The following is a 72,089-nucleotide window of genomic DNA, read 5'->3' on the forward strand; positions in this document are numbered from 1 at the left end:
TATATAAATATCTACAAGTAGAAGATGGTGCAACAATCCAGCACAAGTTGCTGAGAGACAAGGTCAGCAAAGAATACTACAGGAGAATGCAAGTGATATTGAAAAGAGTATAAAAGCATGGAATAAGATTTAAGCTCCCAATCAAATTGCAAGCTCTGCACTTGTACAGTTTTGGAATTGTAGACTGGCCTCTCAAAGGTCTCAAACAGTTGAATGTAAGAACAAGAAAACTCCTCTATTCTCACCAAGTAGTCTAAAAATCAGTGTATGCCAAAATTGTACATTTCAAGAGCTGAAGTTATTACACATACAGAGCTGCTATTATAGTCCTCCATGTATACTAACAGTATCACACATGTATGAGGAATACCACTGTCCTAAATCAGATACAAACACAAAACTTATTTCAAAAAGAAGCACTCAGAAATCTCAACATGTGCTATGAAATGAGGTGTCAGCAAGCCAGACAGTGTCGGGTATTTATTTCCCTAACCTGGTCTTCTCTATCATCCACTTCTATTTTTGATTTTTTAGAAATTGCACTAAAAACTTGGCAAAGAAAAACAAATAATGTCCATGTCAATGACTAAGTTGAGTAGGTCCCGACAACAACTGATGTTTTGTTATCCACTACTTGAGGGGGATATAGCAAAACAAAACATTTATCTGGATATACATGCTCTCCCCAACACTGTACCCACAGTCTCACAGATATCTACCCAAAATGGAGGATCGAGAGTCCTGGAGAGACGTGATAGAGAAGACCAGATTAGGGATATAAATACCCAACAGCGTTTAGCTTGTTGACACCTCGTTTCATTGCACATGTTGAGATTTCTGAGTGCTTCCTTTTGAAATAAGTGTGCTTCCTGCCCCCTTCTTTTTATACCTAACAGTATCAAGAAATCCAAAGACTCAAAATGTAATGAAGCAGAAAATCAATCTCCATCCTTAAGCTTAGACAATCATTACAACAATGAGTAGAAGGAATGAGCGAGAATCTAGCAGCCCAGTGAGGAAAGAGGCAATAGAATTTGCAAAACAAGGGAAAAAACCTAGAAAACAAAATAAAAATAACTGGCTATAAGCACAAATACAGTAGAAAATACAGATTGTTACTTCTGTAACCACAAATAGATCAAATCCAGACACGGGAATGGTTAGGGAAAGGTGAACTTAAACTTAAAGATGACAGATTGATAATTGCAGCATAGGACAGTGAACTCACGGCGCTTACCATGAGGGCAGGCCTGCGCAATCGGCGCCGCAGACCCATCGGGGTAAGGCCTCTAAACTACACCCTTACCCTCGGTAGGCCCGCAGGCCGATCGCGAGGCCTTTCGCTGCCGTCAGCACCGCCGCAGCACTGCCGGTAACCCCGCCTCCAGACAGTCCCTCCGGGGATCGGCCTATCAGAGGGCCGCACCGCCAGCCAACCACACGCAGCCTCCGAGCCCTTTAAATCGGCAGCCGGACAGCGCCGCGCGCCGAAGGAGCTGCGCCCCTTAGTGCAGCCCTGCAGGGCAGCCCCTAAGCTTGATATTTGATCCTGAGCGGCCTACTGAGGTAGGTCCAGCTCTGCAACTTTCCGCCTATATACATCAGAGCCCGGGTCTCCGCTCTCTATCAGTGATCCACAGGCCCAACAACAAATCTTCCACACTCTTCAGGCCTGCACACTTGACTCTATTTCCCAACAGGGTAACGCCCACGCCATGTCCTCCACTTCCATCAGGATACCACCAACCAAGAGACGCCACCGATCCCTCCGCTGCTATCTGCCTTCCCTACCTGCTACCATGCACTCCCTCACAATTCCTATTATCCACAACCACATGTGGAGAGCACCTAAGCCCCCCACCCTCCCTCACAACCGCCAACAGAGGCTTAGGCCCATCCTGCTGACACCCGTCACCCAACTACTCGGCCTGGCTCTCTTCTCACTCACGCTTTTCAACGCACAATCCATCTCCAAGAAAACGCATATACTCAACGATTTCCTTTCCGATTCACAACCTGACATCTGTGCCATCACAGAAACCTGGTTAAAACCCACCGACACAGACCTAATAAATCAGCTTCCCATTGAGGCCTACGACTTCCTCTCCAATCCCAGACTCAAAAAAAGAGGAGGAGGGCTCCTCCTTGCAGCCAAAAAAGGGCTAGGTCTGACCTTGCAGGCCTCCAATAACCTAGCATTGAATTTGCTCTATTCAACTCAAAACATCTGGCAATCGGATTAATTTACGCTCCTCCTGGATTACTGGAAGCAGACCCATCCCCTATCATTGAACTAACAGCAAAACACCTTAATACCGGAAAACCAGCCATCCTGATGGGAGACTTCAACCTTCACGTGGATGTCCAACCTCGCTCTACTAACTGCAAAACTCTACTCTCCTCTCTCAGCCATATGGGCTTTAGACAAATTGTGAAAGAGCCCACCCACAAAGCAGGTCATACGTTAGACCTTATCTTATTAAACGAAGGAATATTGCCCCACACCATCCCAACCTGCCTACCGGTACCGTGGACAGACCACCGAATCATTTCCTCTGTCCTAGAGATCAAGGAGCACCCTCCACAAACAACTCAATCAATTACAATATCCGTCAGGAAACAGTGCACCGGAGACCGCCTCAGCGAACATCTTGCCAAGGAACTAGTGCACCTGGACCTTTCAGACGCCAACTCGGCCACGTCATCATGGATCAACATCACCAACAAGGTTGCAGATCAAGCGTGCCCCATGACGACAAAATCTCTTAATCCAGACAAAGACAACAGGAAACCTTGGTTCACCCCGGAGCTGAAGGCACACAAACAGGAGCTCAGAGGTAAGGAACACAAATGGCAGAAAAGCCCATCCACAACAACCCTCCTTACCTACACATTGTGCCTTAACTCATATAGAAATGACATCAACAAAACCAAGAAAGAATTCTTGTCCAAAAAGATTCACCACTTCATATTCGACTCAAGAGCCCTTTTCTCTTATGTATCAGCCCTCACTAAACCATCCTCGCCCATCATACTAGATGAACAAGCTCTCAACAAAGCCAATGAACTGGCAGACTTCTTTGACAAAAAAATCACCACACTCGTCGCCCCCCTCAAGGGGCCATCTCCGCACCCAAATTACTCATTCACCTACAGTTCTCAATCATCGCACCCAACCGCTCAACTACCTAACTCAACCCCAGCAGCGCTCGACACCTTTGAGCCCACGTCTACCTTAGAAATAGAGAACATCCTTAAGAAGATAAAATCATCCTTTAGATCACATTCCTTCCAATCTGCTGAGCTCGGTCCCTAATATCATTGCTAAACCCGTTGCAGACATCATTAACTGCTCTTCGCTCAAGGCCTAGTCCCTAACCAACTCAAGTTGGCAATGCTCAAGCCTCTCCTCAAAAAACCCAACCTTCCCACCACAGACCCAGCTAACTTCAGACCCATAGCAAACCTTCCAATGATTGCCAAAATTATGGAGAAAATTGTAAACAGACAACTTTCAGAATTCCTGGACGAAAACAACATCCTCACCACAAACCAATTCGGTTTCTGTAAGACCTGGAACACTGAATCGCTATTAGCCTCACTATCAGACACTATTATCCTTAATCTGGAAAAAGGCCAACCTTGCCTCCTCGCACTTCTGGATCTCTCCTCAGCATTTGATACCGTGAACCACTCATGCCTCCTTCAGCATCTAACCAACATTGGCATCACAGGATCAGCGTTCAACTGGTTCAAATCGTTTCTTGAGAACAGATCTTACAAGGTCAAGATAAACAGCAAAGAGTCTCACCCCATTGAATCCAAGATGGGGGTACCGCAAGGATCATCACTTTCACCCACTCTTTTCAATATCTATCTTCTCCCGCTCTGTCATTTACTCACCAACCTCAAGCTAATACACTTCCTATACGCGGATGACATACAAATTCTCATCCCTATAGTGGAATCTCTACACAAAACCATGTCATATTGGAATAATTGCCTCTCAGCAATCAACAACCTACTCGCCAGCCTCAACCTGGTTTTAAACACAAACAAAACCGAAATCCTCCTTATAGCTCCTGAAAATTATGTCCCACCCACCTCTCCTACTGCTAGCCAATGTCCTGACACTTCGCCACAAGTAAGAGACCTGGGTGTACTTCTAGACAACAGACTCAATCTCAACAAGTTCGTAAATAACACCACAAAAGAATGTTTCTTTAAATTACAAGTATTAAAGAAACTAAAGCCACTACTACTCTACAGAGACTTCCGCCTGGTTCTACAATCCATCATACTCCCGAAACTGGACTACTGCAATTCTCTCCTTCTGGGCCTTCCCGCTTGCACCACAAAACCACTTCAGATGGTCCTGAACGCCACGGCCAGAATTCTCACAAACACCAAAAAAAGGGATCATATCACCCCCATCCTCCAGCACCTTCATTGGCTACCGATTAAATACAGGATTCACTTTAAAACCATTATGATGATACACAAGGCCCTACATAACATCTCTCCTCTCAACTTAACTTTTCAACTCCAGCTACACATCTCCAAGAAACCGACTAGAAGTGCATACAAAAACATGCTAATCACCCAGCCGGCAAAAACCTCCCTGAGGAAACGCGCACTATCCACAGCGGGCCCTACACTCTGGAATTCGCTTCCTCCAGACCTTCGCCTTGAACCTTGCCATAGTACATTCAAAAAGAAACTAAAGACATGGTTTTTCACACAAGCATTCCTGGAGAGCTAAGAGCAGGAAGAATGACAATATCAGCATAGTCTTTGACCCCCAGCCCCTGCTGTACATAAGTTACTGAAGAGTTCGTTATTGAAATTTAATTTAGTCATGATGGTTCTCTGTAAGCTCCACTAAGTTCCTCTATGCGCCTTCATATTTTTGTTAATTGTTAATTGTTTCAATGTAAATCGCCCCCGAGGCGACAGTTTCTTCCTTGTAAACCGGTGTGATATGTATATTTTACAGGAACATCGGTATATAAAAACCAAAAATAAATAAATAAATAAATAACTACAGACAAGATTGTTCGAGCCCTGGATAGAAAAAAATGTTAAAACAGACAAATACAGATTCACTAAAATAGAACTGAAAATGGTTACACATCTGGTTACTGGGTGCGATGTGCTGTTGTCAGAAGGCCTGGTCATAGAAAGGCATAATAAGGTAGCACGACTCATCCATTGGAAACTGTAAATATTATAACATCGCTGACCAGAAAAGCACTGTCAGGATCTGTCAGAATTGTGGAGAATGAAGATGCTGGGATCAGCTGGGCCATTCCCATTTCAACTGATAAAGAACATTAAGAGTAAAATTGAGAAGCTGAGACCATAGGCAACATACCCTGGCATGCAAGTGCGCTCACTCCTCTCATGGTATGTGAAGAACTAAATAAAATCACATGGCTTACTGCAGGCTATTAGTCTTCACATTACTTTTAATGTTCACTATCTTATATATTTTTTTGTTGGATTTTTCAAAATGGAAATACAACTTTAAAAGTCTTTTATTATCCAAGGCAGAAAGCTTATTGCTGGTTTTGGCAGAGTTTAATTAACTGCAACAGTGTTTTTTGCATATACAGTATATAGATAGCAGCATTATTTCATACAGCCCTGGTGACTGTTTCGTTCAAACCAAGAATTAAACTTAACTTTTTCAGTAAGTCAGGTCTGAAAATGCCAAGGCGCTGGCAGCGTTTTGATGACTCTCTTTTTCAGGGGGAAGCTGAAGCTGCTTCTGCCAGAGGAGCCGATTCAAAAAAGTTGCGCTGAAAGCGGGCACTGAGTGTTCAGTGCCCGCTTTCTTAACGCGCACCCAGGCACCTCTCCTGGGGGCTTGATGCAATATTTAAATTAGGACTCGCACTGTCGAGGAGGCACTAGAGGCAATTGCACGCCCCTAGCGCCTCCTTGACAGCGTGCGCCCGAGAGAGGTCCACTGTCGGTGGCGGTCCGCCGGTTAAGAAAACGGACTCTGAAACTATCAATGTCTGTTTTCCTAACCTTAGGAAAACAGACGCTGATAAATTCAGCATCCATTCTCCCAGCCTGACTACCAGCACCTAAGGAATGTATAAATCAATATTAAAGTGTCGGGCACTTAATATTAATTTATTCACTCCTTCACTTATTGCCAATTGTTCAGCCTTTCACTGACATGTGACAATGAAGGGACAATTGCCGATTGGTCCATTCAATGTCACATGTAAGTGAAAGGACCAATCACCTTTCAGATGGCTGTCCTGAAAGGGGATTGGTCCTTTCACTGAAAAATGTCAGTGAAAAGGACCAATGGGCAATAAATGAATAATTTAAGTGCCCGAAACTTTAATACTGATGTATTCACTTCTTACAGTGCCGGCAATCAGGTTTGGAAAATGGACGCTGAATTTATCAGCGTCTGTTTTCCTAACCCGTAGATATGCCAGGGGTTCAGGAACTGGACACTTGCCAACTGAGCATCCACTTCCTGCACCCAACTGCCGGTGCTTTTTTTTTTAACTTTGTTTTTTAAAGAGTTGTTCCTACAACTTAATAACCCAATGATATTAAGCAGTTTTTTCTGCTTTTCTGTACTAGTTTTAGGAGCGCTCAGCAATAAACGCCTACTCCTAGCAAGTGTTAATTTCTGATTGCTACAATGTGCGTCCTAGACGCACATTTTTTTTTTTGCATTGGGAGTGAATAGCTAATAGCCTCATTCACATGCATTTGCATGTGATGAGCGCTATTAGTTTCACTCCGCGTTGGATGAGCGTTATAAAGATGTTAATCCCCTTATTGCATATGGGGATTAGTTAGCGCCTATTTAACCCGCGTCCAACTGCGAGTTATACAATGCGCTCGGCTCCAGAGAGTTTTACTGAATGCTGCTCAGAAGGGATGCGCATTCATTTCTTCCGTTTTGGGCGTGGCATGCATATCTCGAGGACTTTATAGTACAAGCGAAAAAAACAGATAGTATGTGCATAACTCGTTATTAAAAATACACACATACTATCTGTTTTCGCTTGTACTATAAGTCCCCGAGGTATGCGCGTAACACTGAAACAGAAGAAACGAATACACATCCCTACTCAGACCTCACTTACTAGAAAAGTTGTTTAATTAGTTGGATTGAACAAAACTATCCATAGGGCTGTATAAAATAATGCTGCTATCTAGATATATATACAAAAATCCCCATTGCAGTTAATTAAACACTGCTGAAACCAGTGATAAGCTTTCTTGCCTTGGATAATCAAAGACTTATGAGGTTTTATTTGCATTTTGAAAAACACACAAAAAAATGTATCGGATGGTGAACATTAAAAGTACTGTGAAGATTAATAACCTGCAATAAGCCATGTGACTTTACACAGTTTCTCTCTTTGGAGATTGTATCACACTGGCAAGTGGTTTTCCTTTTAGCATGTGAAAAACGAACCCATTTGGAGACACTAGCCTGAGTGAGATAGCAAGTGGCAAGGACACTGGAGGCAGGGACACCAAGCTGAGTTTGGACAGCAGGCAGTATAGGTGCTGGGACAGTAGACAGAGATGGTGGTAGCAGATGTCGGGGGAGAAAGGGGGGTAAGAAGAAGAGAGCCAAGGCAGATAGTGGCAGTGGGCCAGCTGTAACTGGAAGACCAAACACATTTTGAAGAGAAAGTGCCAACACTAGCAGGCAGCAAATAAAAAACAAACAAACAAACTTTTATTTGTAACAGAAGGGGCTGATCAAAGTCCATGAGTTATCTAGCATAAAATATGCATAGCTGCCCCCTAGGGAAAAGGATGGCTTGCAAATGAGCACAATGGCTTGCAAATGAGTCACCTGACTGATGTTACTACCCTACAACTGTGGAACACCACAAACATCCTGCTTCTCTTGCTAAACTTTATTTCCGCTCTCTTTTTCAGTCTTGAAGGCGCTCAGAGTTTTTGCTTCTGAACAGTATTTACATTTTTGGCTTAAGAATTTGCTCGGTATATGGTAGCTAATGCTACAGGAACAGTTTTTGCCAACCAGCTCTGAGTTCTTGTACAGTTTAGATGATTTTTTACCTGTGAAATAGTTGTTTGTGCCTGCCTTATCCAGACCTCAGTTAGTCTCTTGCACGCACTAAGATCTCGCCTTCTGTAGAGAAGTAGTTAGTTCAGGTCATTTGGAAACCTTCCAGAAAGGCACTTCAACTTTGCAAAGATTAAATATGCACTCTCTTTTTTCAATAGGAAATTGCAGTTGCTTTTCTAAACAGAACAGACACCTCATGCACCCGACTTCCTCCTTTTATGTTTTTTTTTTGCAGTGCTGGAATGCAACCTGCTGCCATCACATCAGATTTCTGTCCCTTGGGTCTTAAACAAATGGAGTCCTAACAAACCAACAACTGTATTTTATTTCTGTTATTTTTACAGATGCTTTTGAAGCGTAATCAATATGAATGTCATGCACATCTCAGTTTAAAACAAATATAGCTGCACCAAGCAATGGCTGTGCAACCTTTATCTATTCTTGACTCACAGGAAGCAGGAAACCTCTGTGTGGTTGTGGTTTTGTGTGTGTGTGTGTGTGAGAGAGAGAGAGTGAGAGAGAGAGAGAGAGACGTTTCCTTGCTTTCATAGCAGCAGTTTGTAGAACCTTAGTGCCATTAAGCCGATGCACTGAAATCTCAGAATCAGGGTGTTGAAAAATACAGGTTTCTGTCTCATTATAGGATAGCTTGGCTACATTTTAGGTCTGTCAAGCTTCCAGGCCTTCTCTCATTAACTTGATAACTCTCTCTGTGGCAGTGATTCTAAACCTGTGGTGGGTCACAGAATCCTTTGAGAATTTGATGAACCCCCCTCCCCGAAAAATGCAAATAAACACATACACAAAATTAGTTTTGTGCCAGATTCACAGACCCCATAATGCCATCCATGGACCCCAGGCTAAGACCCACTGAGTGATCTATGGGTATTCAACTCAATGAAGTGAGGTATTTTTTATTACTTGGTTTAATTTTCCAAAATAAAATTAATTAGATGGTTAGGAATAGGGGGAAGAGAAGAAGCAGAAGCTCTGGATTTTCATATGAAACAGGATGGCTTATCTCATTTTTTTTTTTTTAGAGAGAGTTTGACTTGGAAGATTCTCAGTTCCGAATACATGCAATGTTCTAACAGTTTCATTCAAAATGTCTGAGAAACCACACACCCCAAACCACGAATGCAGTTGGGAGAGCTTTGCACATATTTGCAATTTATCATCATAATTAGCTATGCTAATTAATTTCTTGTTGCTTTAATCCTGTTTTTTTGTTTCCTATCAGATATCTCTGTAGGTCTTGTTGTCATTCCAGTCAAACTAGAAGTATACATTCCTATTCCTTACTTTGTAATGTTCATTCTTTCCTCTACTAATCAGGAACTGAATCCAGTCAGACTTTAACTTGATGTCTGGAATAGCTTTCTAGTAGAGGTGGCAGAAGAGTGAAGAGTGAGGCAATCAAATTCACAGATGATGCAAAATTATTCAAAGATCACAAGCCAATTGTGAAAAATTGCAAGAGGACCTTGCAAGACTAGGAGATTGGGTGTCAAAATGGCAGATGAAATTTAATGTGGACAAATGCAAAGTGATGAACATAGGGAAGAATAAGGCAAACTATAGGGTATACTGCTTATCTATGGTTAAGAGCAGTGCCCCTGGTTTCCTGCAGCAAATTTTTCAAGATTCTCTGGAACTTGTGTGGCACATGTTCATAATTGTGCATGCATTTGCATATTAATTAATGTAGATTTTTATTTTACTGTATAGAAATAAAGTCCTTTTCTGACATTTCTGTATCTGATTAATTTATGTGGCTCCTTGTTAGAGGAAAAGGAATCTTAGTGATTAGTGATGGTGGGAAAGAGGAAGAGATCTAGAAATGGGGACAGAGGGAATCTCAAAAGTGGGAAATGAGATATGGAATCTCAGGAGGATTAGAAAGAAGGGATGGAAGAGGATAGTGACACAGAGGGAGGAGAGTGAAAGTGAATGAGAGGAGGGGAGAGAAGAGGGATGTGGGGAGGGGGATCTAGGTTCATGAGACAGAGATATCAATTCTCTCACTCATAACCCACACCCATGCTAATCCTCTCAGTTACTGTCTCTCCACACACATCCCATCCAATCTCCACATTGACAGAATATAGACCCTCTGATTCCAGTAATGTTCTCAGTCCTCTCAATCAAGACAAGGAAGGTTGCATTCTGGAAATGAATGAATGGCTGGGTAGATTGTGTTGACAAGAGCATTTTGGTTTCCTGGACCATGGGTTGATGTTTCAAGGGCTGCTGAGCAGAGATAGGGGTCCACCTGTCAAAGAAGGGTTACAGCATCTTCCAAAATAGATTGGCAAACCTACTAAGGAGAGCTTTAAAGTAGGATCATTGGGGATGGATGATCAAATTCCTAAGTGGATTGTCCACTGTTGGATACAGGATACTGGGCTTGATGGACCCTTCGTCTGACCCAGTATGGCAATTTCTTATGTTCCTATGTTCTTAAAAGTACCGAGATAAGTAAATCTTTAAGCTGAGAAATGGAGAAAAAGGGAAAACTATGTACACTAATGCTCATACAATGGGAAATAAAATCCAGAAACTAGAGGCAGTCGAGAAAAAGGCTGATTTGGATGAAGTGGCTGACACGGAAATGTGGTACATGAAAAAATAATGACTGAGATATATGTAAACCCTGGACTATTGTCCCATTACAGGATCCCCAAGTCCACACCTCAATTATGCAGCTAACTTTCCTTTCCTAATGTTAAGCCTCACTGAAGTCCAAGATTCCCTGTTAGAAGGAAGATTATCTTCTAGGCCTGGAGTGATGTTCAACAATTAATTACACTAAAGTCTCTTAAACAGCATAAATAATCTTACTGGAAGCTATTGATGGTTTCCAAGTTAACTTTTACTAATTAAAGATGGAAAGTTGATTAAAATATCCGGTTACAGGTTCTTGTCATTTACAATCCATTTCACAGCTTCAGATCTTCTTATAAATTTGTGACTTTAAGCTTCTAGTTAATTTGTTCTATTATTGCTGTTATTCCTGACAGGGCCAGCTCAAGCTTTTTTGCTGCCCTGCATGAACAATTACTGTGCTGCCTCCCACCCCCGCCGTTCATTCATTCTCTATCCCGGGCCCACCAAAAAAACTCCCAGTTCCCTTCAGTGATACAAAGTTTGAAAACTCACACCATCTACTCCCCCACCAAGTATTAGGTGCCCCAGGTGAACCTTATAGCCTTGCACAATGCCCCCCCTCTGCCCCTAAACCTCCCCCTTGGCCCCTCCATACAAACAGTTATGCATTTATAATAACATTTTACATGGAAAATTTCAAAGTACCATATTCTAATGTAAAAATATCCTTCCATTATATTTACATGCACTGCTGTGATGCCAATCAGAAATCTCTGCAAAAACATGCTTGGACCCCATATAGTATTAGGCCTATTGTAAAATATGTTGTGTGTGAGCTTGACTTCCTATTAGAATACCCCACCTCAATCATACATGCAAAACATAAATACAGAATAGAGCAATCATAAAGTAGAAATATAAACATGACAAAACCTGACCTGGAAACCACAAAAGGCCAGAGTCTGTATGCAGTGGAACAATAAAAAACCAGAACCTTCACCATTCCTCAAACATCAAACAAAATCAAGAAATAAAATAAATACATAATCATAATAGTAAAGACATGCTAATAATAATATTACAAAAAGAAATGACAGATAAAAAGATCAAATAATTAAAAACTCACATACAATTTTTTTAAAATATCCCAAACACCAATAAAATATTTCAAAAGAGCAGACACATTAAATAACACCCAAAAAATAAAACTAAAAAGGATTTTAAAAATTCACGCTCTCCATACCTGAGAACTTTTGATTTCCAGTCATCCTCAGATTGTTGTGGATTAGTGGGAGTGGGGTGCACAAACTTTGTCCTCTCTTATATTTACACACACACACACACACACAAATAAGCTTATACACACATAAGCTTCCTCTCAGACAAACCAATAGGTATCTCAAGCTCTTCTTTGGTTGGGATCTGCCAGCAGCCCCAGGCCCTCCTCTTCAATTCAGCTGCTGGCTGGTTGGGATCCACTCTCTCTCTCACCACATACACACACAACCTAGGCAAGATCCCATTCACATCCACCCGAATGCCAGGCAGGCTCCCATTCTTACACACACAACCTGCCCATCCTAGGAAGGCTCCAATGTATACATGTGCACACACATGCTCCCTCCCCACACACACATCCTAGGCAGGCTCCCATTCACACACATGCATGCATACCAGGCAGCCTCCTATTCACACACACGTGCACATCCCAGGCAGCCTCCCATTCACACACATGCACCCATCCCTGGCAGCCTCTCATTCACACCTACATACCCATCCCAGACAGCCTCCCATTCACACACACTCATCCCAGACAGCCTCCCATTCACTCACACACACATAACTCAGACAAGCTCCCATTCACACCCACACACACCCCAGGCAAGCTCCCATTCACACACACACACCCCCATCTCAGGCAGCCTCCCATTCACTCACACACACATGGAAAACAAGCAGACAGGGCCGGGTCATTCCTCGTCCACTGCTGCCAACCTGAATCTTCTTCATTGGGGAGAGCAGCCGTTCTGCACCTCCTCCTGCATGCCATCCCCATGGTAATTCAACACTCACGGTGCTAGTACTTCTTGTATTCTCATCTTGTGATGCATGAGATGAGAATACAGGAAGTGCTAGCACCGTGAGTGTTTAAGTACCATGGGGCCAGCACTTGAGGAGCTACAGAATGGACTTCTTCCACTTCCAGTGAAATGGAGCCTGCTGGTAGCCACACGGGCTTTCTGATTCTTCTGCCACCGGTGGGATGGGGTCCACCGGCAGCAGCATGGGGTCCACCGGCAGCCCATGCTGCTGCCGGTGCTTCTTCCACCACCAGTGGGATTGGGTCCACTGGCGATAGCATGGGCCTCTCCTTGCTCCCGATGCTACCCCTGGGTGTGCCACCCTGTGCAATTGCACGGTTTGCACACCCGGTCAGGCCGGGCCTGATTCCTGAACCTCTTCAATTAATGGGGTAGTTTTAAAGCTTCCTCCCAAAAGGGTTCCAAAAACCCATCTTAAAAATAGGCAAATGCACCCTTTCTTCTTTTTCACACCCAGGTATTTAATGCAGAGGAGGAAAGCCTAGCCAATGGAAAGGAAGTTCTGGAATAAGGGATCATGGGATGAGGATGAAAGGGGATAGATTCAGGAGTAATCTAATGAAATATTTATTTTCAGAGATGGTAGTAGATAGATGAAACAGTGGAGGTGGCAGAGACAAGGACAGTATCTAAATTCAAGAAAGCATGGGATGAGCATAGGGGATCTCTGGGGAAGTGGTAGGGATTGTAGAGATGAGTAGTTGTGGATAGACAGACAAGATACACCGTATGGTCTTTTTCAGTGTGTTATTGTTTGTAAGGTTTTGGGTGGACCCTTGGACGCTGTGGCAGATGACCACGCCCACGGGGGGAAGTCCCGTGAGGGGCCACAGGTCAGGCTCAGCTTTAGGATACACAACATAGAATTATATTTTATTAAACAGAGTTGAGAAGCCACCAGAGGTGGCAGTAGTGAGTAGAGATGAAGCCCGGCTGGGCTTGTAGTCCCTCAGGACACTGGAACAGCGATCCCTCAATAGCTGTGCTGTAGTGGAGAGAAACTGAGATAGTGAGTACAGTGGAGCATACACAGGGTTCTGGTACAGAGCCTCGTTGGTGGATACTCACACAGCGGTTTCTCCCGGAAGGTAATACAGAAGCTGGAATAGAGGCAGGCCCTCGAGGAGCAAGTACCTGGTTCCAGGGAACAGCTCTGAGAGAAGTAGATGGTAACTCACTGATAGTGTAGGCAGCGGTTTCTTCCAAGCAGAAGTAAGATGAGGCAGTGAGTCCGGGAACATGGGCCCTCGAGGAGCGAGTACCGGTTCCAGACAGCAACCTGAAAGAAAATAGAGAGGCCCCCGAGGAGTGGGTACCCAAATAGAGTAAGTCCAATTAAGGAGAGGCAGAGTAGCTAGGTACGGAGAGCAAATCCCATCCATAAGGAGTTCCCTTGCTAACTCAATTAGTTATCAAACAGAGTAGGCTTTTGTATCCGGGATGCATGACGTCATCACAGGGGGATGCCCTGTGATGACGTCATGCATCCTGGATACAAAAGCCGGATGACATCATGCATCCCGGATACAAAAGCCAGATGTCCCTGAGGTTCGCGCCAAAGAAGGAATAAGAAGCAGGGCCGCGAGGCGCGCGCGCCCTATGTCAGCTGAACATGGCGGGATGCAGTGCCCAAGCCGGACCGGGGACGCCAGAGAGGACGCAAGGCAGACGCCATGGCAGCCAGACATCCATCAACCACGGGAGGAGTCGCCAAAGAGGTAGGGAGGGCGGATTGGAGACGTCGGGCAGCGACAGTCATAACACAGTGGTCATGTTTTTATATTTCTATGGATCTGTTCCTGGGGATCCTGCCATGAACTTGTGACCTAGCTTGGCCACTTTCAGAGACAGTATGGCATTTCTTATGTTTCTTTTGTGGTAGTAACCAAATCTTTTGATAGATTCAAGCATGCTTGAGAGAAGTACAAAGGGCACTGTTAAGGGCAAGGGAAGAGGAAAGGTAGGGTAAAGAAATGTGGGATGGGGTCTTAGTATGGGCTTAGATATGAAAATATGTATGCCTATCTAGCCAAAATGGTAGAGAGCTGAAAAAGGAAGATGAAAAAGCCAACTTTCATTGAGCAGCAGTACAGTTGTGTCAAATTCTCAGGGATGGATGACAAGGTTGATCAGCATGAAGGGGCAGTAGGATTTGATATATTCTTAGGTATAACTAGTAGGGATGTGAATCGTGTCCTCGATCGTCTTAACGATCGATTTCGGCTGGGAGGGGGAGGGAATCGTATTGTTGCCGTTTGGGGGGGTAAAATATCGTGAAAAATCGTGAAAAATTGTGAAAAATCTAAAAATCTAAAAATCGCAAAACCAGCACATTAAAACCCCCTAAAACCCACCCCCGACCCTTTAAATTAAATCCCCCACCCTCCCGAACCCCCCCCAAATGAGTTAAATAACCTGCGGGTCCAGCGGCGGTCCGGAACGGCAGCGGTCCGGAACGGGCTCCTGCTCCTGAATCTTGTTGTCTTCAGCCGGCGCCATTTTCCAAAATGGCGCCAAAAAATGGCGGCGGCCATAGACGAACACGATTGGACGGCAGGAGGTCCTTCCGGACCCCCGCTGGACTTTTGGCAAGTCTCGTGGGGGTCAGGAGGCCCCCCACAAGCTGGCCAAAAGTTCCTGGAGGTCCAGCGGGGGTCAGGGAGCGATTTCCCGCTGCGAATCGTTTTCGTACGGAAAATGGCGCCGGCAGGAGATCGACTGCAGGAGGTCGTTCAGCGAGGGTTCCGGCGCCTCGCTGAACAACCTCCTGCAGTCGATCTCCTGCCGGCGCCATTTTCCGTACGAAAACGATTCGCGGCAGGAAATCGCTCCCTGACCCCCGCTGGACCTCCAGGAACTTTTGGCCAGCTTGTGGGGGGCCTCCTGACCCCCACGAGACTTGCCAAAAGTCCAGCGGGGGTCCGGAAGGACCTCCTGCCGTCCAATCGTGTTCGTCTATGGCCGCCGCCATTTTTCGGCGCCATTTTGGAAAATGGCGCCGGCTGAAGACAACAAGATTCAGGAGCAGGAGCCCGTTCCGGACCGCTGCCGTTCCGGACCGCCGCTGGACCCGCAGGTTATTTAACTCATTTGGGGGGGGTTCGGGAGGGTGGGGGATTTAATTTAAAGGGTTGGGGGTGGGTTTTAGGGGGTTTTAGTGTGCCGGCTCACGATTCTAACGATTTATAACGATAAATCGTTAGAATCTCTATTGTATTGTGTTCCATAACGGTTTAAGACGATATTAAAATTATCGGACGATAATTTTAATCGTCCTAAAACGATTCACATCCCTAATAACTAGGGGGATGAGGCAGAACTTCTACCTTGGGTAGCAGGATGACTTGAATACTAGGGATGTGAATCGGGCTTCGGACGATTGAAAATATTGGACAATATTTTCAAAATCGTCAGAAATCGGGGGCTCTCGATAAGAGAACCCCACAATTTTGTTCCTGGGGTTCTCTTATCGTTTTGGGGGAGGGCGGGAAAAGCGGCACACCAAAACAATCCCTAAACCCACCCCGACCCTTTAAAACTGTTCCCTTAGCTTCCCCCACCCTCCCGAACTTCCCCCCCCAAAACGTTTTACAAATACCTGGTGGTCCAGTGGGGGGTCCCGGGAGCCATCTCCCGCTTTCGGGCCGTCAGCTGCCACTAATCAAAATGGCGCCGATGGCCCTTTGCCCTTACCATGTGACAGGGCATCCGTGCCATTGGCCGGCCCCTGTTACATGGTAGGAGCACTGGATGGCCCGCGCCATTTAAAGATGGCGCCGGCCGTCCATTACTCCTAAGAACATAAGAAAATGCCATACTGGGTCAGACCAAGGGTCCATCAAGCCCAGGATCCTGTTTTCCAACAGTGGCCAATCCAGGCCATAAGAACCTGGCAAGTACCCAAAAACTAAGTCTATTCCATGTAACCATTGCTAATGGCAGTGGCTATTCTCTAAGTGAACTTAATAGCAGGTAATGGACTTCTCCTCCAAGAACTTATCCAATCCTTTTTTAAACACAGCTATACTAACTGCACTAACCACAGTCTCTTGATTTTAAACACCTCTATCATATCCCCCCTCAGCCGTCTCTTCTCCAAGCTGAAAAGGCCTAACCTCTTTAGTCTTTCCTCATAGGGGAGCTGTTCCATTCCCCTTATCTTTTTGGTCGCCCTTCTCTGTACCTTCTCCATCGCAAGTATATCTTTTTTGAGATGCGGCGACCAGAATTGTACACAGTATTCAAGGTGGGGTCTTACCATGGAGTGATACAGAGGCATTATGACATTTTCCGTTTTATACACCATTCCCTTCCTAATAATTCCCAACATTCTGTTTGCTTTTTTGACTGCCGCAGCACACTGAACCGACGATTTCAATGTGTTATCTACTATGACGCCTAGATCTCTTTCTTGGGTGGTAGCACCTAATATAGAAACATAGAAACATAGAAATGACGGCAGAAGAAGACCAAACGGCCCATCCAGTCTGCCCAGCAAGCTTCATACATTTTTTTCTCATACTTATCTGTTTCTCTTAGCTCTTTGGTTCTATTTCCCTTCCACCCCCACCATTAATGTAGAGAGCAGTGATGGAGCTGCATCCAAGTGAAATATCAAGCTTGATTAGTTAGGGGTAGTAGGGGAAGTAACCGCCGCAATAAGCAAGCTACACCCATGCTTATTTGTTTTACCCAGACTATGTTATTCAGCCCTTATTGGTGTTTTTCTTCTCCCCTGCCATTGAAGCAGGGAGCTATGCTGGATATGCGTGTAGTATCAGTTTTTCTTCTCCCCTGCTGTTGAAGCAGAGAGCTATGCTGGATATGCGTGTAGTATCAGTTTTTCTTCTCCCCTGCCGTTGAAGCAGAGAGCTATGCTGGATATGCATTGAAAGTGAAGTAACAGGCTTATTTGGTTTGGGGTAGTAACCGCCGTAACAAGCCAGCTACTCCCCGCTTTGTGAGTGTGAATCCTTTTTTCTTCTCCCCTGCCGTTGAAGCAGAGAGCTATGCTGGATATGCGTGAAGTATCAGGTTTTCTTCTCCCCTGCCGTTGAAGCAGGGAGCTATGCTGGATATGCATTGAAAGTGAAGTATCAGGCTTATTTGGTTTGGGGTAGTAACCGCCGTAACAAGCCAGCTACTCCCCGCTTTGTGAGTGCGAATCCTTTTTTCCACATTTCCTCTTGCTGTTGTAGCTTAGAGCGATGTTGGAGTCACAGTAACCATGTGTATGTTTATTGAATAAGGGTATTATCTCCAGGCAGTAGCCGTCATTCTGGCGAGCCACCCACTCTTTATTGACGGCCTCTTGATTTTATGGATCCACAGTGTTTATCCCACGCCCCTTTGAAGTCCTTCACAGTTCTGGTCTTCACCACTTCCTTCGGAAGGGCATTCAAGGCATCCACCACCCTCTCTGTGAAGAAATACTTCCTGACATTGGTTCTGAATCTTCCTCCCTGGAGCTTCAAATCGTGACCCCTGGTTCTGCTGATTTTTTTCCTACGGAAAAGGTTTGTCGTTGTCTTTGGATCATTAAAACCTTTCAAGTATCTGAAAGTCTATCATATCACCTCTGCTCCTCCTTTCCTCCAGGGTGTACATATTTAGATTCTTCAATCTCTCCTCATAAGTCATTTGATGAAGACCTTCCACCTTTTTGGTCGCCCTTCTCTGGACCGCCTCCATCTTGTCTCTGTCTCTTCGGAGATATGGTCTCCAGAACTGAACACAATACTCCAGGTGAGGTCTCACCAAGGACCTGTACAAGGGGATAATCACTTCCCTTTTCTTACTCGATATTCCTCTCTCTATGCAGTCCAGCATTCTTCTGGCTTTAGCTATCGCCTTGTCACATTGTTTCGCTGACTTCAGATCATTAGACACCATCACCCCAAGGTCTCTCTCCTGCTCCGTGCACATCAGCCTTTCTCCCCCCATCGAATACAGTTCATTCGGATTTCCACTCCCCATATGCATGACTCTGCACTTCTTGGCATTGAATGTCAGCTGCCATATCTTCGACCACTCTTCCATCTTCCTTAAATCCCGTCTCATTCTCTCCACTCCTTCCGGCGTGTCCACTCTGTTGCAGATCTTAGTGTCATCCGCAAAAAGACATACCTTACCTTCTATCCCTTCCGCAATGTCGCTCACAAAGATATTGAAAAGGACCGGTCCCAACACCGATCCCTGCGGTACACCGCTTAAAACCGCTCTCTCTTCAGAGAGAGTTCCATTTACCATCACACATTGTCTTCTGTCCGTCAACCAGTTTGCAATCCAGGCCACCACCTCGGCACTCACTCCTAAGCTTCTAATTTTATTCACCAGTCTCCTGTGCGGGACAGTGTCAAAAGCTTTGCTGAAATCCAAGTAGATGACATCGAGTGCTCTTCCTTGATCCAATTCCTTGGTTACCCAGTCAAAGTCAATCAGATTTGTCTGACAGGATCTTCCAATGGTGAATCCATGCTGCCTCTGGTCCAGCAATTCTCCCGACTGTAGATAGTTCACTATTCTCTCTTTCAACAGTGACTCCATTACTTTTCCCACCACCGAAGTGAGGCTAACCGGTCTGTAGTTACCAGCCTCTTTTCTGTTCCCACTCTTGTGAAGCGGGACCACCACCGCTCTCCTCCAATCATTCGGCACCACTCCCGTTTCTAGGGATCTATTGAGCAGGTCACACAGCGGACCTGCCAGCACATCTCTGAGCTCCCTCAGTATTCTGGGATGAACTTCATCAGGCCCCATGGCTTTGTCCACTTTCAGTTTCACCAGCTCTTCCCATACATTTTCTACTGTAAATGGAGTTACATCTACTCCATTCCCCTCCAGTTTCTTGTTAGCTAGTGATGGTCCTTCTCCAGGGTCCTCTTTAGTGAACACAGAACTGAAGTATTCATTTAATATTTCTGCCATTTCTTCGTCTCTCTCCACACATTGATCCTTTCCACCTTTCAATTTCACTATACCACTTTGAACTTTTCTCTTTTCACTGATGTATCTGAAAAATGTTTTGTTACCACTCTTTATCTCTTTGGCAAGCCTCTCTTCCGCTTGACTTTTTGCCATCTTGATTAATTTCTTTGTCTCCCTCAGTTCTACCAGATATTCTTCTTTGTGCTCCTCCTTTTGGGATCTTTTATATTTCTTGAACGCTGTTCTTTTAGCCTTTATTTTGTCAGCCACCTCCTTTGAGAACCAGATAGGTTTCATTTTTCTTTTGCTTTTCTTTACTTTTCTAACATATAGATTAGTTGCCTTGGTAATTGCTCCTTTTAGATTGGTCCACTGTTGATCCACATCTCTCTCGTTTTCCCAGCCTTTTAGTTCTTCCTCCAGGTACTTCCCCATTTCATCAAAGTTTGTGTTTTTGAACATCAAAACTTGGGTTTTTGTGCTTCTTTTCCGTGTCCTTTTTGTGATATTAAACCATACTGTTTGATGATCACTGGTGCTGAGGTGGGCACCCACCTGGACGTCTGAGACATTATCTCCATTAGTGAGCACTAAGTCGAGTATAGCTCCTTCTCTCGTGGGTTCCATTACCATTTGTTTGAACAAAGCTACTTGCAGGGCATCTACTATTTCTCTACTATTATTAGATTCTGCAGATGGGATTCTCCAGTCTACATCTGGCATATTAAAGTCTCCAACGATCACCACTTCTCCTTTCTTTGCTATCCTGTGGATGTCTTCAACCAGATCTCTGTCCAGCTCTTCCTTTTGGTTTGGAGGCCTGTAAACCACTCCAATAAAAATGGATGCCCATTTTAAGTCGGCCCATAGTGCTTCTTCTTTGCCCCATCTTCCTAACATTGTGTAATTATAGCATGGGTTATTTTTCCCTATATACATCACTTTGCATTTATCCACATTAAATTTCATCTGCCATTTTGATGCCTAATTTTCCAGTCTCACAAGGTCTTCATGCAATTTATCACAATCTGCTTGTGATTTAACTACTCTGAACAATTTTGTATCATCTGCAAATTTGATTACCTCACTCATCCTATTTCTTTCCAGATCATTTATAAATATATTGAAAAGTAAGGGGCCCAATACAGATGCCTGAGGTACTCCACTGCCCACTCCCTTCCACTGAGAAAATTGTCCATTTAATCCTACTCTCTTTTTCCTGTCTTTTAGCCAGTTTGTAATCCACGAAAGGACATCACCACCTATCCCATGACATTTTACTTTTCCTGTAAGCCTCTCATGAGGAACTTTATCAAACGCCTTCTGAAAATCCAAGTACACTACATCTACTGGTTCACCTTTATCCACATGTTTATTAACTCCTTCAAAAAAGTAAAGCAGATTTGTGAGGCAAGACTTTCCTTGGGTAAAGCCATGCTGACTTTGTTCCATTAAACCATGTCTTTCTATATGTTCTGTGATTTTGATGCTTAGAACATTTTCCACTATTTTACCTGGCACTGAAGTCAGGCTAACCAGTCTGTAGTTTCCTGGATTGCCCCTGGAGCCAGTTGCGTAGCCACGGGTGGGCCTGGGTGGGCAGGTGCCCACCCAACCTAGACCCAGGCCCACCCAACTGGCACCGGAACTGCAAGGCTGTCGCGGGATCCCATCCCCGCGACAGCGAACAAGAGAACCCACGCCTCGCGCGCCATCACGGCACACATGGGGAAGCGCTGCTGCGGCCGTATGGCCAACCGGTCTTCCTGTTCGGGGGGAGCGGAAGCGCCGCGTGCAGCTTCCGCTTCCTCCCCCCAATGCAGGAAGATCAGCTGCCTCTCCTGCTGCCACCAGCCTCCTGCTATCTTCGGACCAAACGGCCCGCCGAACTTCCTGTTTGGGGGAGCGGAAGCACCGCGCACAGCTTCCGCTTTCTCCCCCAAAGCAGGAAGATCAGCTGCCTCTCCTGCTGCCACTGGCCTCCTGCTATCTTCGGGCGTCGGGCCGTACTGCCCACCGATCTTCCTGCTTGGGGGGGGGGGAGGGAGGAAGCGGACGTTGTGCGCTGCGCTTCTGCTACCCCCCCCCGACAGGAAGTTCGGCGGGCAGTACGGCCCGACGCCCGAAGATAGCAGGAGGCCGGTGGCAGCAGGAGAGGCAGCTGATCTTCCTGCTCTGGGGGAGAAAGCGGAAGCTGTGCACGTGCTTGAATGTGTATGTGTGGATGAGAATGGGAGTGTGTGTGGATGAAAACTGGAGCCTGGGTGTGTATGTGGGTGAGAATGGAAGCTTGAATATGTGGGTGAATGGGAGCTCGAATGTGTGTATGTGTGGTTGAGAATGGGAGCCTGGGTTTGTGGGTGGGTGAGAATGGGAGCTTGAATGTGTGTATATATGGGTGAGAATGAGAGCCTGGGTTTGTGTGGGTGGGTGAGAATGGAAGCTTGAATATGTGGATAAGAATGGGTGCTTGAATGTGTGTATGTGTGGGTGAGAATAGTACCTTAAATGTGTATATGTATGGATGAGAATGGGAGCTTGAATATGTGTGGGTGAGAATGGGAGCATGGGTTTGTGGGTGAGAATGGGAGTCTGGGTTTTGTGTGTGGGTGAGAATGGGTGCCTGGATGTGCGTCTGTGTGTGCAAAAGAATATAAGCCTGGGGAGGGGTGAGAAAGTGAGAACTTGAATGTGAGCTTGGGGGTGGGGGGGGAGAGCATATGAGAGTGACAGCTTGAGTGTGTGAGAGGGAGTCTGTGAGAGAAAGCGTGTATGTGTGTGTGTGTGTGTGGAAGGGAAGAAGACAGTAATAGAAGAAAGACACTGAAAAGGAATTAGGAAATGAGCTATAAGGGAAAAAATGGGAAAAAGAGACCAGGACCAACTGATTAGAAAAATACAAAGATCAGACAACAAAGGTAAAAATATATATCTATATTTTGAGATGTTAGCAATTTAAATATAAGCAACACAACCGCTCTCTCAAAATTTATGGACAGGTAGGAGGCGTGTATAAAATCGTAATAATAAGAAGGCTAAAGTACCACAAATCACCGTGAATTATGTTTGTATCATTAAGTAAACCTCATACTTAGGCGTAGATGTGAATGCTATGCTGCATAATTTGGCATTATTTATCAGTAAAAAAACAACTAGTAGACCTGCATGCCTACAGTCCACCCATGTTAACCTTGTGCCCACCCAAAAAATCAATTCTGGCTACGCCACTGCCTGGAGCCCTTTTTAAATATTGGGGTTACATTAGGTATCCTCCAGTCTTCAGGTACAATGGATGATTTTAATGATAGGTTACAAATTTTTACTAATAGGTCTGAAATTTCATTTTTTAGTTCCTTCAGAACCCTGGGGTGTATACCATCCGGTCCAGGTGATTTAATACTTTTCAGTTTATCAATCAGGCCTACCACATCTTCTAGGTTCACCATGATTTGGTTCAGACCATCTGAATCATTACCCATGAAAACCTTCTCCGGAATGGGTATCTCCCCAACATACTCTTTAGTAAACACTGAAGCAAATAAATCATTTAATCTTTCCACAATGGCCTTATCTTCTCTAAGTGCCCCTTTAACCCCTCGATCATCTAATGGTCCAACTGACTCCCTCACAGGCTTTCTGCTTCGGATATATTTTTAAAAGTTTTTACTGTGAGTTTTTGCCTCTACGGCCAACTTCTTTTCAAATTCTCTCTTAGCCTGTCTTATCAGTGTCTTACATTTAACTTGCCAATGTTTTTGCATTATCCTGTTTTCTTCTGTTGGATCCTTCTTCCAATTTTTCAATGAAGATCTTTTGGCTAAAATAGCTTTTCACCTCCCCTTTTAACCATGCCGGTAATCGTTTTGCCTTCTTTCCACCTTTTTTAATGTGTGGAATACATCTGGACTGTGCTTCTAGGATGGTATTTTTTTAACAATAACCATGCCTCTTGCACACTTTTTACCTTTGTAGCTGCTCCTTTCAGTTTTTTTCTTACAATTTTTCTCATTTATTCAAAGTTTCCCTTTTGAAAGTTTAGCACGAGAGCCGTGGATTTGCTTACTGTCCCCCTTCCAGTCATTAATTCAAGCCAACATGTCAAGGTTAAAAATATTCAAGCCAACATCTCAATCTCTCAAATGTATTGATAGAGCTTGTTTCAATATTTGCATTATGCTGAGTGCTTCTTTCTGGAGTTCATAAGATATAATGGGCCCAATAATGTGCCAGATAAGTAGGATTTGTCTGTCTAAGTGGCAGCCATTGAATATCCAGATATTTTCAGTGGGCGCCACTTAGCCGGATAAGTCCGTTATCCAGCTAAATAGATAAGCAGATAGTCAATGGGCAGGGAATGGTCGGATCAGGTTGGCACTACTTATCTGGTTATCTTGACTGGATAAGTGCCTATATTCAGCCTTATTCAGTTAAGTTAACCAAATAAGTTAGAGCTGCTCAAAAGCAGGACTAGAGTTATCCAGATATAACTTATCCCGATAAGTAGAACTTATCTGGTTATATTCAGCAGCATAGCCATGCTGATGAATATTACTTCTAAGTTATCAAAATAAATAATATCAGATAACCGAATATCTTTGAATATTGAGCCCAATATGTATAGGCAACATATCAAGTTTTTTTAATCAGACCTTTGGTGCCCAAAATAATTGGGACTATTTCTGTATCTTTCTGCCAGATTTCTTGGTCTCTGACTGCATCATTTGACACTTGAATCTTTTCTCTCTCCCCATACAAGAGGACTGCTTTCTGCTGCTTGAGACTCCATACTAGCCAATAGCGTTATCTGGGCAAAGCCCCCTCTATCCTCATGTAAAGGGATCCCTGCTTTAGAGAAAATCATAGCATAAATCACTGCTGTCAGATCAGTTTGAGAGAAAAAAATATTTCAGCTATCTAATTAATCAGCTGAGAAAAGCATCCTTTCACTAAGGAGGAGATGTGACCTTTCACAGATAATTCAGAGTCAGTGATAGCAGCTAAATTCTTTACCTCAAATCCACAGATTAGATTCTGGGGCAAGCTGTAAGAAAGCTTGTTTAGAAGAATTACTGACAAGTCAGTCAGATCAATTTTTGGTCTTCATGTTCCTCACAGGGAAATCTTCTGAAAACTCCTGCCCCTAGAGAAATTTTAAAAAGTACTTGGAAATAAGCATTCTCAGCAGTGGTCCCAATTTTATAGAACGCACTTCTAATAGATCTATGTCTCAGTACAGATTTACATCAATATAGAAAGGCTTTGGGAAAACATCTGTTTGTAGCTGCTTTTGGTGGGATCCAGTTAATGAGCTTCTGGATCTTTTGCACTGCTTTCTGTAATAGGGATTTCTCTGACTATAAACTACTATTATTTCCTTACAGGTAAGTAATGATGAGAATAGTGTCAGTTCTTAATCAACTCCTATTGGAGGTGATAGCTTGTCCCCCTAATTGGATGAGGGATGACATATTAATATTACCATTATTTAAATTTTTAATATTAGTACTGCAAATTGATGAATGATGGCCTTTGATCATTTGTTAGAATGTTTGCATTGAATAAGACCTAAAATCTTTAAGGTGAATTTTAAAAGCCCAATGTGCGCTGAAATTAGGGGATGTGCAAATATGTTGGGCTGGTGTGTGCCGAGCGGATTTTAAAAGCCGCCCGGATACACACGTCAATGCCATTGTGTGCACATTTATTTTATTTATTTATTTATTTAAGTTTTTTTTATATACCAACATTCAAGACAGAAGTCCCATCATGCTGGTTCACAAGGTACAGGGGTGCACAATATAATAAACTTTACAATTTGAACAATAGTGCAGAAAAGCAGTTACATGTAACAGGGAAACAATAACTTGGATTAAGAAGGAAAAAGAAGATCAGATAATTATATATGTAAATGATAACATTGTAAGAGGTGGTTATTAATGCTATAACTAGTGAAGCATGATGATTGAAGGGAGTTAAATGATATTGGAGTTAGGAAAGGCTTGCGTGAACAACCACGTCTTGAGTCTTTTCTTGAAGGTTGAGATGCTAGGTTCCATTCTCATCTCATTCCATTCCATTCCATTCTCATTCTATTCTCATCTCATTGAAGGTTGAGATGCTAGGTTCCATTCACATCTCAGAACTTCTCAAAAAAGGGTGGAGTGTGGTCTGGGCAGGATATGAGTGGTACGTGGGCATTTCGGGACTTTAACCAGAAATTTCCGCGTAAATACGTATGCGATCCAGCGCGCACCGAAGTCCCTTGCCATGTAAATTTACTTCTGCTATGGATGGCTTGTAAGTCCCCCCCAAAAAGATAATGAGCCATTTCAGTGGGGTTTAAAGGGTCTGGGGTAACTGGAGAAGCATACAGGCAATCAAACCAAGGGGGTTGGCAACCTATCTGTTAACTGGGAATGAACTGGTAAAACTGGCAAATGCGTGGGAGCACTTCCCTTTTAATATCCCCCCCACTTACAGGGTAGAAGCGGGATTTGCGCTCACAGGCACGTGCCCATTTAAAATTCAGTGCACATGTGTGTGTGGCCAGGCTATTTTATAACATGCATGCATATAGGCACATATGTTATAAAATATTCGCGTCCCTGGGCATGGGCCAATGAATGTGCGCTCATGTGTGCCCATGCGCCAGTTTAAAAGATACCATCATTGTGTTTTATGTAACATGGCTTGTGTTTTATGTTACATGGCTCTCCAATTGTACTCGTCTGATCTTCTTCTTCTCTTCTAATGCCCATGTTTATGCTCCCTGTTTTTTGTAACTTTGCCTTCTATATCGTTGTTAATTGTTTTTTTCCCCCCAGTTATACTGTAAACCGGTACGATAAGACTTGGTCTTGAGCATCGGTATATTAAAAGAACTTAAATAAATAAATAAATAAGAGCTCTGGGGTAGGTTTTCAAAAGGGTACACACATAAGATACGTGCATACCCCCCGAAAACCTACCCCAAACCTCCCCTGCGTGCGCCGAGCCTATTTTGCATAGGCTCGGCGGTGCGCGCAAGCCCCAGGACGCGTGTAAGTCCCGGGGCTTGCATGGAGGGTCGTGTCGGGGGCATGTCGGGGGGCGTGCCAGGAGTGACGCTGCATTTTGGGGGCGTGTCGGGAGTGACGCTGCGTTTCGGGGGCGTGTCCGGGGCATGGTTCCGTTCCGGGGGCGTGACAGCGGGATCTGGACCAGCCCCCGGACCGGAACATGGAGCGAGGCAGCCGGCCCGGCGCGCGTAAAGTAGGCGTAACTTTCGGGATAGAGGTAGGGGGGAGGTTTAGATAGGGCTGGGGGGGTGGGTTAGGAAGGGGAAGGGAGGGGAAGGTGAGGGGAGGGCGAGGGAACGGAGGCAGGCTGCGCGGCTCGGCGCGCGCAGGCTGCCGATTTTGGGCAGCCTTGCGCGCACCGACCCCGGATTTTAATGGATACGTGCGGCTACACAAGTATCTATTGAAATCTCGCGTACTCTTGTTTGCGCCTGGTGCGCGAACAAAAGTACGCGTGTGCGCAGATTTATAAAATCTGCCCCTCTGTGTTTTCCACCTTATTGCACCATGTGCTTGGAATAGACCTCCTGAGCTGGTGTGTCATGCTCCCTCTCTCAACTTGTTTAAATCCCATCTAAAAACCCACCTTTTTGAGGCTGCTTTTAAATCTTGAGCCTGATGGTGCACCTTCAGCCTCATTAACTGATTTTAACTATTGTCTTTTGACCTGTATGTTTGTTATGATTAGATTGTAAGCTCAACTGAGCAGGGAATGTCTCGTGTGTGTTGTTTGTAGGTAGGATTATAGAAATGTTAGTAGTAGTAGTAGCTGTGATTGGTTTGAATATAATGATTGACTGATGAGCTATTGTTTTTTTCAGAAGTTACTATTTTGCCTGTAATGCTTTTTATATTAAGAATATAAGAATTTTCCATATTGGCTCAGACCAAGGGTCCATCAAGCCCAGTATCCTGTTTCCAACAGTGAGCAATCCAAGTCACAAGTACCTGGCAGGATCCCAAACAGTAAATAGATTCCATGCTGCTATCGTGCAGTGATAGGCAATGGCTGTTTCTTAAGTCTGTTTGGTTAATAACAGTATATTGACTTCTCCTTCAGTAACTTATTATTGTAGTTTCGCTAATGTTCTCTTCCCTAGGCTATACATGGGAAAAGGCAGATTATAAGTATAATAATAAATAAATGTAAATATTTCTATGTAGTCCCATGATGTATTGTGACCAGGTGCTCCTATATATTTTGGGTCATGCCTTATAACTGTATGTGTATTTCTTTGAGACCTTGCCCAATTGCTTTTGAGACCTCCAAGAATATGTTAAGCCTTCTAGAAGTCCCTTGTGCTTTTTTGTAGAAGTCTACAGGAAGAAACTGAAGGGAGGACATGTTACTGGGTGAGCTCGGATTACATGGAGGAATTCATCTTTCCACATTTTCTCCTAGAATCAGTTTTCCAGCTAACCCATAGGAGGACAATGCAACACTGTTGCGTTTGGGAGTTCACAGGTCTTCCCAGAGAACTGCAGCTCTTACCTCCAGCCTCAAGCCATGCCTCACTCTCCCTGAGGCTGCTAGACTGCTTGCTCAGCAGAACACCTTGCCACGTCAACGCAGGACGCCACCAAAGACTCCTGTGGCAGGACAGCGCCATCTGTGCTGGTAGAGTTTATTGCCTCAGTATGTTCCTGGTCTCCATTCCTGTGTTCCTGGTCCTCGTCTTGGCAGTCCCTGGTCTTCTTTTCTGAGTTTGTCTTCATCCTGTGATCAGCCTTCAGTCCTTGGTCTTCGTCCTGTGGTCAGCCTTCAGTTTCTCGTCTTTAAGTTGTCAGTCTTCAATGTCATTTTCTACCCACCTGTGCTGTTTCTCGTCTCCCTACCTGCCTATCCATCCTGTCTTCCCTCGGATGTATCTCTGGTTTTGACTTTGACTTGACATGCGACTCTGAACTCCACCTGCCACTGACCACAGTCTGATTCTCATCTCTGGATTGACCTCTGCCTGTTTCTGACCACTGCCTGGCTCTGACCTCATGGAACACTGCCTACCCTGACTGCAGCCTGGCTCTGACTCCATCTGTATTCAGTCTGCCTCAGACCCTGTCCTGTAGCTTGGCTACCTCCACAGATCTTCGCCTCATCAACAGAGGCCTGCTCCTGCTGGCCCCAACACCTGAGGGCTCAACCTAAGGGGAGCAAGGCCTGGAATAGGTGAAGCTCCAGTTGGGCCTCTGCAACAGCCAGCTCTGCCAGCCAATGGTGGGGACCTACGAGGCTTCTCCCTGTAGATTTCACCAAACCCACCTCGGTCCAAGGGTCCATGCCCACAACAAGTACAACCTATAAGATTTCTTTCCTATACTTGAGTCCAAGTATTGAAGGAAGGTGTGAGCAGATAACATTAAATGTCTACAGAAAATAGTAGAATCAAATTGCTTTATTCCAATAGCAGAAAACCTTTTAGGATAATGCTGACAAAATATTGCCCACTGCCATGGGAGAAATATATGCTATGCTTGAGAACAACCATTTCTGTTGATTACTGGAAGAACTGTGAGTAAGACCTATGTTGTATTTGAACTGGGTAGGGTTCAGGAGATTGGTATTACATCAGCTCATGGAGACACGGATTTCATCCCCATGACTGTACTGGTCTAGTCAATATCATGGAGGTCTGAGAAGAATTTGTGCTAGCTTTAGCCAGAATACATGTGCCTGAACTGTGTATATCCATTGAGAGATGCAATGTTTAGGCACTATTAATTTCCTATGGATTAGATGCTGTCATTATCTTTATTCCTGTAAAGAAATAGAACCATGTGGAACAACCACTAAAACTGAAGCCTGACTTGGGGCTAGATTTTCTAATGGCGCAGGCCTCTGTGAATCGCGCGATACTGGGGGGCGGGGAGGCGAAGCACCACCGTGGTGCTATCGCTGCCGGCTTTCCCAAACCAATAGCACCACCATGAAAGGTGGTGTTATTGGGCACATTACTGACGGCGATAAGGGTCCTTACTTTTTCGCCATCAGCAATGTCTTCGTGGCATCCACCCCGGTGCCGCCCTGACTCCTCCCCTTCAGGTGCTGACGCTGCCCAAAACCCGCCCCAATCTAGGTATCGCACGCGAAAAGTCTCTTTTCGCGTGCAATCCCGTTAGAAAATGACCCCCTTGATTAGGAATATTTCCACCAAATAGAGAAAGGATTGGTAGACATTCACTTGGTGATCTCCTGTGTCTGTACAATTCAGTGGAGCCTTGTCTATCTCTAGAGAGGTCTAGTCAGTCATTTACAATGAGCAATTACCTTAAGCTCGTCTACTACACCAGTCTGTGCTGGATGATGTAACTGGAAGCAGCAGAATATAAGAATTTTAAATAAATAAATCTGTTCTACCGAGACTACTAAAGGATCCAGTTACTAAGGCGGGGATTGGAACCCCTCTACCAACAATGGATTATATCTATTTAAAATAATCTAAAATTAACATTCTTGAAATGGTTTTATCTGTTTATTTTGGGGGGTTTTTCCACTGGGGGGAAGGGTGCCATGCCACTTTTTCAAGTCCTTCTTTGAGCACATGAACCCAAAAAAGGAAGAGGCTTGCTGAAAGCAATTTTTGCCCAGGGAATCATTTTGTCCAGCATCTGTCTGGATTTTAACCCTTTCATTACACATTGCATTATCAGAGACAGATGGTTGGTATAGAATTGTTATAATTTTCGTTAATTTTTATTATTAAAGCAGTCTCAAGGTTTACGATATTAACCAAGTGTAGGGAGATTTAAAAAAAAAAAAAAAAAAAGAGATGAATTAAAAACAAAACAAATTTTTACAGCATGGTAAGCACTGAAGAGCAAGGCAGGCACAGAGCACTGTAAGATCCCACCCCTCAGGGCTTATAAGAGAAGACAAGTTTGTTCTATTGTTTTATGTGCTCTAATTTTTCTAAGGGCAGGGCAATACATTTTTTTTAAATTACTAACTATTTTCCTTTAATAACAGTCGTCCTGAACATTCTGTAATCTCCACTTGAAGAAAAAACAAACACTTTGAAGTGTGTGGGTGAAGAGAACTGGGTTAATTACAAGAGGATGCTGTACTATATATATAAATCCCGTCCCTTTTTATATTTGAGAAAAACTCCATAACACTTTCAGTTTTCTCTTTTGTAATAGCTTGACACTGTGTACATTCTCACCGGCTTAAAATATATTTAAATCTACAAGTACCTAATTATATAATACATGGAAAAGTGTGATAAGAAATAAGTACAGTGAGATGTACCTGAGAAGTTTCTCTTCTATAATGTACTTGCACTGTAGGGTTTTAAACTAAGAGTCTGATTCACTATTAGGTCCGTTTTTAAAAGGTTTTCCCTGGTAAATTCAGAGGTTAGCTGGGTAAATATCTGAATTTGAAAAATGTCCCCTCTGACCAGCCAAATATATCCAGATAAATACAGAGGACACACACATTTAGCCAGTCAGAAGAGGGGAGCGGGGGTGCTCAGGATGGGTGGGTTTTTGAATTAATATATCAGCATGGATTTTCAGTGCTAACCGCCTAAACTTAACAATACAACGCTGGTCACGCAGATAGTTGACCAAAATCTAGCTGGACAAATTTTGTACAGTTAGATAAAGGTACATTTTCAGTTGCATATCTAACTGGACAGATTAGATAAAAATTTGCCTTAAAATAATGGGTTAAAATTGCCAAATTTTTAAGGAAAGTTACTCATTTCCGATAGTTTATCGCAGGAGGGCCGAATTTCACAGGAGGGTTTGTCCCTGCATTCCCTTTCTGACAAATTGTTGTGGCAGTCCCCATGGAACAATTTTGTAGCGTGGCACAAATACATGACAAAAAATCGTGCCAAGGTACAGGGCCTTCCCACACGAAGGCTGGCCGAGGCGAGGCTGCCAGCACTTAAAGAACCCGAGGCCCAAAAATTGTGCCGCCTCCCCAAACTCTCACCTGCCTTCCAAGGCAGCCGTGGCCCCCTGAAATAAATAAAAAATAATGAGGCCTATTGCATGGTGATGGCCCTTTCCCACCCCTTCCCCTTAAACCAAATAAATAGCCCCTTAGTCAAAAGATTTCCCTCCCCCCTTCCATGAATCAAGATTATCCCTTCCTCGGATCTTGCCCCGTCACAGAGTTAGCCGGATATGTTATTTGGCTGAGTCAACCCCTTCCTGGATTGCCCCCAACATGCCCCTTTCTATTTCAGCTAGTTTTTTTTTGCCAGAAAAGCAAAGGAAATATTTAAAACTTGTGAGATATCCATATAATGGCTTTGAATATTGAACTCTTCATGTTTAGTTCTTTTCGAACTTTGAGGAGATGCCACTTGGCCCCAGTGATTTATTATTCTTTAGTTATTTATAATCTATTTATTCAGTGTCTCTTATATTCCTCAACCTCCTACCTTATGTTCAGTGTGGAGAACATGACAACTATCTATAATTTAAATAATATAACACAAAACAACAAATATATAACATTTCATAAATTAATCATATAATAACAATAAAACCAATAAAAGTATTAAAAGCAAATTACAATAAAATGCCTTAACCTGTTTCCTAAAGATCTTAATATCCTTGATAGTATACAATTTGCAGGTAAGGCATTCCACAAAGACAGAGCCATATAATACCTTCATATGTGTGGTCTTCATTTTGCATTTTTGCACAGACTGTATACATAGTAGAATAGAATCCAGAAACCTCAAAGCCCATAAGAGAATATTTCTTTAATTTATCTACTAAGACACATGGGGTATCTCTATTTAATAACTTTAAAATGATCAATCTTAACTTAAGGTACAATATACTGAGGGTAAAGTATACACTAAGTTCTCTCTCTATATGATCACATCAAAATAAGAGAACTCATGAATTCATATACATTCAATTTCAGCAATGTGATTGTTTATTCATAAGATCACATATAAAAACAATCCTATCTAGACAATAAATGCTCTCTAGCACAAACATTCATTCATACCTCAACCATTCAATCACATACATTAAAATTTCACAACATATAATACACCATCCCCAAGTGGTAATTGGAATTATACTAGAAATACAAAGTATATAATCCACTTTGAACATTTCAATATATTTTAGAACACCACAAACATTTTTAACTCTTTAAAATCGTGTCTTAGCGTATTCCCACAGTGAATGCTTTTTCATTCCGGTCTTCAAAACCAAAACGTCGGCATCATCCACTGGACCTATCCGACAAGGACTCCTTGTTTCACCCATGCCATCCGGGCTTCATCAGGGAAACTCACGCCAACAATCTGTTTCTTCCTGCACTCTACGTTTTTCACAGCCTGAGAACTTCAACCACCATTTTTATAAACACATCATCTTTATTTCATCCAATTTTTCAAATTGTTGGAAAAGACAACTTCACATCCAATACATCATTTCGCTATTCCCGGTAGCCAACAGCTTCCCCCCGGAACTGACGACACCACGTGAACTATACCATTGAGTTTCGAACTCTCACTACAGAATTATCATGGCAAGAAGATTGCCTCCAAGCTATCTACCTGGGCGGTTTGTCCCCTCAGCTCAAGGATGAGCTTACGGCCCGTGAGTGACCGTCCTCCCTTGAGGACCTTATTGACCTGGCAGGCCGTATTGACCATTGCCTCCAAGAGTGCCACCGAGAGGTATGGACACCCAGACGACCCACCATGGAGCGTTCCCACTCACCACCCACAGCGGGGTCTGCACCCAGTGGTATTCTGCCCTCCACAAAAGCGGAAGAGCCTATGTAGTTGGGTCGAGGGCGCTTGTCTCTGGAGGAACGCCTCAGGTGGAGGCATTCAGGTCTATGCCTTTACTGTGGGGTTCCCGGTCACCGCCTCCAGTTTTGTCCTGTCTGTCCAGGAAATTTCCGGGCCTAAGTTCGGTTGGGGTCCTGAACTTGGGCACTACTTCTCTGGCCCCTCAATTGTCTTTGCCAGTTACATTTGCTTGGGATTCTCACTCCTTTCCAGTTCTGGCCCTGATTGACTCAGGAGCAGGAGGGAACTTCATTCTTAAGGACCTGGTGCATCTCCTGGGTATCTCCACTTGTCCTCTTGAAACATCCTTATGTATTGCTTCAGTCTACAGTGAGCCATTGCCTGGCTGGATCTCCCTTGTGACAGAACCCTCTCCTCACTGGAGCTCTTCATGAAGAAGAAGTGGAACTTGTCTTGGAAAAATCGATCCATCCAGTGGTCTTGGGATTGCCCTAGCTTTAGCATCACTCTCCCCAGTTCGACTGGGGAACTCTACAACTCACTGAATGGAGCCCAGCCTGTCATCGGACCTGCCTGAAGAAGGTGGCACCTCCTCCTGCTATTCCTCTGGCGGTAACCGCCTCTGGCCTTCCGTCTCCATATGCAGATTATGAAGATGGTTTCTCCAAACAGAAGGCTGATATCCTTCTACCACGACACAAGTTCGACTGTCCTATCAAACTTTTACCAGGTACAGCGCCTCCTAGGGGCAGGACGTATCCACTAGGGATGTGAATCGTTTTTGAACGATTAAAATTATCGTCAGATAATTTTAAAATCATCCAAAATCGTTAGAGTGCACGATACAATACAAATGCCCCCAATTTATCGTCAGGGGCATTTGTATTGTATCGTTAAATAGGACACGGGGAATTATTTGGGGGAGGGCGGGAAAACTGGCACACCAAAACAACCCCTAAACCCACCCCGAACCTTTAAAACCAATTCCTTACCCTCCCCCACCCTCCCGAACCCCCCCAAAATGTTAAGTTACCTGGTGGTCCAGTGGGGGGGGGGGGGTCCCGGCGCGATCTCCCGCTCTCGGGCCATCGGCGCCATTTTGGCTGCCACTAATTAAAATGGCGCCGATGGCCCGATAAAAAAAAAACCCACCCGACCCTTTAAATCGACCCCCCTTAGCCTCCTCCACCCTCCCAACCCTTTTTTTTTAGGGAGGCCTGCGCCGCTAAAAAAAACCAAACACCCCACCCTTTAAATCGACCCCCCCCCTCCCGACCCCCCCAAAACCTTTTAAAATTACCTGGTGGTCCAGTGGGGCATTGGGAGGCCTCGGGGAGAGATCCAGGGGGGCCTCGGGGATATAGGGGTTGATGAGTAAAGTGGCCGGCGCCATCTTTAAAGATGGTGCCAGCCATCCAGTGCTCCTACCATGTGACAGGGGCCGGCCAATGGCACGGATACCCTGTCACATGGTAAGGGCAAAGGGGCATCGGCGCCATTTTTTTTTTTTTAGAACAGCTGATGCCGGGAAATCTCTCCCCGAGGCCCCCCTGGATCTCTCCTCTCCCCGAGGCCCCCCTGGATCTCTCCCCGAGGCCCCCCGAGGCCCCCCTGGACCACCAGGTAATTTTAAAAGGTTTTGGGGGGGGTCGATTTAAAGGGTCGGGTGTTTTGTTTTTTTTTAGCGGCGCGGGCCTCCCTAAAAAAAAAATTAGCGATGTGAATTGGAATCAGAAACGATTCCAATTCACATATCTTAACGATCAGATCCCCCCCCCTCCCAGCCGAATCTGATCGTTAAGATGATCTGGCACACGATTCACATCTCTAGTATCCACTGTCGCTGCCCGAGACTCGCGACATGACAGAGTATATCCAAAAGAACCTGACTAAAGGGTTCATCCATCCCTCACCCGCAGGTGCAGGTTTTTTCATTGTCACAAAGAAGGATGGGTCTTTGAGGTCATGCATTGATTATCTTGGCCTAAAAGCCATCACTCGCAAGGATAAGTATCCTTTACCATTGATCACTGAGCTGTTCAATTGTCTTCTGGGTGTCTCCATATTCACTAAATTGGACTTGCAGGGCGCTTATAATCTGGTATGCATACACCCTAAAGACGTCTGGAAGATGGCATTTAATACCAGGGATGGACATTACGAATACCTAGTCATGCCTTTCGGCCTCTGTAATGCCCCTGCTGTATTCCAGCGAATGATAAATGAGATATTCTGTGATCTCCTGTACACCAAAGTTGTTGCATATCTAGATGATATCCTCATCTTTTCCAAGGACCTATCCACGGACCGTGCCAATGTCAGCCCAATGCTCCAATGTCTTCGTGAGAACCATTTATTTGCTAAACTTGATAAATGTCTCTTCGAGCAATCCAGTCTACCCTTCCTAGGGTATATAATTTTGCTGCAAGGATTCACCATGGACCCAAGCAAGCTCTAAGGAATTCAAGATTGGCCCTGACCCGTAGGCCTCCGGGCGCTCCAGAGGCTTTTAGGGTTCACAAATTACTACCGCCACTTTATAGCTAACTATTCTTCACTGGCAGCGCCTCTCATGGCCATGACTCGCAAGGGCAGCGATACAAGGACGCTTTCCTTTCCGGTTCCTGCCTGTGTCATCCAGACCCGAATCGCCCCTTTGTTGTAGAAGTGGACACCTCTGCCATAGGGGCTGGGTGATTCTGAGCCAACACTCATCCCAAGGAACCCTTTTCCCGTGTTCCTTTTTCTCCCACAAGTTCTCCCCAGCAGAGCAGAATTACAGCATCGGTGATAGGTAGTTACTTGCGGTTAAGCTTGCAGTGGAAGAATGGCGCCCTTGGTTGGAGGGCGCTCAACACAAGTTTATGATCTTTACCGATCACAAGAATTTTGAGCATCTTAGTCACGCCCAGTGTCTTGCTCGCCAGGCCCGCTAGGCATTGTTCTTCTCCAGGTTTAATTTTGAACTGCAGAGAAAAACCTCTGGGCGGACGGCCTGTCTCACTCTTTTGAACCAGAAGATGTTCCTGAAGAACCTAGTCATATCATTGACCCCACATGTATCTGCTTGTCTGCTTCAATTCCAGTCCCAGCCGAGAAGACGGTGGTTCCTCGCCTGCTCTCAGAGAAAGTCCTCCATTGGGTGCATGATTCAAAGATCGCTGGACATCCCAGACGCGCCTGGACCTTCTCTCTCCTCCAGTGGTTTTATTGGTGGCCAAACATGGTTACTGATACCTGAGCCTATGTCGACTCTTGTAATATGTATGCACAGCAAAAGCCACTGGTGGGTCGATCTTGAGGCCTTCTCCAGCCACTCCCTGCTCCAGAGAAACCGTGGACTCGTTTATCCATGGACATCATTGTGGATCTGCCACCGTCAAAATGAAACACAGTCATTTGGGTCATCATAGACCGGTTTTCCAAAATGGCCCATTTTGTTCCATTGCCTGCCCTTCCTTCAGCTCCAGAACTTGCACGTCTCTTCTTCCAGCATGTGTTCCACCTGCACAGCTTTCCCATGGACATTGCCTCAGACAGAGATCCCTAGTTTGTCGCCCGCTACTGGCGCACTTTGTGCAACAAATTCGGCATTTCCATCAGCCTGATAACTGCCTATCACCCTCAGGCCAATGGCCAAGCTGAGTGGACAAACCGCTGGCTCAAGAGCTTTCTGCGCAACTACACCAAAACCCGGCAGGATAAATAGGCGGAGTTACTTCCATGGGCGGAGTTTTGCCACAACTCCCACATCACCACAGCTACTGGAGTCTCGCTTTTCTCCATTGTCTATGGCAGGCAACCCCAGCTTCCATTGCCAACTCCACTATCAGTACCCTCGCCAGCAGCCCAAGCCACCACTGATGCCCTCAAGACACTCTGGACTCAAACCAATCTCTGCTTGTGTCAGGCTGCAGCTCGGGCCAAGAAATCCACGGATGCCCATTGGCATCCCGCTCCAGAATTCCAACCTGGTCAAAAGGTCTGGCTGAGTACACATTATATTCGCCTCAAACTTCCTTCTCAGAGATTTGCACCCAGATACATTGGTCCATTCCCGGTCACTCAGCATATTGGACCAGTTATGTATCAGCTTTGACTACCACCAACTTTGACATTCATAATTCCTTCCACGTATCCCTGTTGAAACCTATGGTTCTTACATGGTCTTCTCGTAAGGCACCTGTGCCATCCCAAGTGGCTGCTGAAACAGATACCATGTATAAGGTCCAAGAAGTCCTTGATGTCCACCTAAGAGGCCGCCATTGGGAGTACCTCTTGTCATGGGAGGGCTACGGCCCTGAGGAAAAGTCATGGGAGTCTGCACATAACACCTTAGACAAAGGGCTTCTCCTCCGTTTTCATCGTGACCATCCGGGCAAACCCAGGCCTCTTAAGAAGGGGGCATAGGTGGGGGCTACTCTTGCAGGTGCCGCCTATGGCAGGCCCACGTCCAGGCTCACTTACCCCAACTGCCAGCTCCTGCTTCCGTTTCGACCTCCCTCGCGGCTGTGGGCAGTCGCCTGTGCATCCGTGCTTCCTCTGTTGACCCCGACTCCTCTGTGGACACTCCAGCTCCGCGGCGGGCCTCCCCACATAGTCTGCGGGGAGACGCCGCTATCCAGTGCCATGCTGCCCCTTAGGCACACGCGCACACCTGTCTGAGTTTTAAAGAGGCCGCGGTGGGAATCCACCCTGCGGCCCCGGATGATGACGTCACTGGGTCCCAGTATATAAGGCCGGGCCCAGCCAGTGCTGCCTTGCCTTGGCAACAGATCTCCACGCTCGTCGTGTGCTCGTTGCTTGTTCCTGATCCTGTCTATATTCCTGGTTCCTGTTCCTGTCTAAGTTCCTGGTTCCTGCTCCTACCCGGTCCTTGTCCTCTACCTTCGGATTGACTTCTGTCTTGACCCCTGCTTTGCCTGACCATGCTTCTTATTGACTTCTGGCTTGACCCCTGCTTTGCCTGACCATTCTTGGACTGTCTCCTGGTTTTGAACTGTGCTTGTTGACCGCCTGTCCTTGTCTGCCGCCTGTCCTGACCACAGCCTGCTCTCCAACGCTTCTACTGGTTCTACCCTGGACTTGGCCTTTCAGGCTTTGGCCTTCTACTACTCGGGCGTTACCTGTCTTCCCTCCTGTTATCCATTGGCGCCCGGGTCTCTGGAACCCTTCCTCTTCCAGCTACCACTGCTGACCTCTGGCTGATCCTGACATCGTACCCTGGGAGTCCTTGAACGGAGGCTCACCTAAGACCAGCCAGCCCCGGCACCCAAGGGCTCAAGCTGCGGGGAACGAGGGCTGGTATTGGCGAAGCTCCAGCCGTCTCTGCCTACCGATGGTGGGGACCCGTAGGGCTTGCCCTGCGGGTAGCGTCAACCCCACCTTGGGCCAAGGGTCCACCTCCGGCGCAACAATTTGCTTCCATGATTAAAATTTCCCCCTCCCGCATTTGAACACACTGTTGCCTATCAGACAGATATGATTTAAACCAATTCACAACACTGCCCCCCAAATCAACCTGGGCCAACTGATACAATAAGGGGTAGATTTTCAAAGGGTGCGTAACCCCTGAAAACCTACCCCTGCGTGCACCGAGCCTATTTTGCATAGGCTCAGAAGTGCACGCAAGCCCCGGGATGTGCGTATGTCCCGGGGCTTTCCAAAATGGGCAGTCCGGGGCTGGGGGCATGGCGGCGGTCCGAGGCGGGGCCGTGGGCATGGTGGCAGTAGGGGGGCAGAGCTGGGTGTGTGGTGGCGGTCCAGGGGTGGTCCCGAGTGCTCCGGCAGCTGGCCGGCACGCGATAACTCCTGAAAAAAAGGTAGGGGGGGATTTAGTTAGGGCTAGGGGTGGGTTAGATAGGGGAAGGGAGGGAAAGGTGGGGGGGGATCGAAAAAAAAGTTCCCTTGTATGGAACGGGGAAAGCCATCGGGGCTCCCCTTGAGCTCGGCGAGTGCAAGGTGCACAAGTGTGCACCCCCTTGCGCGCGCTGACCCATTTTTTTCTGCGGGACTAACTAATAGGCTCATCAACATGCATTTGCATGTTGCGGGCGCTATTAGTTTTTGGGGAGTTGGACATGCATTTTCCTCACACTATTACCCCTTACTGTATAAGAGGTAATAGTGCGAGGAAAATACAAGGCCTGTATGTAAGGATCTGTAAGAATCTAGTTTGTTCTCTTTAACCAGAAGGAGGTGTTTTGTGTTCTAGGATCCAGTGGAATAGTTGTAGTGCTGTCCTTTCATATAAGGTCGTTGTTGTTTGAGTTCTGAGAGTTAGTGATATTTCTGGTATTGCAGGTTTGCTGTGAGCATAGAATTTGAATTTTTTTCTATGGTGAATAATTATCGAAATCAACCTAGTTCTACACAGTCAACCCCGCCAGCCAGACATTTCAGAGATTATCTTCAACCAATGCACTATGGATTTCTTTTCATTTATAAATATATTAATTTCTTCTGGGGGGGGGGGGTATGCAGTCTACCCACAAAAATCACACATGGCACATTTATCATACACTTTGACATATATATAAAAGTTTAATATTTAAAAATATGGGGGTAGACACTCAAAAGCCATTTAGACAGATAACTCAAAACTGGCATACAATGCAGGGAACTTCATCAATCTTTAAAAAGGTTGGGTGGGGGGGAGCAGTAAGAGAATATGGCCTGACACGGCCTTAATATCTCGCTTTGGGGAGGGGGAGAGAGGAGATTGGCTAATGACAGGGCTACTTAGCTGAATATCTTTTAATGATATCTGGTTAAGTAGCATGCTATCCGGCCACACAAATAACTAAAAACCTAACCAGCTATATTCAAACATAGCCATTTAGTTATATGTATTTAGTTATATGTAGTTGGATAACTTTAGGCAGTTATCTGGCTAACTTTATCCAGATAACTTGTCCACTAGCCAGCCTACTGAATATTACCTCCAAGATGTCCAATTATATATTTTTAGAGGGTTGTTCTGGGGTAATGATTGTTAAATTTAATTATCAAAATCTCAGTGGAGTCCTATGGACCTGAAAGTTAATTTGGAGGGGCTACAAAAGTTTCCCAAAGGGTATCTAATACTCTTGCACCAGCTCTATCTATACAGCAAGGCCCTTTTAACACCACACTTACGCCAGCCCTTTCAAGCTGGAAGAAGGAAGACACCTCATGTCATGTTTCCATAGGCCTGGGTGGGCCAGAATAAAGTAGAGATGTGCTTGAGCCAGACCACATGCAGGCTAGGACGAGGTGTGCTTGATTCAGCCTGTGCAGGCTGGAAGAATGTAGAGATGTACTTGCATCAGCCTACACGGACAGGAAGAAGGAAGCGCATTGTGGCACCTCTCCCCTCAGCTGATGCAGAGGAAGAAAGCTGAAGCAGTGGGATGGCAGCATCAGATTAACAGGGAAAGAGGAGATTGCTGGGCTTGGGGAGGAGGGCGAGTGTGGCTGTAAGCATGGAAACAATAAAAAGGGGTCTCTTCCCCAAAAGTTAGCCCAGAGCCCCCTAAATTAAAGGGTACCCCTGTTGATGTGTGCATTTATGGTATATGCCAGTCAGGGGGATCAGAACCTCTAGAGGGAGGTTGAGTTTCCTCTAGATTGGAAAGAAGGATGGAGTGCCTGCAGGACCTTTGAGAGTGAAAACCTGCAGAAGCTGATCTTCTTTGCATCTATGTTACAAAGGAGTGAGTAGTGGCTTGTAGGATCTCCTGGCCAGAGAAGAACTAGAAAAGCATATTTCAGGAAGGGAACAATTTGAGTATTCTAACTTTCCATGCTTCAAGATTAAGATGGTAGTGTCTTACTTTCCATTCTGTCTATGGAAGATCACTAGTGTTGCCCACTTGAATCTGAAAATCTTGCTAGTTTAGCAGTTGTGCCATTTTAGCATCAAGGTTCTTATTCACAAGTGTTGCATAGATATCCCGGTAACCATAACATTGACTTGGCATCTTGGATTGACATCTCTCTACTTTTGTCAAGTCTGAATAACCCTCTAAGGTTGAGACTGCTAATAACAATTTTGCTCACTTTTAGTCATCAGTAAGAGGTGACTTGTATTGAAGAGTTCCTGTTATTGATTTTGGATAGAATATAAATGGAATGTGGCTTTGTTTGAGGTTTATGAGATTTTTCTTCACTTTTTAAAGTAAATAAACATCATGGAAATCCCAAGACCCTTTTATGGAATGATTTTACATAGCCAAGTGAAATTTCAGCATTCTACACCAGTACAGCCTTGATGCATATGTTTGCTCTCTAAGGATAAGAACCTTCTCACCTGCCTCCTGACAGTGAAAGCAGAAGGGATACATAAAAATGGAACCCGAACAGAGACCCAGATGGTAGGTGGATAGTAGGGTTATCCATTCATTTGAAACAAATATGCAAGTTGAACGAAAAATGCCCAAAACAAAACAAATGTCTAGTACCTCCAAAAAAACCCATACAGTTTAATTTTTGGCAAATAGTACACCACTATTTGCTGAGAACATTTAAAAAGAAAAACAAAATGAGAAACCACTGACATCCCCTTATGCCTTCTGTGGCTCTCATCCAAGGATAATAAAGGGCAGGAGCAATCACCAGTCACTCCTATCCCACTGGTTCCACTTTACCAATTGTACCAGTCTCAGGGCCAGCGCTGCTGCCAAGTTGGTTTTACAGCCATATTGCTTTACAGCCAATAAAACAACTTGACGTTGGCTGCCCTCAGACCGATGCCATGTTTAAAGCAGAACCAGTGGGTCATGAGTGACTAGGGATCACACCGTTCCTTTCACCCTTACAAGAGTGCAACGGAATTTGGGAAGCCCCGAACCTTCAACTTTGGCAGTGCAGTCACTGGGGAACTTGAAAACCCTCAACTCCAATACACTAATAATGTCCAACAGCCGTGGGTCAGAGGGGATGGTTCAGACTGTGAGTGCCCCAAATGGCTGTGGCAAGACAACTGCTAAGCCACTTGACACTCTGGCACTCACTGTGTCAGCAACCTCAGTTTCCAGTGGAGCTGAATCCATCATCCCCCAGTGCAAATACCAACATTGTGCAAAGGTTTTCAATGGGGAGAGGAAAGATGCATTTATCCAAGACACCAAGTCCTATCAAGATGTTCTATCAAGAATGGGCAGAGGCTATGGAAGAGGTCAATGAAAGTTTGCTAAGCAGCAGCTACTTGAATATTGCCCTCATGGCAGCAGCAAATGTTCTGATGCACTACTACTAACTTTAGGCAGGCACCCTACACCTACAATAAACCACCATTATTCCTAAAGTGTTTGAATTGTTTTTGAACATTTATGTTCTTTGTGTGAGTAAAACTCAGGGGACAACACACATGATGAAAGAGAATTATTTTGTTCACTTTTAAAATTTCACCTACCATGCACTATAATTTATCTCCAAATCAAATACTGCTGAAAAAATTACAATATTTTACATGCACAATTGAAAAGCTCAAAAGAAATCCTTCACCGCTCAGTTTTGTTCTAAAAAAAAAGAATTGTTATTTTACAGGCACCCTGTTAAACTGCCCCATAGTGTATCAGGACTTTTGAATTCTCTGATGAGAATAGCAAGGTAGCAATGATTAGTTGGCTCTGTGTTCACTAATGTATGTAGACTGCATTGTATCCAGTATTTTCCAAAGAAACTAAACATGAAAGACAATCAGAAGAGATCGCATGCTGCATCTTTAGATGTCCTCCTGGTTTATGGTGGTATCCCTGGCTTCTGATAAGCTCTGTTAATCCATGCTAAATAAAACATGTGCTGTTAATACATTCTTCTTCTCCCCACCCCCTACTCTCTAATCTGCTTTGTACTGCCTTTTATCTTGGTTGTTGGTGTTCTGTCCTTTCACACTGCTTGACTATTATATACACCAGTTACTTCAAGTATGCCTAATCAACTGAGTAGAAAATAGCCCAGAATGAACAGCAGGGTTTAAAACAGCAATTACTGTCATACAGTGTACAAGCCCTATAAAAAAAAAAAAGGGAGAGAGAGAGGTAACTGTTGAGAAGAGGATTAGCAGGGGTGCAAAGGTGAACCAAATCTCTAGAATCTATGAGTCATCATGAATTATTTTTTCTTACCTGCACCGTGGTGGCTTACATATTTAAACATAGTGGAGAAACAGTGCTTGAGCAAGTTTCAAATACATCCACATTGAGTGAATCAATGTACTGCTGCTTTGAATGGCAGGAATAAACAGTTCAGCTCAGCTGATCTGATGGGAAAGTTCCAGGCTCTAGTGTCCGTAGATTTTACTGAGCCTGCTGACCTATACTGGATCACAAATGTTGTTTCGGAAATCAAATAGTTGGCTTTTTTCTGATGGGTTGGGATGGGATGGGATGGGAAGGTGAGTGGAAGAAAGGCTAGAGCTATTGCAGCAGGAAAAGCACATAAAATTGGGTGAACTGGATGGAGATCCTACTAACCAGTGAAAATGAGAACTGATATGTGATAAATCCATAAGAACATAAGAACATAAGAAATTGCCATGCTGGGTCAGACCAAGGGTCCATCAAGCCCAGCATCCTGTTTCCAACAGAGGCCAAACCAGGCCACAAGAACCTAGCAATTACCCAAACACCTAGAAGATCCCATGCTACTGATGCAATTAATAGCAGTGACTATTCCCTAAGGGGCGGCTTTTCATTACTCCGCGAATAGGCCCTACTTTTGTTTGCGCTCCAGGCGCAAACAAAAGTACGCTGGATCGGCGCGCGCAAGGCTATCGATTTTGTATAGCCGGCGCACGCCGAGCCGCGCAGCCTACCCCCGTTCCCTCTGAGGCCGCTCCGAAATCGGAGCGGCCTCGGAGGGAACTTCCTTTTGCCCTCCCCTCACCTTCCCCTCACCTTCCCCTCCCTTCCCCTACCTAACCCACCCACCCGGCCCTGTCTAAGCCCCCCACCTTACCTTTGTCGGGGGATTTACGCCTCCCAGAGGGAGGCGTAAATCCCCGCGCGCCAGCGGGCCTCTTGCGCGCCGGGCCGCGACCTGGGGGCGGGTATGGAGGGCGCGGCCACGCCCCCGGACCGCCCCGGGCCGTAGCCATGCCCCCGTACCCGCCCCCAAAATGCTGCCGACACGCCCCGAAAACGCCGCGACGACCGGGACCGCCCCCGACACGCCCCCCTCGGAGAACCCCGGGACTTACGCGAGTCCCGGGGCTCTGCGCGCGCCGGTAGGCCTATGTAAAATAGGCGCACCGGCGCGCAGGGCCCTGCACGCGTAAATCCGGGCGGATTTACGCGAGCAGGGCTCTTAAAATCCGCCCCTAAGTAAACTTGATTAATAGCCGTTAATGGACTTCTCCTCCAAGAACTTATCCAAACCTTTTTTGAACCCAGCTACACTAACTGCACTAACCACATCCTCTGGCAACAAATTCCAGAGATTTATTGTGCGTTGAGTGAAAAAGAATTTTCTCCGATTAGTCTTAAATGTGCTACTTGCTACTTGCTAACTTCATGGAATGCCCCCTAGTCCTTCTATTATTCGAAAGTGTAAATAACCGAGTCACATCTACTCGTTCAAGACCTCTCATGATCTTAAAGACCTCTATGATATCCCCCCTCAGCCGTCTCTTCTCCAAGCTGAAAAGCCCTAACCTCTTCAGCCTTTCCTCATAGGGGAGCTGTTCCATCCCCTTTATCATTTTGGTTGCCCTTCTCTGTACCTTCTCCATTGCAACTATATCTTTTTTGAGATTTCAATGTATTATAATATCTACTATGACGCCTAGATCTCTTTCTTGGGTGGTAGCTCCTAATATGGAACCTAACATCGTGTAACTACAGCAAGGGTTATTTTTCCCTATATGCAACACCTTGCACTTGTCCACATTAAATTTCATCTGCCATTTGGATGCCCAATCTTCCAGTCTTGCAAGGTCCTCCTGTAATGTATCACAGTCCGCTTGTGATTTAACTACTCTGAATAATTTTGTATCATCCGCAAATTTGATAACGTCACTCATTGTATTCCTTTCCAGATCATTGATATATATATTGAAAAGCACCGGTCCAAGTTCAGATCCCTGAGGCACTCCACTGTTTACCCTTTTCCACTGAGAAAATTGACTATTTAGTCCTACTCTCTGTTTCCTGTCTTTTAACCAGTTTGTAATCCACGAAAGGACATCGCCTCCTATCCCATGACTTTTTAGTTTTCGTAGAAGCCTCTCATGAGGGACTTTGTCAAACGCCTTCTGAAAATCCAAATACACTACATCTACTGGTTCACCTTTATCCACATGTTTATTAACCCCTTCAAAAAAAATGAAGCAGGTTTGTTAGGCAAGACTTCCCTTGGGTAAATCCATGTTGACTGTGTCCCATTAAATCATGTCTTTCTATATGCTCTACAATTTTGATCTTGAGGATAGTTTCCACTATTTTTCCCGGCACTGAAGTAAGGCTCACTGGTCTATAGTTACCCGGATCACCCCTGGAGCCTTTTTTAAATATTGGGGTTACATTGGCCACCCTCCAGTCTTCAGGTATAATGGATGATTTTAATGATAGGTTACAAATTTTAACTAATAGGTCAGAAATTTCATTTTTGAGTTCCTTTAGTACCCTAGGATGCATACCATCCGGTCCAGGTGACTTGCTACTCTTTAGTTTGTCAATCTAGCCTACTACATCTTCCAGGTTGACAGTGATTTCGTTCAGTTCGTCTGACTCATCACCCCTGAAAACCAACTCCGGAACTGGTATCTCCCCAATATCCTCACTAGTAAACACGGAAGCAAAGAATTCATTTAGTCTTTCAGCAATGTCCTTATCTTCCCTAAGAGCCCCTTTAACCCCTCGGTCATCTAATGGTCCAACCGACTCCCTCACAGGTTTCTTGCTTTGGATATATTTTTAAAAGTTTTATTATGAGTTTTGCCTCTATGGCCAACTTCATTTCAAATTCTCTCTTCGCTTGTTTTATCAGTGTTTTACACTTGACAATGCTTATGTTTTATCCTATTTTCTTCAGTATCCTATTTTCTCCACTATGAACAACTGATGGACAGAACTGTCAGGATTAAGGTAATAAGGTTCACTTTATCATTACCAAAAAATGAACAAGAGCCTGTTGTAATGGTGCATTTCCCATCCCCAAGGCTTCACCAATCAGGAAAGAAGGTGGTGTTCGTCTGCCAAGTTATTTTGCAAAATATTCCAGAATTTTAGCTATGTAGAGCATCCCATGTCCTGGAAAAGTTTGAACTGGACAAGTCAATTAGCTAGTTTGAACATTTTGGTCTATATCTATAATTAAACTGATATTAACAATTAAATATGTTGGAGTAAATTTTCTAAGGGGTTTCACATGTAAAAATGGCATAACACAACATGTGCGTAAATACTATTTTATAAGCATCGAGAGTAAGCATGTATTTTCTATTTTGTGCTTACATTTTACCTGCGGAAAAAAGGGACAGGCTAGTGGCGTTCTGGGGCGGGATTCAGAAGGACGTGTGATAGTTGCTATTTTGTAAGATGCAATATATAAATGTATACATTACCATACACTTTTACACCTGCTAGTTGACTGGTGCAAGTGAAATCAAACTTTTTCAGATGTCTGCAGTTTTGGGTTGGGAAGTCTGGGTGAAGTGGTGGGATTCAGATTGACGTGCTACACAAGAGGGTTTAGGTGAACTGGACAAGGACTAGGAGAACTGGTGGAGGTATCAGTGAATTAGTGATTCCAAGTACTCGCGCATACTTTAAAATATACCTGATTCTGCGGTTAATTCTATGTGTTTATTCGCGCAGCGTCACAATTATTTCGCACATAAAATATACGCGCACATGTTTATAAAATGGGTTGAGAAAGTATGCCTTTCCTTGTATTGGAAATATTTGCGCATTCTTAAACATATGCATGTACTTTCAGAGCAGAACTACCCAGTACTTTATGAACTGCGCACAGTTCATAAAATACTAACATTAATCTCTAGCTGTACCGCTGTATCGCGGATAGCTTTGAAAGTTAGCCTTCCTGTATGAATCAGGTTATCAAATATGATATCATTATTACCAGCAAGCTGTTTTTAGATAATTCAGTTTACATTTAAAAAAAAAAAATTCTTCATTGGACCAGGCTGGTGGATCAGAGGCAGTGCTGTGTACTGAAAAATGAAGACCTGGGTTCAATTTCTCAGGTGTCCAGAACTGGGAATGCTATGGAGGTAGTTTTCATAGCCACTGGGGAGGGAAGAGACTGAGTTCTCACACAATATCGATAACTAATGGACAGATTTATAGCCCATGGAAGGATCCATGGTTTATGACTTTTGACTGAGACCCAGCTTGAGAGTCCCTCCTGAGAACCGCCACATTTACCCCTTTCTCCCAGACGCTGCCAGATTTCCTTCCTTCCCAGAGCGGCGGGATGCTGAACGCCACTGACAACTCCTGCGAAAGGACACCAACAACACCGATGGGCCCCGCACCTCCTAGAGCATGCGCACACCCAGTGTCATTAGTTTTAAAGGGCCCAAGGCGGCAAAGACTAGTAGGCGCCTCTTGATGACATCGCACTTCCTGGCCTATATAAGGCTCCTGCAGACACTCTTCCAGTGTCTAGGCAACAGGTCTCCCTATGTCCTTATAGTGTGAGTTGCCTCAGCGTTCCTTGTTCGTATTATCCAGTTCCTGCGCTCCATGTCTTCAATTCCAGTGGTCCTTGTCTTCAGTTTCAGTGGTCCTTGTCTTCTCTTCAGTTCCAGTTCCTTGTCTTCGTCTACAGTTCTTCAGTTCCTCAGTTCTTCAGTTCTCCATGTCTCCTCATCTGCTCACCTGTTCTGCTCCTTGCTTTTTTACCCTGCCTATCCTTACTGCCTTTGCTTTGGACGGATACCCGGTATTGAACTTAACCTGCCTCCTGGACCTTTCTGAACACTGCTTGCTATTGACCACTGCCTGCCTCTTGGACCTTCCTGAACACCACCTGTCACTGACCACTGTATGCCTATTGGAACTTCTTGAATGCTGGCTACCATTGACCATTGCCTGCCTCCTGGACATTCCTAAATGCCATCTGCCACTGATCCCAGCCTGCTTCTGGATTCGTCTATCACATCTGCTCCAGCCCATTGGCCTCAACGGATCTTCTGACTATCAGCAGAGGTCCCCAACTAAGATCTGCCGGCCCCAACACCCAAAGGCTCAACCTGAGGGGAATGTGGGCTGGTAAAGGCAAAACTTCAGTTGGGCCTCCGCCTCGACTAACTCCGCCTGCTGATGGTGGGGCCCTGCAGGGCTCCTCTCCTCAGGTTGCACCAACTCCACCTTGGTCCAATGGTCCACAAATTCAATAGATTGCCAAGGCCATATACCTGGCAAAAATATTGCTGCAGGCCATTCTGGATCTTATCCATAAGCTGCAGAATCAACAAAAGATCCTGGAAATCTTAGCAACCTCCATGGACCGGATGCCCATGCGACTAGATGCTCTTACTACTGCAGAAGCTTTGCCACCATCTGCTTCAGTGACACCACCTCTTGTGGCCTCCAGCCATCCTATACCCCATCTACCCACTCCGCACCAGTATGCCGGTGAGCCCAAGTGATGCTGGCAGTTCTTCAATCGGTGCCGGATGCAATTCTCACTACAAGTGCCATTATTTTCAGATGACCTCATAAAAACAATGTATATTTTGTCCTTGCTGGGTAGGACAGCACTTGCTTGGGCCTCTCCCCTATGGGATCATTCAGATCCATTGCTTCATAACTTCCAGCAATTCACTGAGGCATTCTGCACAGTCTTTGAAGTGCCTGGTTGCATGGCCATTATGGATTCCAACCTGTTATGCCTCCACCAAGGTTCCCAAACACTGGCAATTGAATTTAGAATCCTGGGAACAGAGCTCAACTGGTAGGAGGATTGTCTCATGATTCTCTTTCTTGAGGGTGTCTCCTTAAGAATTAAGGCAAACTTGCTGCTTGAGTCCTCCACTTTTCCTGGAAGGACTCATCACGTTCACTGGAAAGACTGACCACTGACTCCAGCAGAGAGCAAGAGAGGCCCATCCTCCTCAAAAGAATATTACCCTGGCACCCTGGTTCCAGTAGCCACTCTTGTCACCAGTCCCTGCTCCCCTAACCTCCACCTCTCCTGAAGAACCCATGCAGATGAGACACAAACATCTGACTCCAAGGAGAGGCTCCACCGCAAACAGCAGGGCTTGTGTTTATATTGTGCTGCCCGGGGACATCTCGTGGCCCAATGCCCACTGAAAGTGGTAAACTCCAGTGCCTAAGGTTTGATGAGGAGATGACCCTAGGCCTTACTGTTCCAGCTCCCCAATTATTATTGCCCGTGACCATAGAATTGGATTCCATCAGTTTTACCAAACAGCTATTTGTGGATTCAGGTTCCAGTGGGAACTTTATTATGAAGGAACTCATGGACCAGCTCCTCATTCCACCATCCATAGGAATTCTCCTCTGATAATCTCTTCCATCCTTGGAGACCCTCTTCCCGGCCAGATCACCTTGACTACAACATACCGTATTTTTCGCTCCATAAGACGCACCTGACCATAAGACGCACCTAGGATTCAGAGGAAAAAAAAAAAAAAATGTGCTAAACCGGCTCTGTCCCCGGGCGTCTGTGCGTCTTATGGAGCAAATTGGGGCAGGGCAAATTGGGGAGGGCAATTTCGGTCCATTCCCCAGATCAGAAAACTTTTGTCTTTCTAATTCTGTGGGAACCCCCCCCCCCCAAAATAAAACAAAAACAAAACCCAAAAACATCCCAACCCTTTAAATTAATTAGCAACCCCCCATACTCCTGACCCCCCCAAGACCTGCTAAATTAATTAAATACAACCCCCCACCCTCCTGACCCCCCCCCAAGAACTTCCAAATTAATTTACTACAAACCCCCCCCCACCCTCCTGACCCCCCCCCCCCAAGACCTGCCATAAGTCCCTGGTGGTCCAGCGGGGGTCCAGGAGCGATCTCCCGTACTTGGGCCGTCGGCTGCCAGCAATCAAAATGGCGCCGACAGCCCTTTGCCCTATGTCACTGGGGTCGACCAATGGCAGCGGTAGTCCCTGTGACATAGTAAGGGCAAAGGGCCGTCGGCTGCCAGTAATCAAAATGGCGCTGATGGCCCTTTGCCCTTACTATGTCACAGAGGCTACCGCTGCCATTGGTCAACCCCTGTGACATAGTAAGGGCAAAGGGCCGTCGGCACCATTTTGATTGCTGGCAGCCGACGGCCCAAGTCCGGGAGATCGCTCCCGGACCGTTCCTGGACCACCAGGGACGTTTGGCAGGTCTGGGGGGGGGGGTCAGGAGGGTGGGGGGTTATAGTAAATTAATTTGGAAGGTCTGGAGGGGTCAGGAGGGGGCGGGGGTTTTGTTAGAGTTTTAATTTTTTTTTATATTCGCTCCATAAGACGCACAGACATTTTTCCCCCACTTTTGGGGGGAAAAAAGTGCGTCTTATGGAGCGAAAAATACGGTAAGTGACATTATGCATGGGCCTTCTCCACCAGAAAAGAATCAGTTTCCATGTGATCCCCAGGGCCATCCATCTTGTTAAGAACATAAGAACATAAGAAAATGCCATACTGGGTCAGACCAAGGGTCCATCAAGCCCAGCATCCTGTTTCCAACAGTGGCCAATCCAGGCCATAAGAACCTGGCAAGTACCCAAAAACTAAGTCTATTCCATGTAACCATTGCTAATGGCAGTGGCTATTCTCTAAGTGAACTTAATAGCAGGTAATGGACTTCTCCTCCAAGAACTCCTCCAAGAACTCATCCAATCCTTTTTTAAACACAGCTATACTAACTGCACGAACCACATTCTCTGGCAACAAATTCCAGAGTTTAATTGTGCGTTGAGTAAAAAAAGAACTTTCTCTGATTAGTTTTAAATGTGCCCCATGCTAACTTCATGGAGTGTCCCCTAGTCTTTCTACTATCCGAAAGAGTAAATAACCGATTCACATCTACCCGTTCTAGACCTCTCATGATTTTAAACACCTCTATCATATCCCCCCTCAGTCGTCTCTTCTCCAAGCTGAAAAGTCCTAACCTCTTTAGTCTTTCCTCATAGGGGAGTTGTTCCATTCCCCTTATCATTTTGGTAGCCCTTCTCTGTACCTTCTCCATCGCAATTATATCTTTTTTGAGATGCGGCGACCAGAATTGTACACAGTATTCAAGGTGCGGTCTCACCATTGTTGTCCTGGGATTACCCTGGTTTCAAGAATACCATCCCCAATTCAACTGGACTACAGCTCATCAAGTGGGGTCAAGGGTGCATGACTTCCTGCCTGGAGTGTGTGGTACTTCCTCACCGCCTGACTATGGCAACAACACTTCCAGGGCTTCCCCCACAGTATGCAGACTTCGTAGACGTCTTTTCCAAGCAAAAAGCTGAGATGTTGTCTCCCCATTTTGCATATGATTGTGGGAGTGAGCTCCTCCCAGACATCACGCTCCCGCTTCCCGAGACTCGAGCCATGACTGAGTATATCCAGGAAAACATGGAGTATGGCTTCATTCACCCTTCCTCCACCCTGGTTGGAGCTGAATATTTCTTCGTGGCCAAGAAGGACAGCTCCCTCAGGCCATGTACTGATTATCAGGGCCTGAAAGCGATTATTAGGAAGGACTGCTACCCCTTACCATTGATATCAGTGCTATTCAACCGCCTTCAAGGTATGAAGATTTTAACCAACTGGACCTCAGGGGGGCATACAACCTTGTGCAAATCAAGGCAGGCGATGAGTGGAAAACAGCTTTTAATACTCGTGATGGACACTACAAGTACCTAGTTATGCCGTTTGGGTTGTGTAACACACCAGCAGTCTTCCAAAAGTTGGTCAATGAAATTTTCCAATATCAATTTTATACTTGTGAGATTGTGTACCTAGACAACATATTGATCTTCTCTCAAGACCTCAGCATCCACCGCCAAGACGTGCGCACATTGCTGCAACGCCTGCGACAGAACAATTTATTCGCCAAGCTGGAAAAGTACCTTTTCAAGTGTGAAGAACCCTCCTTCCTGGGGTACATCGTCTCCAGTAACAGCTTTCATGTAAATCTTGACAAAGTGAAGGCTATTAGGGAGTGGTCTCGCCCTGTGGGACTCAGAGCACTACAGAGATTCCTAGGATTTGCCAACTATTTTCATCAGTTTATTCCAAACTATTCCTCCGTGGCAGCCACTCTCACTGCCAAGTTGAATCCTCAACACTAGGTGTAGGGGCTTGTTTTAAGCCAACATTCTCCCAAAGGAGTGCTTTGTCCCTGCTCTTTCTTTTAAAAGAAGTTCTCAAATAAGGAGCACAACTATGGCATCGGAGATCGAGAGCTCTTGACTGTTAAATTGGCTCTCGAAGAGTGACGTCATTTGCTCAAAGGAGCTCAGCACCATATCACAATATATATGGATCACAAAAACCTTGATCATCTTCACCAAGCCAAACAACTAAATGCAAGATAGACTCTCTGAACCTTGTTCTTCATCCACTTCGACTTCAAATTGTGGTACCGCCTCATGCTCAAGAACCAATGGGCAGATGCTCTCTCATGATCCTTCCAGATTGAGAACATCTCAGAGCTTCCCAGGCACATTATCGACTTCGCTAAAATATTTCTGGCTACCTCCATGACCATTCCTCTAGGGAAGATGGTCAAACCTTCCCGAATGCACGAAAGAGTGTTGAAATGGGCCCGTGACTCTTGAGTCGCAGGTCACCCTGGATGGGCATGCATCCTTGAATCACTTCTAGTGATCCCCAAATGATGTAAGATGTCAAAGACTACATTGATTCATGCCTAACCTATGCTCAAAAAAAAAAGTTTCATGGCCAACCTTGGGGGTTGTTACAGCGATTGCCAGTCCATAGGGAATCCTGAACCCAACTGTCCATGGATTTGATTGTGGACATTCCATCATGATCTAGTTAGTCATAGATCATTTCTCTAAAATGGTACATTTTGTTCCACTACCGGGCCTCCTGTCTGCACCAGAGCTGGAATACCTCTTTGCTCTTCATGTCTTCTATCTGCATGTCCTACCCAAACACATAGTGTCATACAGAGGCATACAATATACTGTAAAGTACTAGCACTTCCTTTGCCAGAAATTCGGCATCACGCTATATTTCACAACCACGTACCATCTTTAATGAAACAGACAAGCAAAGCATATCAACCAGACACTGAAAACATTCCTCCGCTCCTACATCAATGAGCACCAGGATAATTGGGCCACTCTCCTACCCTGGGCTGAGTTTACCCACAATATCCATGTGAATGCAGCCACTGGGTCCTTCCCTTCTTACTGGTCTATCACAAACAACTGTTGCCTCTTCTGCCACTACTTAAAGCAGTGCCCTTGCCAGCGGCCCATCAGCCCAGGAATTGCAAGAACTATGGGCACGGACCAATCTTCTACTCCAGAAGGCTGCTGACAGAGCCAAGAGGATGGCAGACACCCACAGAAGACCAGCATCTCAGTTTAAGTTTAGAGAGAAAGTATGGCTCAGCTCGTGCCATCTATATCTGCGGGTGCCTTCCATGCACCTGGCTCCATGTTATATTGGACCTTTTCCAATACTACGACAACTAGGGAGCATCATGTATCAGTTGAAGTTGCCATCAACACTCAAGATACATAACACATTTCATGTCTTAAACTAAAACCCCTGGTACTTTCATGGCCCTTTAGGATATTACCTGAACCACCTGATATAACCAGTGATGAAGAAATGGTATAGAAGGTCAAGGAAATCCTAGGCTCTTGCCACAAGGGCAACAAAATTAAATATCTTATCTCATGGAAGGATTCTGGCCCTGAGGAAAACTCCTGGGAGCCAGCCTTCAACATTCTGGACTGTAACCTATTGAAGGAGTTCCATTTACATCACCCCATGAAACACCAAGCCTCAGGGAAGGGGCTTATGAGGAGGGGTTATGTTGCTTTCAGCAGTCCGCAGGTCTCTCCTGCAAACTGCCACACTTCCCTCTCGGGCCAGGCCTCTCCCATTGCACCAAGATGCCGCTGGACTGCCTTCCTTCTGAGCATGTTGGGATGCTGCACCTCGACACGGCAGGACTCTGCCGACATCTTCCATGGCAGGAAGCCACTGACACCACTGGGTCCTGCTCCTCCTAGGGCGTGTGCATGGTCTACATCACTAGTTTTAAAGGGCCCATGGCGGGAATGACCAGGAGGCGCATCTTTATGACATCACTCTTCCTGGCCTACATAAGGCCCCTGCAGATTTTCCTCCAGTGCCTCAGAAACAGGTCTCCCTATGCCCCTGTAGTGTGAGTTGCCTCAATGTTCCTTGTTTGCGTTCTCCAGTTCCTGCGCTCCATGTCTTCAGTTCCAGTAGTCCTTTTCTTGTCTTCAGTTCCAGTGATCCTTGTCTTTTCTTCATTTCTAGTTCCTTGTCTTCATCTTCAGTTCCTCATCTCCTCGTTTGCCCACCTGTTCTACTCCTTGCCTTCCTGCCCTGCCTATCTGTCCCACCAGATACCTGGTATTGACCTTAGCCTGCCTCCTGGACCTTCCTGAACACCGCCTGCCACTGACCACTGCCTGCTTCTTTGACCTTCCTGAATGCCACTTGCCACTGACCACTGCCTGCCTCTTGGAACTTCCTGCACGCCGCTTGCTGCTGACACCAGCCTGCTTCCAGATTCACCTGTATCGCAACTGTTCCAGCCTAGCGACTTCAATGGACCTTCTGACCTTCTGACCATCAACAGAGACCCCTACTTAAGATCTACCAGCCCAGGCATCCAAAGGTTCAACCCAAGGGGAATGTGGGCTGATAAACACAAATGGAGAAATTACTTACCTGATAATTTTGTTTTCCTTAGTGTAGACAGATGTCTTGCAAACAGGTGCACCATTATGCCTTACAAGAATCAAATGGCAGATGCATACAGATGTACATGCACTGCCTCCATTGTATGCAAATCTAACTCATGCATGTTCATTGTGAATACCCTGAAAACCTGGCCTGTGTGTGGCTCTCACGGATCGGAATTAACCACCCCTTCCATAGGGAATGGCAATAAGAGAGAAGACATGCCTCCATCCCTTCAGGTCTAGTAAAGGTTTCCAGTCCCATCCAGGTAGAGGGAGTTGGAGGAGCTATAAACAAAGCAAAAAATGGAATGGGGGGGGGGGGTGGAGTAATTAATGCTGGCATGATGCAATCTACCAAAACTATATACTCATTGCTTTAGAAACTAAGCAGTTTAGGCGATAGGAAAAATCATGTTTGATACTCATCAATTTTCCAGAGATTTTCCTGTTGCGCTCTCATTGTACTATGCATGCTATATTATTGGTATGATGTTCCATTTCCCAAATTTTCCCCTATTTGTTTTTATTTTAAACTGTGGAAATTTTTTGTAAACCTTCATCAGTCAATAACTTTTCGATACAGTTCCCTTTGCAGATTCATGAAACCACAGTCCAGAATATCATTATTATCTGCACACACACACACACACACACACACACACACACAAAAGTGGCAGTCAACAACTGAAGCTGCAAAGTCCTCATGCAACTCACAGTTCATTCTGAGTGAAAGGGGATAAAATCCTTAAAAATAAAATAAGATCAGAACATTGTACCCTTCCTAGCATTTGGGCATTTATAATGTGTTTTGCTTATTGTCCTCTATACACAATGTACAACTGCTTCTTATTTGGGAAAACAATGCTAAAGGAGTTTACGAAACAGAAAGTAATGGTTTTTTATCGTGCTTGTAGACATAATTCAGATTCAGGGTAAAAAATATTTCTTTGTGCCTGCACTTCAGTTGTTCATGCTATATTTAAAGCTTACATAAATCAGTGCATGGGGCTCTAATAAGGATCAAAATAGCAGCTCGCCAACTAAGTTGGATTTATAGTGATGGCAGTGGCTCAGCTGGAGAAATTTGCAAAAACCTGTAAAGACTAATACAGAGTAAATTACAAATATGAAGAAAATAAGAATAGCATAATGGATTTTGAGGTGGGGAAGGATTCGCCTGCAGAGTTTTTTTTTTCACTAAAGCTCCTTTTGGCTTCCAGCTCAACTGGAACTGGCCTTTAAGGGCTCCAGTGCCATGAGCCTTCATTTGCAACTGGCAGGTATTTGATCCCTATTTTATACCTCCCCCCCCCCCAGCTCACTTAGCTCAGGTAGGCCTGATTGACAAACTGAAGAGTAGTAAATCACCTGGACCGGATGGTATACACCCCAGAGTTCTGAAGGAACTAAAAAATGAAATTTCAGACCTATTAGTAAAAATTTGTAACTTATCATTAAAATCATCCATTGTACCTGACGACTGGAGGATAGCAATTATAACCCCAATATTTAAAAAGGGCTCCAGGGGCGATCCGGGAAACTACAAACCAGTTAGCCTGACTTCAGTGCCAGGAAAAATAGTGGAAAGTGTTCTAAACATCAAAATCACAGAACATATAGAAAGACATGGTTTAATGGAACAAAGTCAGCATGGTTTTCCCCAGGGCAAGTCTTGCCTCACAAATCTGCTTCACTGTTTTGAAGGAATTAATAAACATGTAGATAAAGGTGAACCGGTAGATATAGTATACTTGGATTTTCAGAAGGCGTTTGACAAAGTTCCTCATGAGAGGCTTCTAGGAAAAGTAAAAAGTCATGGGATAGGTGGCGATGTCCTTTCGTGGATTGCAAACTGGCCAAAAGACAGGAAACAGAGAGTAGGATTAAATGGGCAATTTTCTCAGTGGAAGGGAGTGGACAGTGGAGTGCCTCAGGGATCTGTATTGGGACCCTTACTTTTCAATATATTTATAAATGATCTGGAAAGAAATACGACAAGTGAGATAATCAAATTTGCAGATGACACAAAATTGTTCAGAGTAGTTAAATCACAAGCAGATTGTGATAAATTACAGGAAGACCTTGTGAGACTGGAAAATTGGGCATCCAAATGGCAGATGAAATTTAATGTGGATAAGTGCAAGGTGATGCATATAGGGAAAAATAACCCATGCTATAATTACACAATGTTGGGTTCCATATTAGGTGCTACAACCCAAGAAAGAGATCTAGGTGTCATAGTGGATAACACATTGAAATCGTCGGTACAGTGTGCTGCGGCAGTCAAAAAAGGAAACAGAATGTTGGGAATTATTAGAAAGGGAATGGTGAATAAAACGGAAAATGTCATAATGCCTCTGTATCGCTCCATGGTGAGACCGCACCTTGAATACTGTGTACAATTCTGGTCGCCGCATCTCAAAAAAGATATACCGTATTTTTCGCACTATAAGACGCACCTGACCATAGGACGCACCTAGGATTTGGAGGAGGAAAATTAAGAAAAATAATTCTGTCCCCTTGATGGGCTCTGTACGGAGCTCCCCGCTGGTGGCAGTCCATGGGATATTTTTTTGTTTTTGTTTTTTTATAGTAAGGCAGAGAACATCCACACAGGTACTTGCTGCTTTTCTCTCCCTCACAATCATACAAGGCTCTTTCACACTCACTAGCACTCTCCCCCACTCAACTCATTGGCTCTCCCTCACATATACACATACCCACAGACAATCACACACTCAGACTCTCTCCCTCATTCACACAGCTCTCTCACACCAGTTATTTTAAACTTTCATGACTGCTCCAAAGTTCAATAATAAATAGTCAGGGCTAGGGTTAGGGTTAGGGTTACATTGATTAGGAGAGCAATTGCTCCTAATATTTCAACAGGTAGCCACTTAATCAGCACAGGCAGTAATTATATTTGCTGGTCTGTGTCATGTGTCCTCCATCCCAGGCAGTATACCACCCCCATGACCCTCCAATACATCCAAACCACAAGGAGTGAAGTTCTTACTCTGGACTGCAAGAGAGGTCCTCCGGCAGAGCCCGAGCTCCCCGCCAGTCCCGGGGTGCAGCTCACTGCAAGATCGGCATGGCGCAGGTCAGTCATCATCTGTTTGAACCGCGTGGGCTACGGAGGCCCTTCCAGTTCAAACAGCTCCCTGCCGGTCTGCTGTTCCCAGGGTGCATCCCACTGCGAAGGCTGGCGCGGCACAGGTCAAATGCCAGCCATCCGAACTGGAGGGGCCTCCATAGCCCACGCAGTTCAAACAGCTGATGCCTGACCTGCGCGGCGCCGGCCTTCGCAGCGAGATGCACCCCGGGAACAGCAGACCGGCAGGGAGCTCAAGTTCCGCCGGCAGAATATGACACACCCGCGTCACCATGCTGATTGGGAGGGGGCGGGGAACGGCACGCGAGAGGGAGATGCACCCCGGGAACAGCAGACGGGCAGGGAGCTCAAGTTCCGCCGGCAGAATGTGACACACCCGCGTCACCATGCTGATTGGGAGGGGGCAGGGAACGGCGCGCGAGAGGGAGAGACACTACCTTCGCTCCATAAGACGCACCCACATTTCCCCCCCATTTTTGGGGGAAAAAAAGTGCGTCTTATGGAGCGAAAAATACGGTAATTGCGATGGAGAAGGTACAGAGAAGGGCTACCAAAATGATAAGGGGAATGGAACAACTCCCCTATGAGGAAAGACTAAAGAGGTTAGGGCTTTTCAGCTTGGAGAAGAGACGACTGAGGGGGGATATGATAGAGGTGTTTAAAATCATGAGAGGTCTAGAACGGGTAGATGTGAATCTGTTATTTACTCTTTCGGATAGTAGAAAGACTAGGGGGCATTCCATGAAGTTAGCATGGGGCACATTTAAAACTAATCGGAGAAAGTTCTTTTTTACTCAATGCACAATTAAACTCTGGAATTTGTTGCCAGAGGATGTGGTTAGTGCAGTTTGTATAGCTGTGTTTAAAAAAGGATTGGATAAGTTCTTGGAGGAGAAGTCCATTACCTGCTATTAAGTTAACTTAGAGAATAGCCACTGCCATTAGCAATGGTAACATGGAATAGACTTAGTTTTTGGGTACTTGCCAGGTTCTTATGGCCTGGATTGGCCACTGTTGGAAACAGGATGCTGGGCTTGATGGACCCTTGGTCTGACCCAGTATGGCATTTTCTTATGTTCTCAGTCATTGTGTTGAACTTGTGGACCTTTGGACCAAGGTGGAGTAGGCGCAACTTGTGAAGAGGAGCCCTGCAAGTCCTCAACCAAGTACCATTTGGCCATATCTCCCATGGCAAATGGGACCCAGGAGGAGAGGATTTTAAAGGGGGGTACTGTCATGGTTTTGCCTGTTTCACAGGCTTTCCGTGCCTGGTTCAGCCTGTTGTGCAACCTTCCCTCCTGCCTCCAGCCTTACAAAGCTCCTCCTCACTGCTCACACCACACCCAAGCTCCAGCCCCATTTAACCCTGCCTTCCCTGAACCTCAGGACCTCTTCATGGAGTCACCCTTGGTTCTCTGACCTGGCAGCTCTTACCTTGCTCCATGTCTTGTGGCCTCCGGGCCTTCTATTACCTTATACCTTGTCTTGTGACCTGTCTAGGCCTCTCCTTGCTTTATGGCCTCTGGGCCTTTTGTTGTTAATTGTCTTGTCTTGTGGCCTACTCGGGCCTTACCTTGCCTTATGGCCTCCGGGCCTGCTATTACCTTGCACCTTGCTCTGTGGCCTACTGAGGTCTTACCTTGTCTTGTGACCTCCAGGACCTATGCTCAGCAGCCTACGGGCCTTTTGTACTGCTGCCTTTGGGCCTCAGTGTTCTCTATTCTGTGTTGTCCTTTTCTAGTCCTTGTCCAGTCCTATTCTTGTCTGCTTTATCTAGTCCTGTCCTTGTCTGATCTTGTCACACCCTACCCAGTCCAGTTACTAGTTTCCATTCCCTGCTTGCCTTTGCCTTTTCTTGCTCCAGTCTGATCCTAGTCCCAGTCCCTGTTCAGTATCCTGCCCAAGCCTGTATCTCTGTCCGGTTCCAGTACCTGTTCTGTATCACGTCCAACCTGTATCTGTATCTGTATCCAGTCCCAGTCCCTGTTTAGTATCCTGCCCAGTCTGCATCGGTATCCAGTCTGCATCGGTATCCAGCCCCAGAATTGCTCAGTATCCCACTACCCTCCTGCTCCAGTGTCCAGTTCTTGTCCAGCCTGCCCAGCATGCTCAGTCTTGCCCAGACTGTCCGGCCTTATCCAGCTTATCCAGTTCCAGCCAAGCTCTACCGGCCCCCAGAACCCAAGGGCTCAAAATATGGAGGAGAGGGATAGCTAGGCAGAAAACCAGCCCAGCTTCCAGCCATGACCAGCCATGATGTTCTGTCGCTGAAGCCAAACTCTGCCAGCTTCCAGAACCAATGGGCTCAACCTATGGGGGAGGGGGCTGGCTAGGCAGAAGATCAGCCCTTGTCCAACCCTGCAATCAGGGTTGGACAATCAGGGTTGGACAATCACCTTTGGGAGTGTACCCTGACCCCAGCTGGGCAACCTATGACACAAAGTAGCTAGAGTCTGTAACATCTACTAAAATATCACAGAATGATTGCATTGCAGCTTCAATATCAGTATATGAAATGCAAGTTTTCTAGTCTAGACCATTTAGAAGAAAATTTCATTAGATAAACTGGTCCACAATAGGACTTATTTTGGCTGTTAATATGAAAGAAACAGATAGCCTGGGATAACCAAAGAGAAAAAGTGATGAAATTATGATCAGAGATGGGGTCAGTGCAAATGTGAATGTCAGAGACTTGTCCTTGAATAGCCCACAATAAGTCTAAAATATGAGCCATACAACGGGTAGGCTGATCAATCACCTGGGTCAGATGTAAAGCAGAAAGAGTTTTATAAAACTCTTCCATGCAATACTTGAAGATATTCCCCCTCTGCACATTAAAATCCACAATAACAACTAAACTGTTGCATGCTGAATGTGAAATGCAGTTTGAAGAGGGAAAATATATAGGGGTAGATTTTCAAATACCGCGAATAGGCGTACTTTTGTTGGTGCTCCAGGCGCCAACAAAAGTACGCTGGATTTTAGTAGATACGCGCGGAGCCGCGCGTATCTGCTAAAAACCTGGATCAGCGCGCGCAAGGCTATTGATTTTGTATAGCCGGTGCGCGCCGAGCCGCGCAGCCTACCCCCGTTCCCTCCAAGGCCGCTCCGAAATCGGAGCGGCCTTGGAGGGAATCCTCTAACGCCCTCCCCTCACCTTCCCTTCCCTTCCTCTACCTAACCCACCGCCCGGCCCTGTCTACACCCCCCCCTTACCTTTCTCCGGGGATTTACGCCTCCCGGAGGGAGAAGTAAATCCCCGCGCGCCAGCAGGCCTGTTGCGCGCCGGGACGCGACCTGGGGGCGGGTATGGAGGGCGCGGCCACGCCCCCGGACCGCCCCGGGCCATAGCCACGCCCCCGTACCCGCCCCCAAAACGCTGCCAACACGCCCCCGAAACGCCCCCCTCGGAGAACCCCGGGACTTACGCGAGTCCCGGGGCTCTGTGCGCGCCGGTAGGCCTATGTAAAATAGGCTCACCGGTGCGCAGGGCCCTGCACGCCTAAATCCGCCCGGTTTTGGGCGGATTTAGGCGAGCAGGGCTCTGAAAATCCGCCCCATAGTGATCTACATATAAATACAGTCAATAAAGAACCATATCACAGCAATTAATAAAAAAAAAAAATTGAACTAACCAGCATGTTTTCGGATTTATAGAACATTTTGGGGCGGATTTTCAGAGCCCTGCTCGCCTAAATCTGCCCAAAACCGGGCGGATTTAGGCGAGCAGGGCCCTGCGCGCCGGTGAGCCTATTTTACATAGGCCTACCGGCGCGCGCAGAGCCCCGGGACTCGCGTAAGTCCCGGGGTTCTCCGAGGGGGGCGTGTCGGGGCGTGTCGGGGGGGGCGGGCCCGGTCATCGCGGCGTTTCGGGGGCGTGTCGGCAGCGTTTTGGAGGCGGGTATGGGGGCATGGCTACGACCCGGGGCGGTCCGGGGGCGTGGCCGCGCCCTCCGTACCCGCCCCCAGGTTGCGGCCCGGCACACAGGAGGCCCGCTGGCGCGCGGGGATTTACTTCTCCCTCCGGGAGGCGTAAATCCCCGGAGAAAGGTAAGGGGGGGGGTGTAGACAGGGCCGGGCGGGTGGGTTAGGTTGAGGAAGGGAGGGGAAGATGAGGGGAGGGCGTTAGAGGATTCCCTCCAAGGCCGCTCCGATTTCGGAGCGGCCTTGGAGGGAACGGGGGTAGGCAGCGCGGCTCGGTGCGCGCCGGCTATACAGAATTCATAGCCTTGCGCGCGCCGATCCAGGATTTTAGCGGATACACGCGGCTACGCGCGTATCTGCTAAAATCCCGCATACTTTTGCTTGCGCCTGATGCGCCAGCAAAAGTACGCCAAATCGCGCGGTTTGAAAATCTACCCCTTTATCTTTATCATGGTTAATAGGACATAGTTCTGGGGATGAGAAACAAGGAGCAACACCCTCACAAACACGCAAGGTCTGTGAATGCATTCCCCTCAAGGTAAAACAGTGGGCAATAAGATAATCTAATAATTCATTCAAGGTCTGTTTATGGGTAATCACGTCAGGTGAAGCAATATACATTGGCCAATATGATGACTTTAGAGGTTGTTCATAACTTACAAGGTCTGCAAATGGATAATCCACTCATGAGAAACCAAAACACTAACGGGTAGATTTTCAAAACGATGTGCGCATGAAAATCGGGGGTTATATGCGTGGTCAGGCCTTGCGTGCGCCACGTGCATAACTCCTGTTACGTGCAGAAGTGCCGGGCCGAAGAAAAGGGGCGGTCCAGGGGCGGGGCTGGAGGTTGCTGGTACAGCAGCCATTTGCCGCTGTACCGGGGAAGGGACTGAAGGCATGTGCATGTTGCTACGGCTCCAATGCAGCAGTAAGCAACAAAATAAACAAAAAAAAGGTAGGAGGGGATGGGGAGGAGAGGGGAAGGGGAAGGGATGTTAGGTAGGGGGTAGGAAAGTTCCCTCCCAGTCCGCTCCTTAATTGGAGCGGATTGGGAGGGAACTGAGAGATGCGTCGTCGCGTGAAGTTAGTATAAATTATCCCCCCTTGCGCGCGCCGCACGCCCTGGATTTTAAAATATGTGCGCACCGGCACGCACATGTTATAAAATCGGAACATAGCTTTTAAAAATCTACCCCTAACTTTATTATAAGCCTGATGTGGGTACAACAGTTGTTCACCACATGACAGAATGGTTGGGCAATTTTGTGATGCAATAAATATCACTTTTGTGGATTGCGGTAGGTTATGCCCATTTGGGGAATACAAGGTACAGCCAGTTGCCATTATCTAACAGATAGGTCAGTCTGACTGCAGATAGTGAAGGGTCAAAAGGCCCGAAGAGGTTGCAACAGGAATGGATTCTTCAAACAACGTCTTGGCAAGCATCAGTAGATTTGTTTTTATTTAATATTAAGTAGACATCTAATATTTTTGTTCAATCTATAATTATTGTTTGTTCTGTTCAAAAACAGGGACAAGAGGGTAGATTTATAAATAAGATGCCACATTCTAAATGGTGGCAATGAAGAAAATTGAAAATTATATAATTGTTGTACCTTTTACTTTTACATATGTTTTAAAACTTTTATAAAAGAAAAATGTCACATCTGTATTCTTCTGTGCACATTAATTTATTTTTAATATTAGACCAAGAATTTGTTTCTGAAAATGCTGTTGCAGCAGCATCAGATACATTAACAAATTCAGACCTCCATCCACCATGGAGCAGGAGCCCAAAAGAGAAATCTAAAAGGTCACGCAGCTGGTCAGAGAGCAAGCCCATCAAAAGGAAATGTATTGAAAACCTTTTAAAAACCTGCATGAGCAATAATAACATAAAAATAAAATATAACTAGTCCTCACAATCTGGCCGCGTTTTCGATGCACTAGCGTTACCCCTTATTCAGTAAGGGGGCTGAAAACGTGCATCCAAACCCCCCCCCCCCCCCCCCCCCCCCCGAACCTAATAGTGCCCGCAACATACAAATGTATTTATTTATTTATTTAACAGTTTTATAATATATACCGAAGTTCTGGTAACAGAGTTACTAATCATTTCGGTTTACATTACAACAATTGAATTGACAGTATATAGCATAATGTCTTACAATGAACAAGGTAAATTGAACTTGGAAAAAATAAATAATAATAACTTAAATGAACAAGGAGAGTATAATTTAAATACAATATATTTTGAGGAAAAGTGAACCTAATTGCTGGTACTGGTTTTGTTGAGACTGAAGTCGGCGGTCATGGAGATTCAAAGCTTGGTTATTGGGATTAAGAGAATGCTTGGTTGAACAACCAGGTCTTGAGTCTCTTTTTAAAGGTGGGTGTCGATTGTTCAATTCTAAGGTCAGGAGGGAGTGAGTTCCAAAGTTTAGGGCCAGCGGTGGAAAGAGCTCTTCTACTTAGTGATGTTTTGAGCGGATGGGCCCTTAGCATGCCTCTCTGGGCTAATCTCGTTGGACGGGAGGTGATGTGAAGCTGTAAAGGGATGGTGAGGTCAATTGGAGTGGAGTTATTGATGACTTTGTGGATTATTGATGTGGTTTTATAGAGGATTCTATATTTGATAGGGAGACAGTGAAGGTTCTTTAAGATGGGAGTAATGTGGTCCCTTTAGTTAGATTTAGTTAGAATCCTTGCAGAGGCATTTTGCAACATTTGTAGAGGTTTCAAAGTGTTTGCGGGTAGACCAATCAATGCATGTTGATGGCCCTATTAGGTATTCCCGCGCGATTCAGAAAGGAAAATGTGCAGCCAAGCCGCACATTTTACTTTCAGTAATTTCTTCGGGCACCGGGAAAGTGCACAGAAAAGCAGTAAAAACTGCTTTTCTGTGCACCCTCCGACTTAATATCATGGCGATATTAAGTCGGAGGTCCCGAAATTTACCAAAAGTAAAAAAAAAAAATTTGAAGTCAGCCCGTGGCTCGCGGGTCGAAAACGTACGCTCAATTTTGCCTGTGTCTGGTTTCCGAACCCGTGGCTGTCAGCAGGCTCGAGAACCGACGCCAGCAAAATTGAGCGTCGGCTGTCAAACCCGCTGACAGCCGCCGCTCCGGTCCAAAAGGAGGCGCTAGGGATGTGCTAGTGTTCCTAGCGCCTCCTTTTACCTGTTTTTACCTCCGGGCCTAATTTGCATACTGAATTGTGCGCACAGGAGAGCGGGCGTTCGCTCTCCCGTGGACTTTCTGTATCGGCCTGAAAGTTGTTAGGGTATATATCATGTTGTTTTGAAGGTATTTTATAATAAATGTGTATGAAAAATACATCACTTTCTGTTCTTATTTTTTTTTTAATGTTAGACCAGAAAATGTTTCTGAAAATGTTGCTGCTCCAGAACAGAGTATCTCAGCAAACTCTGAGCAATAACCAACCCCATACAAGAAACCAAAAGATAAACCCAAAAGGAAAAGAACATACAAAAATAGCTTCACACAGAGGGCACCTACCCACACTGACGCTGCAGAAAGAGTGTGAAAGCGTGCAGAAAGCACAACCTGTATGTTTATATTCTGAATAAACCCAGGAAAGTGTTAAACATAAAAGCAAACCTCTTGTGCCAGCAGCGGCCCATTTGCTCCCAACTCTCCCCCCCCCTCCCCCCCTTCAAGTTAACAAAAAATGTTAGACCTTATGAGCCTATCAGCCCCTGGCCCTGCTTAAAAATGAGTGTCAATGGTGCCCCTCCACACCGAACACCCTCTAGCATGGAGGACCTAAACACCATCCTCCCAGTTAAGCACCTCTCATCTCTGCCAATCACGCTGATGGCATATGCTATTAGTGCTGTGGTCAGAAGACAGCAGGGCAAGGGAATGATAGGGGCAATAGAACACATATTTTTTTAAAACTTGGTGGGGTGGGGAATTAGACTATTGTTGGCCCAAGAATTTTTTTTAACACCCACCTATTGGCTGAATATGGCCAGGTAGGTTTAAGCTTATCCACATACATGTACCTGCACAACGTTAGGACTCAACCAGACTCAGCCGGTTAGGTTATCTGGTTAGCTTAACTCTACCCCAGAATGCCTCCACCTTATCTGGATACATTTTATCTGGGTAATAACTTACCCAGGTAAAATCTATCCAGTTAGATGGACTGAAAACTTTAACCTTGGAGTTTGTCTGGGTGATTCAGAAATTACCCAGATAAACCCCTTTGAATAATGAATATGGACCCATTTGAATCTTGAGGTGATTCTAGGGTTCTTTATACCTTGGTTCTTTTTAACCAGCAGTCACTGCAGGCAGCAGCCCTGCAATCCTGTGCAATGGACAGAGGTCACAAGCAAGACTGTAACAATGAAATCTGCAAGAACCAGGGTCATATAGCCTGAGCTCAAACTGGCAAGACTGGTTGTAGAAAGAGGTTACTGCCTCATTAGACACCATGAACTACATTCCAGAAAAAAAATATGTGTTGACTAACCAGAGGCCAGAACAGATATACACTATCTATACCAGTGTTTCCCAAAGCAGTCCTCGGGGACCACTGGGCCAGTCTGCAGAGATGCTTGCATACAGTGGAGGTCGTGCTTGCTTATGCATATTCATTGTGGATATTCTGAAAACTTGATTTTTATTTTATTTATTTATTTGTTTTTTATTTTATTTAGATTTATATTCCACTTTTCACACTTTTTTCAGGACTAGGTTGAGAAACACTGTGCTATAAAAACTCTGATAACAAAATTCAGAGTTTGTTTTTCCACACACTGAAATAAGATAGAAAATGACTAACTACCCAGAACTTTCTTTAGAGTCATGCCAATTGTGTCTTGTAAAGAACATGAAATTTGAGCAGCTGTATTATGTACGGCCTGATAAGCTATCACAGTGTCCAAAGATCCTGGGTCCCAGCGGGGCTCAGGCTTTGGGTGGAGGGTTGCAGACAGGGCCGATCCAGGTGAGAGAATGCTGCAGGACCCTGGATGATTTAGCTGGAGTGCCTCCCAGCTCCCATGAGATTGAACAGAGGGTGATTCTGAGGCGAATGGTGACGCGTTGGCACTTGAGGAAGTGATGTCAGGGGCATGGCTACTGTGCCAGTGAAAGACTGTCCCCAAAGTGCAGGGCCTGTAGCAGCCATTTTGATCCCCCCCCCCCCTACCAAGAATGGCCCTGGTAGCAAAAGATTTGCAAATGATGAGTACGTAAATAAGGAGGAGCCACTGGGGACAATGAGCCAGGAGAATGAAAAGTGTGAAGAAAAGCAGCCAGGCGGTTCATAAATTATTTTAGACATTCAGCATCAGGTGTGCAGTGAGAAAATCATGAGGAGAATCATGCCTACAGCCGGCTTGCTAAGTGATATGTTTGGCACGAGTCCCGTGTTTTTGCTGTTGCAGGTAACACCTTCTCTAACAGTCAGGCATTCCATGTAAATTCAGGGGTGGAAAGGTTAAATACTGAATGCATTAATTATTACCACTGATAGATTCACCCATTTGCCCTTTCTAAAATCTAATTCCTAAGGGTAAAGAAAGAAAGTGTTGAGGGAGAATTAAGGGATGGGGGAAGGGAGAAGACTGCCAGCTAACATTGCTTAACTTTTCCTTATTATTATTTTTTCTTTTAATAGCAGAGAAATTGCATTGCAACCTGGGCTTTGAAATTTCCATTGCTGCCAACGTTCAGCCCTTGTTGCATGCTTAGTGATTAGCGTGTGTGCGTGCTACTCAGCCTACTGTAAATCAGATTTAACTTTGCTGCCTGCAGGGTAATTAAAAAGCCATTCAGCTTGGTAATAAATTATGCAGAAGTAGAAACTGAAGCTTTGCGAAACAAAGTGGTTGGCTATTGTACTTTGTGCTTGCATAAAAGAAAAAGCTTGTTTTTGTTTGATTTTTAAATAGGCAGCTTCGGCACTGGGCCTTTTCCAAACAAGAGTTTCCAGCGCTTGAGGGTGGAAAAAAAAAACGTGATTGCAAAGCAAGATGACTCACAGGTAAACATCTACAACAGAACAAATTATGAAGAAAGAACGTTATTGATACAGATAGGTTCCCAAAGCAAGCTCTTTCCTATTTAGACTTGTTTCCATTACTTTTTATTTTCTTACCTTTATACAAGGACATAGTAGCTGTAACATTGGAAGGGTAAGCAGGTCAACGCCTGCAATGAACAGTTTACTATTGGGCCATGCAGGCAGTATAAATAATGTTATCAAGGACGCTGTTAGCTTCTCTTCTCTTGGTAAGGCAGTTTCTGGTGGCTGCAAGCCAGGAACATCATTTGATAACTTTAAGCACATACTAGGAGTGGGTTATTATGCTTCGAAAGTAATCTGAAAGCAAAAAAACCGAGAGAAAACAATGCTTTCCATTTAAAATGCACTTTTTTGTTGTTGTTCTTGGATGTTCAGCTATTTTAGGCTGGGGTGGGGACAGCTGTTTGTGTTTGGCCTGAAATTTTTTGTTCTGTGCCTTTTTTTGGACTTCCAGTTCAATTTGAACCAGCCCCTCTTAGGTAAAAGCATTGTGAGCCTTCGTTCCCAACTGGCCAGGGATTTTCCTCCAGTTTTTTTTATATCCCTTCCCAACCCATCCCAGTCACTGTAGCCACAGTCCTCCGCTCATTCAAATATGACATCCAAATATGCACTTTCAATTGATTAGTCCAAAGCTTTATGTTCCATTTTAACTTTTGGTACAAAAAGAGAAGGTTAAGCAGTTTAATTTTCGTACTCATCATTAAAAGCCATTAGTTATCTGTCTAAATGGCTTACCGGGCCTTATCCAGGCTTTATCCAGTTAAATTCTAGCTGGCTAATAAGTTAGGAGGCTAGAATCTAGCCAGATAAATTAAGGGCGGTCCAGGGGCGTAACTGGGAGGAGCTGAGATAGCCGGCTAAGTTAACCAGCTACCTCCAATATTCAGAGTTAGCCAGATGGCTTAGCTGGCTAAGTCAGGTCAGGCCAAAGAGCTGTCATGGAGTTAGCTGGCCCATTTTTAAAATGAAATACCTACAAAAACAAACCAAACCGAAAGTGATCCAAATAAAAAAAAAAAAATTTCCCCTACTGTATTGTACTTGAACGAGACGAATTCACACATGAAAAAGCTGAGGCAGACCAGTGCTGTACATTGCCATGCAGAGTCCTGGGGTTCAGTTCCTGGGCCGGTAATAGTTGGTGATGCCGCAGAGGGAGCCCCTTAGGGAGAGAGTCTTAGCAATAGCTCAGTAGCAGCCCCTAGTAGCCAGACTTAGGGTCCACATTACTAGGGTACCATAGGGAGCCATGGTTGTATCACTCAACTGGCCTCATCAAACCCAAAACATACAAAGTTAACAATGCATACGTACCAGAAAGTCCTTTAAAAATAGCAATCTTTTTTAACTTTATTTCTATTAATTTTCGATAATGTTACATTCAAGAATATCTTCATTCATGAAAACAATACAGCAATACTACAAAAAGAATACAAGAAACAAATAAATGAGAAACAATTATGCTGCATAAAAACCAGGGGCGGCTCAAGGCAATCTGCTGCCTGAGGTGAAAGATGAGATGGAACCCCCTCTGCCCCCACACCCCCTCCCCCACCCCCTCTTCCCCTTCCCCCTCCCCCATGCTCCCATAGGCTCCCTGTCTCTGGCACCTACACGAAAGCACCCTTACACATGCTCTCTTTCACACCCCCCCAAGTACCCTCACATATGTTCTCTCACCCCCCAGGCTTGCAATGTCTCTCTCTCTCTCACACACACATACAAGCTGCCCCACACATACACACAAGTAAGCTGCCTCACACATACACACAAGTAAGCTGCCTCACACACATGCACATACATACACATACACACAAGCTGCCTCTCACACAAGCGCGCACACACACACACACACACACACAATCAAGCTGCCTCTCTCTCACGTGGGGCCTCTTTCTTTAGCCGCCGCCAGCCTGAGCTCCGGTGCCCCCGGCCTATCTTCGTTCTTTGGCCACCACCAGCCTGAGCTCCGGCAGCAGCTCCCAGCCATTCTCTGTTCTTCCACCTCCACCGGCCTGAGTTCCAGCGGCGACCCCCAGCCCCTCTCTCAGGCCGATACAGTAAAGCGTGGCCACGGGTACCCTGTTTTTAACCCGCTTTGGACGCACATTTTGGACGCGTATGGCTAACCCGCAATTCAGTATCCGGTTTTACGCGTCCTTACCGCTTACTGAAATGGACGCGTATCCGTCTCCGCCCACCGCATGTATATGATATGTTAATGATCGATTTAGCTATTCCCTCCGATACAGTAACGTGCGCCCAGATTATCGCCTTTTTAACCAGCTATTTTGCCGCGTCTTTAACCTGCAAATTTACCGCCTACCCTGACCCTGGCATTAGTGTGGTGTTCGGTCAGCTTCGTACCGGACAGCGCCATGGACAACATGTATATTATTGCTCTGGCGCTGTTTTTCATTCGGTTGAGAAGCACAATGAGAAATGCTCGAATGAGAAATGCTCGAAATGCTTGGCAGATTGGAGAGGCGAACAGGGGAGCCCAGCAGCAAGGAGAACCCATCCGACCGGAGAACCCAGCAGCAAGACTGCAGGAGGTATGTGATATGTTTCGGTTCAACTGTACCATCCATCCATCTCTGGGCATCTCTGAGGCTCCGGACATGGACGCCTTTACGGATGCCGGAGAGATAGGCGTTCGTAAAGATAGGCGTCCATAAAGGCGGAGACATGGACGTCTCTACAGACACCGGAGAGATGGGCGTCCGTAAAGATAGGCGTCTGTAAAGGCGGAGACATGGACGCCGGAGAGATGGGCATCCGCTAGGCGTCCTGAGGCTCCGGGTCCAGCGGAGACATGGATGCCTCTATGGACGCCGGAGAGATGGGCGTCCGCTAGGCGTCCTGAGGCTCCGGTTCCAGCGGAGACTTTGGACGGCCGGCCGGGTGCTCAAGTTCCAAGAACGTCCGAGGTTGCGGCGTCCGTTCGTGGACCTTCCCGCTGCCTTGAGCGCCCAGCTGGACATCCAAGCCGGCAACTTTGGATGGCCGGCAACTTTGGACGGCCGGCCGGGTGCTCAAGGTCCATGAACGTCCGAGGTCACAGCGTCCGTTCGTGGACCTTCCCGCTGCCTTGAGCACCCGGCTGGACATCCAAGCCGGCGACTTTGGATGGCCGGCCGGGCGCTCAAGGTCCAAGAACGTCCGAGGTCACGGCGTCTGTTCATGGACCTTCCCGCTGCCTTGAGTGCCCGACTAGACATCCAAGCCGGCGACTTTGGACGTCTGGCGACTTTGGACGGCCAGCCGGGCGCTCAAGGTCCATGAACGGATGTCCAGCCGGGCGCTCAAGACAGCGGGAAGGTCAACGAATGGCGTCCAAGCCACGAGAAAAGAACCATCCACTTACATGGTGGAATGACATTTCAAATGACATTTTGAAATGACAGGTACTGGCGCACCCGGGATACTGTATAGGCGCTGTATACCACTCTATACAGTAAAATGGATTGCACACGCCTACCACTTCATGGGTGCCCTTTGGACGCCGCTTGCATTTGCGTCTCATTTGAATACTGAATCAAGCGGTATGTGAACCAAATTGTGCGCGCGGCAAACGAGGGAGCGCCC

This window comes from Rhinatrema bivittatum, chromosome 5 (assembly GCF_901001135.1).
Source record: "Rhinatrema bivittatum chromosome 5, aRhiBiv1.1, whole genome shotgun sequence".
NCBI lineage: Eukaryota > Metazoa > Chordata > Amphibia > Gymnophiona > Rhinatrematidae > Rhinatrema > Rhinatrema bivittatum.